The 71668-nt window shown below is 34.6% G+C and overlaps 6 protein-coding genes across 8 annotated transcripts; 4 read left to right on the top strand and 2 right to left on the bottom strand.

Annotated features, from left to right (window-relative positions):
- Nucleotides 1-9202: 9202 nt before the first annotated feature.
- On the top strand, nucleotides 9203-9811 carry LOC106411866. The gene has a single exon (XM_048742097.1). It carries the CDS (start codon nucleotides 9203-9205, stop codon nucleotides 9809-9811), a length of 609 nt encoding a protein of 202 aa, XP_048598054.1.
- Nucleotides 9812-23487: 13676 nt separating this feature from the next.
- Nucleotides 23488-26446, top strand: LOC106397017 (WAT1-related protein At1g44800-like). The gene is made up of 7 exons (XM_013837553.3): nucleotides 23488-23855; nucleotides 23926-23988; nucleotides 24814-24930; nucleotides 25136-25373; nucleotides 25499-25657; nucleotides 25750-25901; nucleotides 25999-26446. The coding sequence occupies exons 1-7, from the start codon at nucleotides 23653-23655 to the stop codon at nucleotides 26213-26215; spliced, it is 1149 nt and encodes a 382-aa protein (XP_013693007.2). The 5' UTR covers nucleotides 23488-23652; the 3' UTR covers nucleotides 26216-26446.
- A 16603-nt stretch (nucleotides 26447-43049) lies between these two features.
- On the top strand, nucleotides 43050-44505 carry LOC106397053 (gamma-glutamylcyclotransferase 2-3). Its single transcript, XM_013837597.3, has 8 exons — nucleotides 43050-43309; nucleotides 43386-43462; nucleotides 43542-43595; nucleotides 43670-43726; nucleotides 43799-43839; nucleotides 43930-44001; nucleotides 44088-44167; nucleotides 44254-44505. Exons 1-8 carry the CDS (start codon nucleotides 43201-43203, stop codon nucleotides 44340-44342), a joined length of 579 nt encoding a protein of 192 aa, XP_013693051.2. The 5' UTR covers nucleotides 43050-43200; the 3' UTR covers nucleotides 44343-44505.
- A 92-nt stretch (nucleotides 44506-44597) lies between these two features.
- LOC106397025 (retrotransposon-like protein 1) lies at nucleotides 44598-47120 on the bottom strand. 3 transcript variants are annotated; one of them, XM_048742209.1, is made up of 10 exons: nucleotides 46842-47118; nucleotides 46565-46670; nucleotides 46257-46498; nucleotides 46074-46179; nucleotides 45742-45993; nucleotides 45568-45650; nucleotides 45349-45473; nucleotides 44879-45127; nucleotides 44747-44800; nucleotides 44598-44661 (listed from the first exon to the last, which is right to left on the bottom strand). In XM_048742209.1, exons 1-9 carry the CDS (start codon nucleotides 47003-47005, stop codon nucleotides 44772-44774), a joined length of 1356 nt encoding a protein of 451 aa, XP_048598166.1. In that variant the 5' UTR covers nucleotides 47006-47118; the 3' UTR covers nucleotides 44598-44661; nucleotides 44747-44771. The 3 variants fall into 3 exon arrangements, with proteins under 3 accessions (XP_048598166.1, XP_013693040.2, XP_013693033.2); XM_013837586.3 differs by having other exon boundaries at nucleotides 44598-44800; nucleotides 45568-45647; nucleotides 46842-47120; XM_013837579.3 differs by having other exon boundaries at nucleotides 44598-44800; nucleotides 46842-47116.
- Nucleotides 47121-52174: 5054 nt separating this feature from the next.
- On the top strand, nucleotides 52175-53888 carry LOC106397063. The gene is made up of 6 exons (XM_013837608.3): nucleotides 52175-52582; nucleotides 52670-52787; nucleotides 52975-53186; nucleotides 53286-53313; nucleotides 53393-53501; nucleotides 53616-53888. The coding sequence occupies exons 1-6, from the start codon at nucleotides 52304-52306 to the stop codon at nucleotides 53695-53697; spliced, it is 828 nt and encodes a 275-aa protein (XP_013693062.2). The 5' UTR covers nucleotides 52175-52303; the 3' UTR covers nucleotides 53698-53888.
- A 4132-nt stretch (nucleotides 53889-58020) lies between these two features.
- LOC125578945 lies at nucleotides 58021-61624 on the bottom strand. The gene is made up of 9 exons (XM_048742098.1): nucleotides 61554-61624; nucleotides 61148-61445; nucleotides 60820-61083; nucleotides 60382-60732; nucleotides 60055-60147; nucleotides 59785-59953; nucleotides 59526-59676; nucleotides 58865-59135; nucleotides 58021-58491 (listed from the first exon to the last, which is right to left on the bottom strand). The coding sequence occupies exons 1-9, from the start codon at nucleotides 61622-61624 to the stop codon at nucleotides 58021-58023; spliced, it is 2139 nt and encodes a 712-aa protein (XP_048598055.1).
- Between the last annotated feature and the right edge of the window lie 10044 nt (nucleotides 61625-71668).

Consider the following 71668-nt stretch of genomic DNA (forward strand, 5'->3'; position numbering starts at 1 on the left):
ATCGTAGATGGTCGTTTAGCCGTTAAGTGATTGCATGCAATGGTGGTCGTTCAAAAATGTTTTGTCTTGCCGTAAAGAATGTGTTGCCCAGATAGCCAAGGACGTTGTAGGTCAATGATTAGACCATGGTACCTTCGTGTTAACATAAGGTCATGTTAGTTTACGATTGTCCTTGAAGGGGATGCCAAATTCTGATTAGAGCTTTTTCGGGAGGTGTAATTGGCCGAGGGCCAAAGAGCTTCATCGAGATTGATAGGCCAAGTATGCCGGATTTTTCCGTGTTAAGATGGCTGATGGTGATAAAACATCATTTTCCGCCTTAAGTTTCAGTTTTACGATGAATGTTTTGTTTTTGTGTGAGTGAGACGAAGCCTAAGAGGTTTGATACAGGACCCGTGCGGAATCAGTTGCAGGATGATTGCCTGCTCGAATGTGACCGAGCGGAATGAAAGACAGTAGCCAGCGAGCCGCAGGGTTAAAAAATAAGACATGTTATGCTTACTTTGGAAAGTTGCTTCGTATGACTTGATCTGATTGTACGAAGGATTTTTCGCGTAAGTAACGGGCGACCGGTTTTACGAAGGTAGTAAATCGTTGCTATGTATGGACATGTCAATTGTCTCTGCAGTTTCTTACGAGAAAATTTTTTGCTTTGATTTCGATCTTTGGTGAAAGTTGCTTGGAGTTACTCATGGAGTGTTCTCAAAGTTTATTTCGCTAGGATCTAGTCGTAAAATGTTTTTCGTAGGATTTTGGCAGGAATATCATGACATATTTGTTTCTGGAACGAATTGGTCAACCAGCAGTAGATCTAGTCAACGAGCAGAGAGAAAGTGTTCCCTTTGTTGTGCTCGTTGCTACTTTTACTCTTGATTTGTCTTTGTCCCAAATCACTTGGTTCAACGAAAATTAAAAGCAATGCTTTGATTCTTGAAAATTTCTCGTACAATTTTTGATTTTATACGAAACTCGCTTTATTAAGTTGAAAGGTCTTCAAGACTTTGGCTAATCGTTGAGTTTCAATTTGATATTTGTACAGGCTTTCTAAACACATGATAGCGACAAGAAATGTTGTAAAGTCCTTGAGATTATATTCGTAATGGTTTGGATACATCGCTAGCATTTAGATGAATCTTAGATTGCCGTTTGCCTTTTTGGGACGATATTAATGAGGCATCGCATTGCCTAAATGTTATTCTGCATGTTGCTGCGAGAGTTTGCTTTTTCAAAATCGTTTTCTTGATTGCGAGGAAAATGTTTTTTGAAGTATGGGAGTATACGAGTATGGTATACGTACATACTCTCTCCCTTTTTTTGTTACGAAAGAAAATGGCTGAGCCGATATTTTGAAGGGTTATGTACGTTTTTTATTTTGAAAATTGGGATGATCGACAATCTGAGTCGATTTAAAGATGACGATGGGACTGTGATTTGGTGGGTTTCAAGTTGACGACTTAGAATATGTTGGTTTTAAGAAAATTGCTAGGAACAAGTCGGTTTTAGGACGGTGTTCGCGTCTCTAGTACTTTATTTATATAGGAAGTGAGCCAGAGAATGTGTGGCGATCGTTTCTTATTTCCGAGAGCTTAGATCAGTTTGCAAGATCTGCCTGAACAGTCATGGAACAATAGATCGAGATAGGAAAAATCGCCTAAGACCTAGTTCGCTAGACTTTCCACCTATATTCTATGTTCCCTAAAGCTTATGGAAATCTCTAAAGTGTTTTCATTTCTTAGTTACCTTCCTACGAAAATTCCAAGCCTGATTTCAAAAAATTTCAAGTCGGACATACTTTTGTTTTCTCGAAGATTCAGGTCTGCCTCTTCTCCATTTTGCTTACTCGTTTCCCCTTCCTCTTCTAGCGTATGTCCACCCCCTTACAAATAGTAAGAATATCAATCCATATTTTTCTGATCTAGGCTTTATTCTTCGTATCATTCGTTTTGCGAAAATGATTAAGTATTTCGTCGAAAGTCTTTTGGCGTTTACGAGTAGCCAAGGTGACCAGGAGATGCCAAGGGCGATCAGGAAGATTTGTTGCGCGATCGGAAAGACACATTGAACGTTGAGGCTTTGGTGAGAGGTGAGATGAGTCAAAAGGGAAAGAACGATGAGACCGTGGAGAGAGGCCGATAGGCGAAATTCACTTTTCAGCTCTCGCTCCATCTCTTTCCTAATCCGAGAGTCTTTTTGTATGATCTTGTTTTGACTTATGAATGATGTTTCGTAAAATATTTTCAAGTTTAATCCTACGAAGGTTATTCCGCAAAGTGTTATAGAGTTTTAACTTTACGAAAGTTGTTTCGCCAAATTTTGTCGAGCATAATTTTACCAAATTTATTCCGTAAAGATATTTTTGAGTTTGGCTGTACGAGAACCATGACGAGGTTAATTATCGCGACCAAACTTAATCAGAAATTTTTTGCCGTTTCCGTGGGATTGATCTGTGGAAGTTTCAAGTAGTTTTTTTCTGAAGTAAGGATTACGTGACAAACATCGACAATTCTCGGAATATGTTACTATAGAGGCGACACTTGAATTTTTACGAAATCTTAAGTTTCATAAAACGCATTAGCGGTGGGGATATGATCTCCCGTTTTAACTTGTTTAGTCTTCCTCAGCCGTTTTAGGTTTCGAGTGATTTTATAGAAATGAACTTCGTTTCACCGAAAGTTATTCGGAAGAAGTACAACCGTGGAGGATTGGCAACCCGATTTGTTGTGCTTCCTTTTTCCGCTGGTAATCTAGGGTTTTTTCAAAATTTATTCGGAAGAAGTACGGCGGTTTGTTGTTGACCCGATTTGCTGTGCTTCCTTTTTTCTGCGGTTTCGAGGAGAGCAAGATTCATTTTTCCGAAACATTTTCGGAAAACGTTTTTTGGTCAAGCCCTTACGTGTTAAGATTTTTTTAACTCGGTAATGAGACGAATCTTACGGGGTTTGATAAAATTTATTGTTGCCCTTTTTGTTTAGACATAGAAATTGCGAGCTCGTTTCGTTGCTCTTCATGTGGCGAAAAGTCGCGACTATGTTTACGATTTTCTCAAGAACGGTGGCGTTTGTGTAAGTGTTGGCCTTAGGCGCAGTCGCCGCTGGAGTTGTTTTACCAGTGCTTTTGGGAACTTCGATTTTGCCTTTCATATTCTCAGACATCATTTTGATCAATCGTTTTGCGGCCATGAGTTAGAGTAATCCGTACCCCCATCCTTCTAGCGCCAAATTGTGGGAACTAAAATTCACAACGTCAATTTTCAAAATCGGAGGAAAGCCAAGAAACTCTAACTTTCCCGAGGTCCGGATGTTGGAGATGTGAACCAATTGTGAGATTTATGGATTACGGATTTTTATCTCGGTTTGGCCCAAATGAGTTGTGAACATATTTGGATTGGGCCTTCGGTAACTGAATTGATGAACATGGGGGTTTTATGCATAGAAACCAATTAGGATGTCATTTATATTCTATGATGGGCTGAATTAAATGACAATTGTTCAGGACCAGTTAAGTTACGGTTTATTGGTTTGGTTGTGGTTTCTAGCTTACGTATATGTGAAGGTAATATATCTTCAGTTTAATATATACCATAAGGTGGAGAAGTATATAAGGTGGAGAGATAAGAACAAAAGGTTTATAAGGTTGAAAAGAAGGTGTTTGTCATTTGGCTACACAAGACATAAGGATTCTCTTTCACTCTCATAAGGCATAATTCATATATTCTCTACTCAAACTCCCATTACTTAGTAGAGGATAATTCGGATATGAAGAGCTAGAAGACCATCCTACCTATCATCTTCTTGTAAGATGAGTTCAAGTAAGTGTTTCAAGCTTTCTTAATTTTTAGTTCTAACCATATACACTAGTAGATCAAGGGGCCTAAGGATTTATGTGGAGTAGATACCACCTACATTAAGTATACATAAATCTATCAAGTGGTATCAGAGCCTACTACTATGTGTATATGGTGGTTGTATGTGTTCATGATTTGGTATTTAGGTTATTTATCAAATTCACGAATTTAAAGTTTGAGATTTTATTAATTGTGCATAAGAATCATGATTAGAGTTAAGCTTTTGTTTTATCATGATTAATGAGATTTATTATGCATGAGTTTCGGATTTAAAATCTCAAGAAAGCTTGATTTCATGTTAAAATGGTGTTTTAGCTCAAGGTTGAAGATAATGGCATTTTGGTAATTATTTAAAAACAAATTTAATAAATCCCTATATATTAATTGAGAAGTCACTATAGTTATTTATGCTGACATGTCACTCATAGAAGAGGTCTCTAATTAATTGTTATAATTTGATTGGTTGATGGTTTTTTATTTTTCATTTATTAAATAAAAATATTTTAAAGGAAATTATTCATAGAATTACCTAATCTAATATATGTTTCCAAACATACAATTAAGTATCTTAAATATAGATGAATTAACATATTTGTTTATAGAAATAATTAAATATCGAGATTACATTATATAAATTGATAGGATACATATAAGGGTAAATTACATGCTTACCACTTTCATGGTATCACTTTTCATTTTTACCACTACCACTAAGGAGACATTTTAAAAAATATCTTCATTAAGCGGCAAAAGACTCTTATACCTTTGTTATTTATATATATAATAAATTATTATTTAAATAAATAAAAATAAATAAAAAAATTAAAAAATTAAAAAAATTAAAAAAATTAAAAAAATTAAAAAAATTAAAATAATTTAAAAAAAATTAAAATAATTAAAAAAAATTAAAATAATTAAAAAAAATTAAAAAAAGTAAATTTTTTTCTTACGTTTTCGAATTATACTTTGTCAAATTTGAACCTTTTTATAATTTTTTTTTTGAAATTATTTTTTACGAATTTTTTTTTTTCAAATTTCTTTTTGAAAAACGAAAATTATGTTTGAAACTATTTTTTAAAAAAAATTTATATATTTTTTAAGTATTTATTTATATATTTATTAAAATCCTAAATTTGACATTCCAAAAACCGTACCCCACCCCTCAACTATAAACCCTAAATCTAGATTAGTTAACCTTAAGGGTATAATTGTCTTTTACCCTTCATTAAAAGTGATGGTAAAAGTGTTAGTGTAAATATGAAAAGTGGTACTATGAATGTGCTATTTGTGGCCATTTCCCTACATATAAATACATATGATACTATATAAACAATTATAAAAACGATTTTTATTATGTTTATATTAGTAGTGAATAAAATAAATCATAGATTTTAGAAAACTAATTAATTTAAACTTAATAATATTAATTAAATTCACTCATTCACTATATATAGTATAAAATGTGTCAAATGAATGCAAAATAGTCAAATATAAAATTCTTAAAAATTCCAATCATTTTCCAATGACAGTGTGATATCATATATGCGTTATCACTTTTAGAAATGATTAAAATATTTTTATATTTTAAAACATAAAAATTATATGGCAATTTATTTAAACATATATTAATCAAGAATTTTTTTTAATTCATTTATTAATATAAACAGATTAATTAACATTATTATATGGTAAGTCATTTAAAATTATATTATTTGGTAATTCATTTAATTTATTATATGGTAAGTCATTTAATTATAATAATCAAAGTATTTTCACATGATTTTTCTAGAGTTAATACTCTATTAATATACTTCATATAGCTTGAATTATAATAAATTTAGCATGCTTATTTTTAATAGAAAAAATAGCAGACATAAATAAAAGAACAAGAGGGAAGAATAATAAAATATGTTTGTTGTGGTCTTGGTATTTTTATATTCTTATGTATTTAATTTTTATTTGTTTGTGTTACTATAAATGTGAAACTAATTAGTTTTATGTGTTTTTAAAATGTTAAGATAAATTTAGTAAGGAAGTTAAATAAAAATGATCATCTTTACAATTGTTAAAGTCAAAGATGAAAACTATAATGTAAATTGAAAGTAAGAAAAAATATTTAAAAATTAATGAGATGTATTTTTTACGCTATAAAAAACTTTTAAATCTACGATAATAAAGTTTTAACAAAATTTATACAAATAAAAACACTTTATTTCATATAACATTCGATCTCACATTGATATTAAGTATATAAGCCTAAAATAACGACATTTGGTTATTTAAAAATTGAAATATTATTTGTTTTCTTATTAGTTAATCAGATTTGATTAATATAGGTATGTTTTAATTTAATTTAAAATAAAATATAACAATAATTTTAAAATATATGTAAACTGTGATTAGTTTTAGTTAAAATCATTAGGTTGAATGAGTTTGATTAAATAGTGTGATGATCAGAGATAATTTAAGGAAACATTTGTTTGCTTAACCCATTTGAGTTTAATGTTAAACACTAAATTAAATAAATGAGTGAGAAAGTCTGATTTGGAATAAATTATTAGAAAAATTGCTTAAACTACCATTTTCTTAATACATGCTTTTATGTTTACCTTAACCAAATTTATCCTTAGTTTTAAAGGGATAGATTCTACTATATATTAATAGAGAAGCCAGTTTAATAGAGGTCTATTCAATATAACATTTGAGGTGATTTGATTATTAATGGAGTTTTAGATGATTTCAATAAGTTGCAGAGATTTTGGTGATTTTTGTTAAACTACTTTAGAATATAACCTAAAATCATGGGATTTGAGGTTTTATTTTTTTTTTTAACTAAGAAACTCCACCCAAACACCCTAAAATCACCTGAAAACTTTAAAACTTGACAATTTAAAATATTTTCAATAACCGTGGATTTTGGAGTACTCTACGAAATGTTAAGTTCAATAATAGTGGATTTTAAATGAGTTTTTAAAATTCATGTTTGAATAACAGTGGATTTGTCATTTTAATTTAAATCACCTAAAATTCTTAGTTGAATACACCCTCCTAAGTTTTTAAAAACAATTATAATTTGATTAGTTGTTAACATTTATTAGTTATTATTTTAATTTGATCTAAAAATAAAAGGTAACTCTAGAACTAATTAATACAAATTACCAAATAATACAAATGATATTATAAATAATGATTTATAGTAAGTAATTGTAGAATTAGAGAAAGAATATATATGTTTTATCAATTTCTATATTTTTATCAATTAGTTATATATAATTAAATAAAATACTTTAGCATTTTTTATAGAAATAAATTTAATGGTTGTATATTATTATATAAAAGAGTTATATTTAATAGATGCGATATTGCCGTCGATCCCAGGAAGGTGGTGTTTTACAGATGGCTCGTGGAAAGAGGGGGATAGTTTTTCAGGACAAGGTTGGCTTAGTACTTTGGAAGGTTTTGATGGATTGTTGGGGGCGAGAAATGTTAGGGCTAGTCTATCGCCTCTTCATGCAGAGATTGAAGCGTTGCTCTGGGCAATGGAATGTATGAGGAATTTACGTCAATTTCAGGTTACGTTTGCAACGGATTGTTCTCAGTTGGTTAAGATGGTTTCCGAACCAGAAGAATGGCCAGCTTTTGCAAATTATTTGCAAGATATCAAGACTCTGAAAGAGAGCTTCACCCGATCAGAGATTATCTATGTACCACGGGCGCAAAATTCAAAGGCGGATCGTCTAGCGCGCAGTGCTAGAAAGCAACCGTCTTTTGTCGTTCACATGGATTCAGATCACCCGGTTTGGTTTACAGAATCAGTATGAGTCAGTATTGTAGATGACAAAAAAAAAAAAAAAAGCCCACACAAAACCGTTTACAAAAGATCTTTCATGCTAAAAGCTTCCGATCATTGTATTGGTCATACTGGAGTTACACAAAAAACATACTCTCTTTTTTCTCTCTTGTGAGCTAGAATATTTTTGGTTTTTCATGTGTTAAACTAAAATATAAAGTAATCCTACAACCAATTATTTGAATTAATTATAATATTCTTTTCTGTAAGACAAAGGTTTTTAATGACTAAAGTTTATGTTTTTGAACTATTTTAAATCTCACATATCTTCTAAAAATATATACTGAAATTTTTTATTATCAAAATATTTGAAATTAAAAATTAAAATTTTAAATTTCTAATTATTATTCAAAAATTATAACAGTGTAATAATAATATATATTTCTTTATATAATATAATTACCCGCAAAATTGTGGATAAACACTTAGTAAATAATTATTTGTGAATGCTTGACATGTGTCATTGGTGGAGACATATTTTGTGCATGTATCATAAGGTTGGACACATGTTATACAAATGTCATTTGATGTAGACATATTTATTTATGTATCATAAGACATTTATCCATTTAAAAGCATGCAAATAATTATATATTTATTTTGGACTCTTCTTTTGGTTTGTTGGGTCTGGTTTTTTTTAAATAAGTTAATATCTTATTAAAGTGGGCTTTCGGATATAATTAAATGAGTCTATTCTATTATAAGGTTTAAATAGATAGACTTATTTAATTAAAAGCCCAATCCAAGATTCATAAATAGAATCATAAAACAGTAAGATGGTGGATTTGATCCATGGTTTTTTGAGTATTCTTCCTACACTCTAACCATCTGTATTGGTCCATCTTTCTGTTTAAATATTGCAAAAGTTTATGGTAACTGCTTCTGGCTCCGAATGAGGATTAAAGTGTGTGATTAGGAAGCACGGTTTAATGTGGATTATGGTATAATCACGATACAGTTAAAATTAAGGAATAATTAATTGAATGTTTCCATTAAATCAAGTTAGAATTATCTCAGCATCCCACCAAAGTGGGCTCTCTTGAAATAATTTTTAAATGAAATTGAAATAATTGGAGGTCATGAATTTATCTATGCGGGTGGCGATAAGCCCAAAGGACCTTCGTCATCTGGCAAGATAAAATTTATGGGAGCAAGACAAATAGATGATAATTCATTAGGTGGCCATGTGTGTGGTAGTTAGCCCAAAGGATAACTATTGTATGACAGGATTGATTATCATTAGTTTGTCAATGCACTGAGCCATCTATTGTAAGTCATGACTAATTTCCTAAGACATAGGAAGTGATGTTCCGCTGATGTCTTGTTAGGAAATATTAAAAGGTTTCCTCATTCGATTATGATAACATGATTCGGTTTAACATGTTTTTCCTTAATTTTCAGTTATGCAATCTGTATTAAGTATCTCTCCCAACATGTCTTCTATTCCAACGCTGAATGGCTCTAACTTTTGGGAATGAAAAGATTTCTTAATGATAGCTCATGCCTTAATGGTCCATAACCTTGCATTCAGAGAGGATCATCCAACGATTTCGGATTCAAGTACTGATCAGGATCACAGTAAACTTGAACGTTGGGAGACCTCTAACCGCATGTGTCTTATGTTGATCAAGCATTCTATTCCATCAGTCTTCAGGGGCATTGTGTCCGATGAGGTGGTATTGGCTAAAGATTATCTTGTTGCTTTGGAGAAGAGCTTTGCCAAGAATAACAAAGATGAAACGATTACGCTTCTAGCGGATCTGGTCTCCATGAGGTATCAAGGCACGGACAGTATCCGAGAGTACATCTTGAAAATGTCTAACACAACCTCCAATACAAAGGCACTTGGACTCTCTTTAGCAGATGATGTCATCGTGTGTTTAGTCTTGATATCGCTCCCGGGACAGTTTGCCCATTTCAAAGTGAGTTATAATTGTCAAAAGGAAAAGTGGAGTCTGAACGAGCTTATTGCTCAGTGCGTTCAGGAAGAAGAGAGGTTGTCTAAAGAAAAGGCAGAGAGTGCTCATGTGGCAACCACTTCAAAGGGAAAATCACCTAAGTCTAGGATGAAGAAGAGGGCTGCTGATTCAGGACATGGGCCAAGTCAAAAGAAGTAGGCATTAGGTGACGCCAAATATCAGAAATGCTTCTTTTACCATAAGCAAGGTCACATGAAGAAGGCATGTGCTAAGTATCTTGCTTGGCGTGCCGCTAAGGGTATGACTCTCGCTTTAGTTTGTTCTGAGATCAATTTAGTTTATGTACCTAAGGATACGTGGTGGATTGATTCAGGTGCTACAACTCACATAAATATGTCAATGCAGGGTTGCCTCCAGTACCGGAAATCCAACGAAGCTGAAAAGCTGATTATGTGGGCGATTGTAAAGGGGTTAAAATTGGAAGCAATAGGAAGCGTTAGTATTTTTGTTAAAGACCGGTTGTTTTATAGATTTGGAAGGGGTTTTTGTTATATTGTCTTTTAGACGTAACTTAATATCGGTATCCATTTTGGACAAGTCTGGATACTCTTGTACATTTGAAAACCATAAGGTTAAAGTTACCTTTTCAAATCATTCAGATATAATCGGTCATGGTTATTTGACTTTAACAGATAATCTTTATGTTTTAGAATCCATTGCTTCCTACCCTGAAAATTTGTATATTGATTCATATGGTACAAAACAAAAATTGACAGATGAGAGCTCCGCTGCGCTATGGCATAAGTGTTTAGGCCATATCTCTGAAAAGTGAATTAAGTGTATCGTCTCAAAAGGAATTTTTGGACTCTCTTGATTTTTCGAATGTTGGCCAGTGTGTCAGTTGTATCAAGGGAAAGCAGACAAACCAGAGAAAAAAAGATGCATATCGATCTTCAGGTGTCTTAGAGTTGATACATACTGATGTGTGTGGACCATTCTCTACGGCTTCTTGGAATGGACACCGCTATTTCATATCATTCATAGACGATTTCAGTTGATATGATTATCTCTACCTATTGCACGAGAAGTCAGAAGTTCTGGATGTGTTCAAAGTGTTTAAAGCTGAAGTTGAACTTCAATTAGGTAATCACGTTAAGGCTGTCAGATCTGACTGTGGTGGAGAACCTATGGCAGATATGATGGATCAGGTGAACAACGTCCAGGACCATTCGATTTATATCTAGAGGAGTGTGGAATTGTTCCGCAATACACCATGTCGGGTACTACAAGTATGAACGGTGTAGCGGAGAGACGAAACCACACGCTTCAGGACATGGTGAGAAGTATGATTCAGTTCTCTACTCTCCCAAAGTCTCTTTGGGGTGAAGCAATAAAGATATCAGCCAACATCCTAAACAGAGTACCAACTAAAGCAACAACCAAAACCCCATTTGAGCTGTGGACTGGAAGACGTCCAAGCTTGAGGCATTTTCATGTATGGGGCTGTCCAGCGGAAGCGCGACAATATAATCCAGAGGAAAAGAAACTGGATTCCACAACAGTTGGTTGTTACTTTGTTGGTATTGAAGAGAAGTCGAGGGGGTATAAGTTTTATGATCCTGTTACATGAACGCTATTTGAGACTGGAACATCAAGGTTCTTTGAGGATATGGAACTTGGAGAACGGGACAAAGAAAATAAGGATTCTTTCTTTGATGAGGAAGATAATCAAAAGTCACGATCCCAAAGTGAAATAGTTTTGATTCCACCCATTGCAGTTATTGAGGATTCAACTGCAAATCAAGAGGGTAACCCAGATTCTCATTCAGAACACGTTGAACCTCAAGAACAGTTCCATGAGAAGTCTCAAGAACCACCAGTGCCATTAAAAAGGTCCACTAGAGAGAAGAAGAGCGCAATTTTTGATGATTTTGTGGTCTTTATTCATGAACATGAGGATGGCATTTGGATGATGGATGACCCTTTAAGTGTATGTCAAGCCATCAAAAGTGTTGACTCTGATGAGTGGACTGATGCCATGAACGAATAGTATCAATCTATGTTGGACAATGGTGTTTGGGATCTTGGACCACTACCAGAAGGTGCAAAACCGGTTGGTTTTAAATGGGTCTTTAAAACCAAACGGAATGCAAACAGTAAAGTGAAAATATATAAGGCTCGCCTTGTCGCCAAAGGTTATACTCAGAAAGAAGGCATTGATAACCAAAAGACATTCGTTCCGCTTTCTTCGAAAGACTCATTAAGAATAATAATGGCATTGATAGCTCATTTGGATTCGGAGCTGCACCAGATGGATGTAAAGAGAGAATTTATCAAAGGTGACATTGATGAAGTGATTTACATGCAACAGTCGGAAAACTTTGTGGTTGGAGACCCAAACAAAGTTGTATGTAAACTAAAAAAATCCATATATCGTTTAAAGCAAGCGTCTCATCAATGGTATTGCAACTTTCATCAGGTGATCACTTCATTCGGCTTCGAAGGGAATTGTATAGAGAAACATAACTAATTACCGGATTTGCAGACCCTCCTAATCTAAGGGAAAAGAACTAATTACCGGGCTGAACTTTGGAGGTGGCAATTTGGGCCCAACAGACTTGCAAGGAATTTTAGTTGATATTAAATGAACAACGACAAAAAAACAAAAGTCAATCACATTACACATATTAAGACCAGAATCATTGCTGACGAAAAAAATGTGAAATATCACATCTTATATATAAAAGTCATCGTATTGCATCCTCAACAAGTCACATGTATCATATATTTGACATATCAAAGCTGAATATCTTTGTCTAAAGATCATGTTCCCTTAGTGTATATATGCCACTTTTAGAAAATATTATCTTACAAATATCATTGATCTTTTGTTCTTAAATTTAAAATTTCTGGTTTTAAAAATGATTACTATTATGTAGGCATAACTAAATATAATCCATTCATTTTTATTGTGGTATCATTAATATTGAATCTTAGTAGAAATATCGTTTGCAGACACAAAATCTTTTTGGTAAATTTAAAAAACCAACGAAAAACACAAACAGGAAACATGGTCATTTGTGTCTGAATTGTGGCAAAAACAACTATGAATTTGTCACGAAACAATACGTTGCTAAAAATAGTCATAATTTTTCCACCAATATTTAGTGAAACTTTATTCTCCAAAACTTTAATCTCAAAGCTTAAGTATAACCTCAAACCCTAAGACCCTATTAACGAAATGAACCATATATTATAAAAGAGTATAATTTAAAGCTACTTTTAAAACATAAACCTCAAACTTTAAATTTAAACATCAAACCTTAATTTTCAAACTTTATACAAAACTATACAACTCAATCCCTTTTTCAAAAATCTAAACCCAACGCATAAATATAACTTTTGAAACATTAAGTTTTAAATCATTAAAATAATTTACAAAATAAATTAAATTTTATTTATAAATATTTAAATAATTACATGCAAATTAAAAATAAAATAATCATATTTTCTCTCTATAAATTTAGAACTTAAGTAAAAATAAAATAAATATAATTAATAACTTCAAATTACCAGAAACAGCTCAGAGACTTACCCAAGACGACGACGGAGAAGATGCGCTGGAGACGAAGAACCGCCGTCGTTGGCATATATCGGAGTCTGGTAACCCATAAAATATATTTATATTTTTTTGTAATTAGGTTAGTTTGATTTCTAATTATGTTTGAGTTTGTAAATCTATAGTTAGTTTAAACAAAACTGATTGGTAAACCAATTGAAATATTAAATAAATTTCAGTTTATAAACTAATTCTAATTCATAAACTAAATTTAACTTACAAATCATTTTTTGGTTTAACATTATATTTATTTTATTTTAATATATAAATTTATTTTATTTTTAAAATGTGATTTTTTAATATCTTTAATATACAACTACTTATTAACCACTTTTTATTTTGTGACAAAAATAATCACAAATATTTTGTGGCACAATATGGTTTTTCGACCATGAAATGATCGTTGTAAATTCATGGATGTTTATTACAAATGAACAACTACATTTTTCATGCATATTTGTGGCTATTTATAGCCACAAAATTTTCTTCATAGTCATAAAAATTTTGTGGGTATAACTCATTTTTCTAATGTATAGACACTAATTTCTCTTTTTTTTAATCGATTTGGGCTAGATATTATTATTTTTGGCGTAGGACTAGATTTAAAAATGTTAGGATTAATATATCAGAAAGGAGCAAATCTGCAAACCATATTCATATCTAAGTAATATTTATCAATAATTAAACGACTAAGATGGTTGACAAAAGAAAACGACTAAGATGGTTAAAGAGAAATCGGGCTGTATGACACACAAAATTAATAACTCACTGACTAACAAATTGTCCTACCTAATTTTCACTGTTTCTCAGGTTTTTTATATAATATTGTCATATTATTCTTGCTTGCAACCGGCAAAACCTGCAAGACAAATATTTAAATTAATAATTATTAATTTTCAAAAGTTCTTCGTGTCTATTGCGGAGTCACATACCCTCACATAGTTTATTCGCTTTCTCAAAGTACGTTGCAAAGGGTACATCGTCTCCGCTTCTGAAATCATTTGCGAGACGACAACGTTACAGTTGAAGCGGCGAGAAGGAGAAATACGAGCCTATTTCCCTTCTAAGATTTGTGGGATTGTTGATGAAATTATCTATGTTGATGGTGAAGCGTTGTGGTGAATAATAGAAGTTTCAAAGATTCGTGTGGCGTGCGCCTCAAAGTTTATCGGAGAAGATGAACAGATTTTGTTATTGTATTCTATTCTATTCTATATAGAATATAAATTTAAAACAATATGTATTTTTCATATTTTGTTCAGTGAAATATTCTGTTACTATACTATTTTATCATGTTTCATTTCATTTGATGATTACTAAAAAATGTTCTATTTTGTTTAGAAATAAAGTTTGTAATTTTCTTAAGTTCTCGTTATATGTTTTTGAAGCTGTAAAATTGCACTATGATCTATATTGTATAGTTTAATATTACATAATAGAGTTTAATATTACATAATAGTATGTACTTTTTAGATTTTGATATTTGGGTTTAGGTTTTATACTTGAGTTAGGGTTTAAAGATAAGAGTTTAAAATTTAATATTTAGAAGGTGAGGGGGTAAGGTTAGGGTCATCATTAACTTCTTCCATGCAATCATAAACATTTCATAATTTCACCAATATATATTATGTCATTTATTTTGTTCATTATATTTGTGTTTAGGATTTATATTTGGGTTTATTGTTTATATTTGGGTATGAGTTTAGTAATTAGAGTTTTGGGTTTAGTATTTAGAAGGCCAGTGGGTATGGTTGAGACCATCATTGACTTTTTTATGCAATCATAAATATATCATAATTTCATCAATATGTACTATGTTATTTATTTTGTTCCTTTCTATTTTGATTTTGTGTTTATATTAGGGCTTAAGGTTTATATTAGGATTTAGGGTTTACTGACTGGAATTTTTAGTTTAGTATTTAAGAGTTGGGAAGGGATTCAGAGAAGGTTTAGTATCTAGGGATTCGGGTGGGGATGTTTAGTATTTAGGGGTTGTAGGAGGAATTATAATCTTATATATATTGGTGATGTGGAGTAGAATATTCGGTGCGTATGTATGTGGACAATAAAAATATACGTGGATCGCTTCTTCCTTTTTCATTTGGATTAGTTTTCAGGGAAATTAGGGTTTATATTGAGGTGGACGGTTTAGTGATTTGTTTATGTTTAATTTAAAGAATTTTGGGGTTTACATTGTATTAGGGTTTACATTTTCGCCAATGCATGTAACTTCGTAGCAGAGTTTCTCTGCTACGTTAGCATAAGTTGTGTAATGCGTACCACTATTATCTACTCATGTCGCAATATTCTCTTACACCATGTGTTAATTACAGTTGGTTTACGCGGTCGGTATACTTAATTATGTGCTAAAGAAACAACCATGTCACTTACTTTAAAAATTACAACTTGTAACATGTTACATGAAAGGATAAAACCGGAAGAAATGTGACCAAAAAACATTAAATTATATCAAAATCAATATTAATACTATTAAAAGGGAAGGAGTCTTATAAAATCTACCTATGAAAGTTGTTTATATCCTTTCATTTATCTCATTATCTTTTGGTTTTACCTTAAATTTAGACTAACAATATGTTACCATATATCTCTAACAATAATTTATTCAATATATTTATTTATTCAAATCCCACTCCTAAATCCTAATCACTACTATTACTATAATTAGCATTTTGATTTTTAATCGTAAAAGCATTGAAACTAATGTTTTACATTATCACATTTATCATATAATATATGCTTTAAAGCAAGAAAAGTTACACAACATATAGGTGTACATTTTAACTTCTTATTTCCTTTATAATAAAGTAATCATATCATATATAAACTTTTCCATTAAAATCTCATATCATATACTAAACTTTCAACTGTCTATAGTTTGATAGATATTTTCAAATTTAAAAATGAGTTTTCTGAATATTTATGTTACCTTCACAAAATGTAGAATTTTATTGGTTCTGTTAAAGTTAACCCGACTTCACGATATCAGTATTGATTATTCACGATTTTGAAAATTATTGGTTTAGATATTATATTCTTATATACTTTTCACTTAGAAACGAATCAATACTATTAAAAGAGAAATAGTCTTAAGAAATTTAATATAAAAAATTTGTTGGAGTCATGTATAACTAACTTTTTTCAGTAATACCATTCATCATTCTAACCAAACAATATTTTAAATATTTTTAACAGATCCTAATATTATTCCTTATGATACCTTTACTCATAAAAATATTTTATCAACCATGTTTTTGTACATTACGTTTAAAATCTATATCAAAAGGTTGTTGGACCTGATATGAACGTAATGGATCCACATATGTTCGGGTATTTAGGATCCTAAAAAAATCGAAATATTTAAAAAATCTGAAAAATATTCGAAACTCCAAACAAATACCCAAAAAATTCAAATACCTAAAAATTCAAAATTTTATTCAAAATCTGACACGATGAACTGAAAAATGCCCAATTTTTTTTTAATTTGAAAATTTACCTAAAATCAAAAACTATAACCGTAAACCAAAAACTTAAAAAAATATCCATAATACCGGAAATATATTCGAAATATCCAAATATACCTAAAAACACAACATATTTATGATCGGATCTAGGGTAGGACCCGGACTCAAACAAAGATATGTGGGTGCAAAAAAACCCAATAGGTTATCTTCTTTGGACTTGAATTGAACCTATATTTTTGGGTCGGTTCAGTTTGTTTTTTTGATCTGGATATAATTATCATGCCTAAAAAGAACTTAAGTAAAACTGTACATATAAAATCTCAAATAAACTAATTCATAGATTATATGACTGTTAAAAATTATATTTTTTGATAGAATAAGATTTTGTATTATAATATAATCAAAATCTAGTTATTCACTTAATTTATCACTCAGATATAGATATTGCATCTATAAATCCATGGTTAAACTATTAAAAAGGACGGAAAACAAAATAATATAAAATAAATTAAAACTCGTCCAACCAAACAATGATTAAACCACTTTATCATAGACAGTATGGAATCCACTCCTCGCACCACCAAACGATCTAATCTATTTCTCTTTTGTTTGACCGAAAGAAAAAAAATACAGTTGCCAAAACAATAATATTCTTTCTGAAAGTACTGAAGAAGAAAAATAAATTATTTGAACAAAATGAAAAGAAAAAAATATTCTTTAGTTAGGCTTCTACTTTAAGTCTAGAGAGAGAGTGTCGTATACACACGTTTTCCCTCAAATATGAAAAGGATAATTTTAGATTATTGTTTATTTATGAAATCGTATCCTTTCTTTAAATGGTTTGAAAGAGAATTTAAGAAAAGAAAAGTAGGATAATAAACCAAAGTTATTACGAGAATCAAAAGGAAATTAATTGCGTCACGGAGAAGCACTAAAAAGCATTTGGTGGTCGATGTGTCAAAAGCCCACTCTTATTAAACAAATTAAAAAGAAGAAAATAACAACAAACACACTCTCTCATAAATTCGAAAAAGAAAATATTAAAGAGTATTTGCATTATTTTTTTAACGAGAGCTCCACTTGAACTTAACACTTCCCCTGTCTGTCTTCTTTCTCCCTCTTTATAACCATTTAATTATTTTTTTCTTCTATAATTATATGGTGGTTGTAACCATAGTTTTTAGATGAAAAGTGTGATTGATTATGAAATTAAGACTACGCATGATATTTTCTTACTCGTGTCCAGATACATATATATATATATATATATATATATATATATAATAATTAATATCAATTTAAAGAGACTTAGAACTTCTCCAAAATCAACTTTATAACTTTAAATAAAAGTTTTATGTGTTCTAAAGCAACCTTAAAACTGAAAGATTTATAATAGTAAAACTACAAATATAAATTTTCATTATTAAAAGTCTATTTTGAAATTTATATTTTGAAATTTTTACAATAATATTTTCAAATAATTCTATACATGATTTATCATTTTAGTAATTATAAGTTCTTATTTCACAAATTTTACAAATATTTATAATACAATTATTATATATAAAGTTACAAATTATAATAGTACTAAAATTCATGCTAATTTGATTTCAAACATTCAAAATTTTCAAAATATTGTCCATATAAATTGGTGTTGTCGGAAATCGTTGTTTTTAAATATATATATATATATATATATATATATATATATATATATATACATATATATATATATATATATATGTAATTCTTGCATGTTCAAATTGAATAAACTCATAAATAATATTATAAATGATATAGTATAGATTTTATATCTATTATGAAAGTTTTATAATTCTAATTAAATTTCATCGACAATAAATACTAAATGTAAAATGTAAAAAAAAAACAAAAATTAGAAGGTTTCGCTTTTGGAGAGAAACACTGTAAAAATTTCAAATTTGAAGTTTTGCCAAACTTTAAAATAAGTTGTTTTTAAAAACTAAAATAAATGTTTAACTTTATGTATAGTGTATATATATACATATTATGTATGCTAGCTAGTTTGAAAAATATTTAGCTCTAGCATAAATTTTAAGATCCTATACAGAATATATACTAGCTAGTTCGCATATCGCATACTTATATTCAACAACCAAACACATATGTATATGGGTTAGTATTTCGTCTTTAATGGATAAGGTAATCTCTTCTTCTGTCTATTTTATTCTGGAAAATATTAAATGTACGAATTGGACATGAGGGTAGGCAAACTCGAAATACGCATTTTGCGTCAGGATATTTGACATTCAATCTAATATGATTGAGACAACTAACTATAGTATATGTTGGAGGCGGATATCACCCCGCTCTATATTCGGTTTGAGAACTCTATATATAGTATTCTTTAGGCCCGTAAGGAGAGAATAAGCCCACGGAGGTCCAACGTCGTTGCCGAACTCGAGAAGCAGTCCATGCCGAGCTGATGTTTTCAAACTACAGTATAACGAGGGCATAAAGGCACATGATCTTCGTCAAAGATCACGCCGTCGTTACAATCCGCTCTTGAATACACCTATAAGAGAAAGGCCAAAGGCAAGAGGAGGGGAACTGAATTCTCCTAAGCAATTTCTATACTTTTAATACATACATACGTTATTGTTCTATAGATATCCTCTGTATTTGTACTTGAATTCTACTTGTTTCCAATCATACCTTTTTTATACGAAATCATCAATATACATATTTTTTTACACATTTTTTAAGATATCGAAATCCTACACCTAATTTCTTATCGAAGATATCGATATCCTCTGTATTTGTACTTGAATTCTACTTGTTACCAATCATACCTTTTTTATACGAAATCATCAATATACGACGAGATCATAAAAATTGGGCTGTTATGAAACCACTTAAAAGCGATCACAGCTTCGAGCATTGGAGGATCCATCTCTTGCCCTACCTCGAAAGATAAAACAAGGAGGCCAATAATGGTACGGATCCCACTAGGCGTCACGTGGGAGATGACTATATAACTCCTATCACCATATTTAAGTAAGATGGAAGGGAGAAAAAACCAAAGGTGACACTCTTTCTAGTGCGCCTCGTACATCGTAAAATACCAAGAAGCGCCACCCAAGGTCCCTCATCCTCATCGAGAAAGAGAAAAATCGTCTCCAAGTACCTCGAGTGACTCTCAAATATTGAATCGACCCGACTGTACTGGCAGTTTTCTGAGCCAAAAATGCTGGGTAAAGTTTAGTTAATTGGTGCGATGAACAAGCAGAACCATTAGTCCCTGAAAACAGAATGACGGTGGAAGAAGAAGGCTGTGAGATTGGGAAAACATCATCTGATGGCGAATCATTATGGCCGCCATGAGATGGGGGAAGGGAGCCCTCCTTGAGTTTTTCCTAATCAAAGACGCCAACAAAGAAAAAAGTAGACTAAGTTAGAAACAAAGAAGAAGATGAAAGAGAGAAAAGAAGATATTAGATAAAGCCAAAGAAGATAACTTATAACTGAAGTGACATCTATTTTCGATGAGGAGTGGTGAAACAAGGGAAGTGAAAGTCCAAAGAAAGGAATTATCAACTTTTTGAAAAAGGTTCGAATCCTAAGAAAGGAAAAACGAATTGTGGATTTATACTCATTACACAATCGAATCAGAATTTAATAAAAGCAAATCAGAATCTCAAACCGGCTTCTAAATCTCCTAAAGATCCTACTATCTCAAATATACCATTCAGCTCAAAACCTGCACCTGAACTAGATGACTACTCAAAACACGTCGGTCTCTGGGGGCTTTTGTTGGAGATGAACTTCACCTTGTTCCATACTCGGTTCGAGAACCTAGTCCAATATTTTTAGGCCTGCAAGTAGACAATAAGTCCAAAAATGTTTGAGGCCTATGCCGACCTCTAGAGATGGCACATGTCGAGCTTATACTTTCAAATTATAGTATAATGGAGGCCAAAGCATTAAAAATAACCATAAAGGCGCTTTATCCTCGTCGTAGATCACACTGCCATTATGAAATCTACTTTTGAAGACCTATACAAGAAAGACCAAAAGCAAGAGGAGGGGGATCCAAATTCTCCTAAGAGCATCTCCAAAAGATACTCTATAACTTCAAATATGAAGTTTTTTGTTCTCCAAAAAAGAACTTCAAAACTTCAAATTTGAAATTTTGAGGAGTGAAACTCTATATTTGAAGTTTCACTACTCAAAACTTCAAATTTGAAGTTTTATATTTTTATTTGCATTTTGATTCTTACAATTACACATCACATTTATGATTCATAAATATTTTCTTGTTTATTGATTTAATCCTTATAAAAATTATATCTCATAAATATTTTAAGTTTTGCTTACAAAATTTAAGTTTACGCATAAAATTAAACAAAACTTTAAAATAAGATTTAAAATATTTAAAACGAGATTTAGATAACAAAAATATACAAAAAGAAACTTAACAAAAAAGCTTTTAAAAATTACATGATAACATAACTATTACACAAATGTAAATATTATAACAACACTTATAGTCTGGTAAGTTTGATCCCGAAACCTTTGAAATTTTTAAATATTTTCCAATTTTTTTTATGTAGCTGAAGATGATTGTTGTTGTTGTTGATGATGATGTCTTTTCATACAATTCTTTCTTGTTCATATTGAATATATTCATGAGTATTAATATCATTGATAAAAGTTGATCTTTTAGCAATATTTTATGTTTTTTTTTACTTTTTTATTCTAATCTAATGTATTTACAAGTATTAATATCACCCGATTTCAATAATTTTTATCTCTAATCTACAAAGTAAGCATGAGGAGTGCCATTTTTACTTCGAAATGCACTTGGAATAATATGGTATTTTATTTAAAGTTTAATATTAATTAAGTTATTCTGTTTAAAATTTTATATTTTAATACGATATTTTATTAATTAATATTATTGTAATATGTTTATATATGTGCTAGTTATTTATAAATTTTTTATGAATTTAAATTAGTTATGACAAATATAAGAACTATATTATAAAATCCAAATAGTTTTGAAGTTGAGTTTGGAATTTTGATTTTGGAGAAGAACACTTTTAATTTTAAACTTCAAATACAGAGTTTTGGAAACTTCAAAATAAAGTTCACTTTTGGAGATGCTCTAAACAATCTCTACACTTTGGATACATATATACGCTCTTGTTCTTACTCTATTTATTTGTACTTGAATTATTGTCAATCATTTAGCTTTTTTATACGAAATCATCAATACACGTATTTTTTACACATTTCTCCTAAACTTAATTTTTGAAATAGATTTTGAGATCCATCGGTACGTATCAAAATCCTAATTGCTTTATGGTTAAACTTAGGCTGGTAGGCATCTTACCTTTGTGTATACATATTTATGATTCTTATTATACCTATTATCAAGTTCAAGAAAAGAATGCGAGAGCGCATTTGCAGCGTTAACTAAAATACAGCAAACTCCTAATTGTTTAGCACCTGACTTTTCTGCAAATGTTGCTTCTGTGTGTTATACATAATGTTATGCCTATTATCAAACGTCAAAGATATATAAGCCATGACCGAGAGCTTGTGGTCAAGTGGTAAGGGGAAGGATTTGGAATGTCACCACATTTCAGGTTAGATTCATCTACCATGCGAAACTAAATCATATTTTTAATAGACTTGGATTTAACCCTTTATTTAAAAAATATATATATATATAAGACATATTTGTGACATTAACTCTTTCATAATTACGTAATATACATAGCATTCACACATTCCGTTAAAATGGCTCTTAATTACGATTAATTATGAAAATTAATCCTAGTTTATGTACAATTAATCCCGAGCTGTGTTTCTTTTCAACTATGCGGTTTGAATCTATATAGTGACAAAGCAATGATACTAACAAGAAACAGATAATCTATATTGAAGAAACAGGAAACAGTTAATCTAGATTTTTGATTTCGTCATAGCCCCTAGTTTCTTATTAATTTCACTTATATCATTCAAAAAAAAAAAAGATACGTCCGACTTAGACGCTTTCATTGTCACTGTTTTTGTTAGAAATCATTGCTTAATCAAACTGTACAAAATGTCTGACATTTCTTCATTATTTTTGCTTATAACATTATTGTTTGATTTTATATGGTTTAAGTTAAACTATAGTGTTACTCAAGTACACCCTGACACCTAGTAAAGGATTTTATAGACTGAAAAGTACTATTGTTTCTGAAAGAATAAGAAATTAAGTAATAGATAGATATCTGGAGAGAATAACAAAAATATAGGTGTGTACTCTATTGTAAAAAAGGTAATATATGTGTATGCACACACAATCATCCAACCACCTACTACTTGATATCATACATGGAGAAAATTATGTTTTATATCAACTTTGGTATAATGCAAACACGTGTTACGCATTTGAAAATAATAAAAACCACTACATGCATATATATACAGCAAAAATAAATTGCTTAAATTTCTTAATTCGAAGAAGTCTAAAGTAAAATAAAGGAAAGCTAGAAATAAATTCCAAAATGAATTCTTATTATGCAGATTGCTGACATGAATCTGTAGAATTAAAATATGAAAGACATATTTTCTGTCACTTATTCACATCTCCAACCAATAGTGCATTAAAATATTCCAAAAGATACGTAGACGTATTATTGAGTGAACAAAATAATGAGTGTATCTTTTTTTTGGGTGTAAATAATGAGTTTACCTTTAAACCTAACTTTTGCTCGATTATAAAAGGAGTCATTCTCCATTAGGTTTTGCCTGCCTCAAGCAAATAGAGTTTATCTCATCACTCACCAAACTTCTCTCCTCAATCTAAAGAGAGTATCTATACATAAACATAGATACATAATAGTTTTATATAACTAGAGATATAGTATCTATATAGAGAAGTAACAAATAATCAACAAACAAAGATGAAAAGTGGAGGAAGCAATTGTGGGAGATTGGAGAAAATTAAACCGATATTAGCGATAATATCATTGCAATTTGGGTATGCAGGCATGTACATCATTACCATGGTCTCTTTCAAGCATGGCATGGACCATTGGGTCCTAGCCACATACCGTCATATCGTCGCCACGCTGGTCATGGCTCCCTTTGCTCTGGTTTTTGAGAGGTATCAATCACAACACATACATATATGCATAGATGAATAATTCTCTTAGTTAATGATTATGTGTTTGCAGGAAAATTAGACCGAAGATGACACTACCAATATTCTATAGGCTTCTTGCTCTTGGAATACTAGAGTAAGTCTCTTTCATTAAAATGTCATTTCTTCTTTACAATTAGAAAGTTTGGTTCATACAAGTTTATTTTTATAGGGATTGTGATATTTAACACACATATATGTATATGTATATTTAAGTGAATCTATACATATGTAAATATATGGAAGCATTCTGTGGACCATATATATTCTTCACATTTTGACAAATATATACACACTCGGATGAACATGTTTTCGGTTAGTAAGGGGTTGATTCATGAAACAAATATTATAAATCACTTATTAATTTTTTTTTAGTACGGTTCTAAATGTAAAAGTTACCTATTCTAGATTTATAGTTGTCATGCAAAATCATGAGTTCGGGTACGTTACTTTATTATTTTTGGGCGCGAGTTCGGGTACGTTATACTCACATAGATCTTGTATTATTCAAAACAAAAATTAGTGAACAAGTAAAGTATCATTTTATTCAGAATATATATATATATATATATATATATATTATAATTTTGGATTTACTAAAACATAAAATAAAAGCATTTCAAATGATTCAAACTTTTACCGTGATATTATAAAAACCAAAAACATGAAAATGATGTAATTGGTAACGTCTTAATATTGGGAATGGAATCATCACCCACAACAACACCTTTAATGTGAAAACTTATTGGTGCTATCCTACGTAAACGCTTTCCTTTTAATCTTTGGAAAAAGCAATCTACTTAATTAAGTATACAAACAAAAAGATGATGTGAAAAGGCTATCATAATTAAAAAAAAAGGCTATCATAATAAAATAAAATAAAATATGAATATAAAGATAATGTTTGGTTGTATAAATTCAGGCCCCTCATGGATCAGAACTTCTACTACATAGGATTAAAGTCCACGTCGGCATCTTATACTTCTGCCTTTACAAATGCACTTCCCGCAGTAACCTTCATTCTCGCCCTCATTTTCAGGTACGTTAAAATTTTATAATTTTTTACTGTGATTAGATATATTTCCTAAGAAATTTTGATTATTCTTCAATATTTATATCTAACTTATAGAGATTATATAAAATATTTAAACATCCGCCTAAAATGATTACTTTCCCAACATCATTATGGCCTTTCAGCATCTTCATATTTGTTCTAACACCAATTTTTTTAAACATTAAATCAGGCTTGAGACGGTGAACTTTAGAAAGATACATAGTGTTGCAAAAGTGGTAGGAACGGTAATAACGTTGGCAGGAGCAATGGTAATGACTTTGTACAAAGGTCCGGCCATCGAGATCGTGAAAGCTGCACATTCTTCCTTCCACGGTGGCTCCAACACTGCCACGGGACAGCACTGGGTCACTGGAACCTTAGCCATCATGGGAAGTATCTCCACTTGGGCTGCTTTCTTTATTTTACAGGTACTTTAACTAATTAGTTAACATTATAGTTTTTCTCTTTGTAAATTAACATGCATTAACAGATGTATAAATTTTTTTTTTTAACAGATATATAAATTACTAAATATCATTTTTATTTTTTGCAGTCATTCACATTGAAAATTTATCCTGCCGAGCTATCCCTCGTGGCGTTGATATGTGGGATTGGATCGATCCTAAACTTCGGCGTTTCGATGATATTTGTCCGCGACTTGAGCGCCTGGAAAATCGGCATGGACTCCGGCACACTCGCCGCGGTTTACTCCGTAAGTTTAAATTAATCAACTTAATTAAATACTACACTGATTAATTCTTATCAACTAAACCTCATTCCTATTATGTGGGATTTTCTTTTCAGGGAGTGGTTTGTTCGGGCATTGCTTATTACATACAAAGCATTGTGATTAAGCAACGTGGCCCCGTGTTTACGACGTCGTTTAGTCCTATGTGTATGGTCATTACAGCTTTCCTCGGTGCCCTTGTTTTGGCTGAGAAAATCCACCTCGGAAGGTAATTATTAAATAACATTTCTTTCTTTATTACTAGTTTAAGGTGATTAACAAAGTCACTAACGTTTCAGAGGGTTTAATTTATTGTAAATATGCAGTATAATCGGGGCAATTTTCATCGTCATTGGACTATATAGTGTAGTATGGGGAAAAAGTAAAGACGTGGTCAATCCATTGGATGAGAAAATCGTCGTAGGTCAAGAGCTTCCGATCACTAACTCAGTCAAACAAACGAACGGTGATGTATTAGGAGCACCAATGAACGGTCGTGAGGCCTCGGGAGCACAAGTTAATGGTGTGGCTACCAGTATCTGAATCAATCCCGAAGAGAAAAAGAAAGATACAGAGACAAAGAGGTCATCTCCTTTGGGGTTGAAATTTTGATATCTTTCTTGTTGTTTTTGTGTTTTCTTCTTTGTTTCTTTTACGTTTTCTAATGCTCTACTTTTAAATCTAGTAACCTTTACTTATCTGTGTTTTCTCTGTTTCTACTTTCGTGTATTTTGAAATTCCAAGGCAAATGATGAATGGATCATTTGATAAATATTTGAGCAGGACTATCTCCGTATCAGTTAGTGTATATGCATGAATGTGTTATCGCATGAGATTTGATAAGGCTACGCAAGAAAACCGGTTTTCGTATAATCCTGTCTGTAAAAATCTGACGCTCACACACTTGTGTTTTGCGGATTTAGTGATATATAAAGATAAGGATGATAAGTTAGAGATAAGGATAAACTCATGTTAAAGTTATCTGTGGAAACCGAAATTCGCATCCTAAATTTCTCAGAAGTTTCGGATATCTGCTAAACCACACACCAAACAATCAAAACACGAAAGTATAAACAAAAAACAAATATAAGAATCGAAAAGAGAGCAAGAAAGATTTTTATTCGGAATCTATGTTGAGCGTTATAATAAGGTAACAGCCTTGGCTACGAGAGCTATCGGCGAGATTCCTAATTCTAGCACTTAAGACTGCAAAAACCTAATTGAGTCGCAGCTCGAATAACAAAAACGGAAAGTTGCCTAAATTGCTCTAAGTGTTGCTCTGAGTAAAAAATTTGTGTCCCTTTGCACCTTCAACTTCGATCCTCTTATATACTCCTTCTAAGGCGGTTTGCTTTTTTCCTTTCTGCCCTCGATCGAGTTTATCGCTTCGCAGAAATATTCCATTTTTCTTCAATCTTTGTGTTTATCTTCGGAAACTTGACATTTATCCTCCGAACTTGACATTTATCTTTTGTTCGGTAACAAATGATAAACCGTCGTAACGACTAGGTTTGATTTCGCATAAAATCGTAAGTGGGCTCTTTGCCGCGTTCTAGGCCCTTTTGGGCCGTTTTCCGACCTAGGCTTTTATACGATTTTATTAAAAGAGTGCTTTCGAAACGACGTCAATTCCGAAGAACATTCAAATTCCTCGTATAGTGTAGGCAATTCTTGGTGTTAAGGTAACTGTTGCCGTTTTATACGATCATTCCGAATGTTTTTTGATTAAACGAGTTCTTGCGGTTTTTAAATCATAAAGTTCCAAGGTACCTCCGATCGAGACAAAAGAAGAGCAAGTTTGGTAAAATCTCGGGAGAGGAGCTACGATGATAAGGTGAAGACGAATTCTGTTCGATCCAGCTCGGCCGTTCGCCGAACTGGATTCTGTGGTTGATCCAGCTTGGCCGTTCGCCGAACAGGACTGGCCAGCTCGGCGAACGGCCGAGATGAATCCGGTGGTTGATCCAGCTCGTTCGTTTCGACGAGCTGACCATTAGACCTTTGGTAGTTTTTTCCGTTCTTTTTTTACTTCTTTCCCATTTTATGGAAGAGAAGATTTTTTCGGGAAGTTTTCTGACGTTGATTTTGTCGTAACCGATTTTGACTCCAATAGTTAGGCCCCAGCTTGTTACAACCGTGAGGTCCTTACGAGTGGTTTAGACACATTGAGTAAGTCAGACAGAATTCAATGTCTGAAAATCCGAAGATGAATAGTGAATCCTTTTGCCTATAAGTATGTGGAGTAAGTTTTCAAATTGTATACTTGCTCATTTCCACAAATTTTCTTTCAAAGAAGATCCTTTGCTCTCTTCTCTCCCTTTGGTAAAGAATAATTTCTCTATCTTTTCCTCTTTTCTCTCTCTTTTTTTTTTCTTTTCGAGAAAGAAAGATCATGTCTTCAAGGAGAAAATCCTCCACCAAGTCTCATCACGACCGTTCCGTTCCCGATGGATCCAGCTCTCAGCATGTCGATGTTGTGCCAAAGGTGGATTTCTCGGCAGGCTCGATATATCCTGAAGAGATCGATGCATACTGGGCGGCTAGCGGCGAAGTGAAACCTCCCGTTCCTGGGCTATAGGTTCATTCTACTTTTAAGGCCAACCCTGTGGCCGGCAGTCCGTGAAATCACTTGTAGAATATTCTCAACTCAATTACGGAGCTCCTCGAAGAAGAATCAGATCAAACAGAGTTCATATGTGATAGTTATGCCATTTACAAATCAGGTGATCTCCAGTTCTCACGAATTCAGACCACCCGAGAAGCTGGAAATGGCTAACCTTCTTTCTGATGAACCAACGACCAATTCAATAATGCCAAAGGTGATTATTCATGTTCTAAATGTCCAAGAAAGTTTTGGCTTGATGGTTTTCAAGAAGATTCAAAAACAGACTTTTTCTGGCCAAATGGAGAAACCGATAAAATGTTGGCTAAGGGAAAAGATGGATTTCGACCAGGCCTCAAAGGGACATGTCTTGGCCCATATCAGGAGCATATTCTTCACTTTTCAAAGTCTTGGTCGTGGTTATATCAAGAGGCAGTCCAAGTTTCAGTCAAAGACTTTATTTAGTCAAGTCTTTGTTTCTATTTTTATTGTCTTGTTTTTAGCACATTCTTCTTTGGATCTCTACAACTTGTAATCCTATAAATAAGGCTTAAGACACACGAAATAAGATAATGAATTTTATCTTTTTATGAGTTTATCTCTTTATTCTTTGTAGAACACTTCTTGTTTCTTCGTGAGGTTAGCTCCTAGTAAACTTCTCTATTTCGTTGGACTTGTGCATTATATCAAGCAACATATAGAAACCCTTCTTTTGTCGGACTTGTGCGTCATATCAAGCAACAACTGAAGTTTGGTAGTATCAAGAGAATTTCCGCCCCTCTTGTGTCACCGATCAATCCATCAGTTCTCTCTTTTGGCGAGTTCATATCCATTAAGTCTGATTGAGTAATACTTTCCTAATTTAGGGCGTATGAAGTGGTATCAGAGCCACTTTGGCTGGTTTGTTTTCTTTCATCTTCTCATCTTTCCACGTTTTTCTTCTCTTATTGCTTGGATCCGGGCTGTTCCTTTACTCCTTTGTGATCGCCTATTATTAAAAACAAAAACAAAAACAAAAATCGATACAAAAAAAAAGTTTTGGCTTGAATCACTTCTGAAGAGAAATCCAGGGAGAGTGGTGGAAGAGAAACCCTGCTGGCTGAAGAGAAACCCAGCCTTAGGACAGTTAAGGCGGATCCATATCAAAAATCTCTTCATATTTCTTTTTCTTTTCTTTTTCCCACAAAAGTTTGTTTTGGGTTTTGATTGCTGAATTTTGATTGTCTATCATCCTTTGAACCAGTGGAAAGAACTCTGAGTGATCAACTAAAAAATCGTGAACTAAACACTTTGAGAATGTGAGGATTTTTATTTGCTAACTCTTTTGTTAATTGTTTTCAGGATGTTTGAACTTCTCAAGAAATCAAAACCACAACAAGACGTTTACTTTCCTTTTAAAACCATGTTAGAAAAAGAGAAAATGATTTTTGGAAATAAAAAACAGTTTGCTTCTAATGGGTTTGATTTTGTGCAGAAACAAAGAAACCAAAGGAATAGACAAAACATGTTCGATGATGATGAGAAGTGGGTCAGAAGTGGTGAACGTCCCTTCACCAAAGCCAAGAGAAGCAACCGTGATGTGTTTGATCAGAATGAGCTTCAGACTTATGTCTGCTTGGAGAAGATGTTGCATAAGGCAACTCATGCTATCCGACTACTCAAAAAGGAGGGAAACACCAACAGTTCTCCTGCACCAAAACAGTAAAGTAATTTTTTTTTCTCTTTCAAATTCTGATTTGAAAACTAATGTGTTGTCTTCTGATAAAAGCAAAGCTGTGAAAACCCATAAGCAAAGTTCATTCTACCAGGTGCTTCAAATGCCATAGGATCGGTCATTACGCTAACAAGTGTCAAAAGCAAAGACCATTAGTGACTTTAGAGAATGAGAACGTTGAAACCGAGCCAGAAAACGAAGACCCATTACCAATTTTCGATGACTTCACATATGAGCCAATGGAGGGGCTAGATGAAGAACAAATTCGTGGTCATCAAGCCAACCAAGAAAAATCATCTTCCATTCAAAAAACGGACCGAACTCAAGATGAGCATTGTGCTAATTATGGTTCTTTAGCTTATAATCATTTTCCTTCTAATATTTCAGATTTGAGGACAAATCTTTTTGAAGAGGAAGGGAATGATGTGCCCCGGTACGTGGATCAGTGCATTGGAGCCAACCAGCATGGAGATCAGGACGTTATAAACAATTTGACCGAGGTTCGTTCATCTGACCGTACCGATCAGACTGACTGAGACGTCCCGCGTGCATCCGGATTAGAGCTTCGGCTGGAACCACGTCTAGACGACCGAACTGACCGAACCACAGCCCGTCTTCCCCGACCAACTCGACATTCTAAGACCCACGCTCGAGCCAGACTTACCTTGGGTCGTGAAGGAACCGAAGACGGACATGCATTCTTATCCAGCGGACCATCCGGACAGTCCCACCAGCGTCCTTATCTTTACCCCGTGCATCCATCTGGTTCGGATGAACCGGAACATTATCTGAAGGGCCATTTTTGACCAATCTGCATGGAAGACTGAGTCTTTGACTCATTAATTCAGATCTGGTCAAATTTGTATTTTCTATGCATTATTTTCCGTGTATTTTCTTTATTAGTCTTTGACTACAAACACTATAAATATATAGTATCATTATATGAATAAAATGAGTATGTTTTTGAGTTTATTTTTGTTTCTTCTCTGAGTGAGAGAGAGAGAGTTCTTTAGCTAGTTCATTGGTGTGAACCGGCTTGTTGATTTGGTGGTCAGCCAATTCATCTTTGTGTGTTGTTTGGTGGTTGACCAAGACACTACATTTTTTCTTAGGTGGTTAGCCTTAGATCGTGGGTATATCAAGAGTCATTCCGCATCTCTTGACGATCCTTTCATTCCATCTCAGTTTCAGAAGGATCATTTGCCTTCTCGGATCATATCCAACACCGAGCTAAAGTGATCCTTCAATTCAGGACGTATCAAGTGGTATTAGAGCCACTCAACTGGTACTATCTATCCGTCATCTTCTCATCTTTCATTTCTAAACACTTCATCTTCTTCTTTCTATCTCAAATCTGGGTCACTACCTTACCTATCGCCATTCTTCTATAAAAAACAAACAAAGTTCGATATTGGCTAGGTGGTGGAAGACAAATCCTACTGGCTAAGGAGAAATCCAGCCTTGGAGTGGTTAATACGGATTTCCAAACCAATTCTTCTTATCTTGCTATCTTGTGTTCATCTCTTGGTTGCTTGGAGATTCCATTGGGTAACTTGATTTGTTCTCTTAGAACTTTGAGAGGAAACTCTTGTGTGACCACTAAAATCCGAGAGAAACACGTGTGTGGGTGAGGATAAACACTTGAGAGTGTGAGGATTATTTTTATCTGTTCACCTTTTGTGTTGAAAATTTTCAAGTTAAGATGTTTGAAACTGATCAAAGAAGGCTTTTCAGTCAGTTTGAAGTCCGGGAGTTTTGTGACAACCTTGTGGAGGGTGTAGTGAAAGCTCTCAAGGACGTCACTAAGATCCAAAAGAAGAGAACAACCACACGTGCACCTGTAGCTAAGCCATCCTTATTCATCAATAAAAAACCCAAAGGTAAATATGAAAACAACATTGAAGATCTAAAAGATTTTTCAGATTCTTTACCAATTTTTGATGAATATGGTGAAGAGCTGATGGATAGTTTGATCATTTGTGAGGATGAATGTGATCTTCGTTCTCCAAAATCTGATTTTATGTTTAATGATGAAGAGACTAATGGACTAACCTGTTTTGAACCAAAGCATCCGAGTAGTCTTGTTCTAATTTCACAGGATTTTGAGGAAGAACCAATCGACTACTCACATCAAGCATCGCTTCTTGGCACTAGAAGACCCATGTACGTTGATCTATGTCCCATCTATGATGAAGAAGACGAACTTGGTCCAACCTTCGATGAGAAACCACTAAGCATCACGCCCATCATCATGGAGAACCGACTTTGCTTTGATCCCGACACAACTCCTACACCTTTGTCCAAAGAGCACTGTAAGGAACTTTGTATCATCAGTTATGTGCCTGATCTTTTTTATAAATTCAGTTACAATGAGATAAAACTTTCTGGTCTTCATCATCTTGAAAATTCGTTTGAGCTTGATTTGCAACAACTAGTTTTCTGCTCTAGAAAATCGTTTGATTCATTTGTTTTCAAAGAAAATAGCTTTAGTCTGAGTTCTTATGGACATGAACTGATCACTGGAATTTTGTTTGCATCTTCATATGCTTTGGACGATTTTATGGTTAGCACATTGCTGGAACATAATTCACATAGAGCTGAAACAGATTTTTGTGGTGATTCTCTTTTGAAATCTGTCTATTCTTATTCTGAATCTGATCTTGAACTTTTGTATTCTAATTCTGATCATGTTAGGCACGTTTTGAAAATGACATATGATATTTCATTTCTTGAAAGCATTCTGATTTACAACACCTGCTTTGATAAAAATGTTGTTCCTTGGATAAGTAATTCTCGGTTTAAAATTGATCTTTTGTGTTCTAAATCTAAGAAACTTGCGCATGTTTTGAATTTTTTCTTTAGGAACTGTGCTATCATGTGCCCTGACACCATTCTGGTGTATAACACTTACTTTGATAGGCTTCATGATGATCTGAAACGTGTGCTACATGTTCTAGGGAAAGAAACTTTGGTTTCTAATCTGAACAAGTACTTGTCTTGCACATATGATCATAGTATTTTAATGTTTGTTTTGAGTGTCCAGGATAAACATGATCAGTCTCTAGGAGGTGTCAGGAACAGAAGCAGAGATCTTGCTGATCAGTTTGAGATTTGGAGATGCATGTACACGAGGAAACCAACTTCAAAACTCCAAGGAAGTTTCTGTCCAAATTTTCCCTTCTCTGAATTTTACGTGTTCTTTAGATTCTTTTTACCTGATTCATTTTCTTCTGATACAGGTAAAATGGATTTTAGGTAAAATCCTTTTAAAGAGGGAGGGAATGATGCGCCCTTAGGTGGCGCACCGGGCAAAACAGACATCCATGGCTTGATCATTGGAAGTAGTAAAGATATATATGTTCATTGTTTGATGCATATCTTCCAAACCACGAGGCTTATACGCATGAAATCACATGAAGAATGGTCTCAACTCAATTACAGAGCTCCTCGAAGAAGAATCAGATCAAACGGAATTCATATGTGACAGTTATGTCATTTACAAATCAGGTGATCTTTACTTCTCGCGAATTCAGACCACCCGAGAAGCTAGAAATGGCTAACCTTCTTTCTGATGAACCAACGATCAATTCAGTCATGCCAAAGGTGAATATTCATTTTCTAGATGTCCAAGAAAGTTTTGGCTTGATGGTTTTCCAAAATATTCAAAAACAGACTTGTTTGGACCAAATGGAGAAACCGATAAAATATTGGCTAAAGGAAAAGATGGATTTCGACCAGGCCTCAAAGGGACATGTCTTGGCCCATATCAGGAGCATATTCTTCACTTTTCAAAGTCTTGGTCGTGGCTATATCAAGAGGCAGTCCAAGTTTCAGTCAAAGACTTTATTTAGTCAAGTCTTTGTTTCTATTTTCATTGTCTTGTTTTTAGCACATTTTTTCTTTGGATCTCTATAACTTGTAATCCTATAAATAAGTCCTAAGAACCAGAAAATAAGATAATGAGTTTTCCTTTTTTATGAGTTTATCTCTTTGTTCTTTGTAAAACACTTCTTGTTTTTTGGTAAGGTTACCTCCAAGTAAACTTATCTATTTCGTTGGACTTGTGCGTCATATCAAGCACCGTATAGAAATCCTTCTTTTGTTGGACTTGTACGTCATATCAAGCAACAACTTAAGTTTGGTAGTATCAAGAGATTTTCCGACCCTCTTGTGTCACCGTCCAATCCATCAGTTCTCCCTTTGGGGGGGGGGCGGGGGGGGGGGGGGGGGGAGGGGTTCATATCCCTTAAGTCTGATTGAGTGATCATTTCCTAATTTAGGGCGTATCACCATGGATCTCCAAACAACACGTCTTATCTCCTAAGACCACGAGCTCACGCTGATATACCCCGGTTCCGGCGACATGGCTACAATCTTCTGTGGTAGGTGACTAGCGATGGAGGAGAGCGGTAACTGGTGGTGATGATACATGACGACTCCGGAGGAATGAGGTGAGATACCTCACGGTGGTGGCCGGTGGTGATTGATCTTGCAGCACGTCTCGTCTTGTCTTCTCGGATACATATGTGAAGAAGAGAAGAAACACATGTGATGAGCAAGAGACATGGAAGGAAGGGACACAACGAACAAGGTGATGAAGATGGTGTGAGATGCTTGACGGCGTGTTATCAATACTATTAAATTAGGAACATGTCTTATTGATATATGTTTAGTCCAACTTAAAATCTAATTACATAAGAAAATACATTTTATTCTAAATATTTTGTAACCACCATTTCAGTTCCATAATAATAGGAACACACTAATCATTATTTCTTTTACTAATAAATATAAATACTACATTTTATCAGTTACAATTGTTAAAAACAATCTCGAGGCCCCTATAAAAACATAATAAAAATATGCTATTTATATTTGATTTACTAAAAAAGGGTAATGAACTTACATACGTAAACAAAAAAATGATGGGGGCATGAAGCTAAACCACAAATATGTTTAAAAAACAAAACAAAGATCAGAATTATAAATGAATACAGTTAAAATGAGAAAATATATATAATAATTTTGCCAAGAAGAAAACAATATATACTTTTTAGTTTTGATCACCATTTTCTTCATTAAAATTAAAACGATATAGTAAAAGCATTATCAAAATTTAAAGAATCACAAATCATATAGTTTATTCAAATTAATTATGTACCATTAAAAATATATCAAAAGTTGAATCATTTTAAAACAAATATATTCAGATTTATATGGATTTTTATCTGGTCAATAAATGTCGAATTGCGAGTTAGTAACAGACTTTATGATTTTTACGGATTTATCTAATTTGTAAATATCAAATTTTAATTAATTCTGAACCATACTATATGTGGGTCACCAAATTTATCGGTTCGACCGCGTGTCTAGATAGAATACAAAAACATTGGTAAAACTATTAAAACCCCTGCAAATATATATTATTGATTTATTCTAAAATATACAAAGTAAATCTTATGTCTCATCAATTCAACAAATTTAATTCTTATAAAATACATAAGAAATATAAAATGATGTTGTGAGATAAGAATATACATACAAAATCTCAAATAAAAAAATTGATAAATTATGTAATTTTAAAAAAAAAATATGCCCGTCCTTTTAAAGGGCGGGTCATAATCTAGTTAAAATAATAAGGTGGCTGGATGTTTATGAAAGCATGTATATATATAAATACAAATACACACGGTTAGGTTTAGGAATTAAAATGGTTAGCTTTGGTTTGGATAAAAATTATAATCAAAGGAAAATCAAACCGGTTTAGAAAAGAAACCCGAGTCACGGTCGTTACAATTCTTCCCCACTTAACTGGAATTTGTCCCGAATTCTAAAAAAAACCAGAAAGGAACTTTAGCAACTACGAAGGAAAAAGAACATAAGATAAATCAAATAATGGAAACGAATTGAAAGTTGGTTCTTCTCCAGCAAAAATATTAGAGTTCGAAATGATAACAACTAGCCGAGTGGTAGTGGACAGAAAGATGTCACTTTTTTCTCAAAAACACCCAATCCCGAAACATTAAAAATTTCTGAAATCCTTGTCCCATAAATCGCCATCCCAGGTCGGAGCCGGGACGGAACCCCGCTCTGATACCAAATTGGAACACTCGTCTCCTCCTCTCTCGAGAACGACATGTTATTACCGATAAAATATCGAATTAAACCGTTTTATTCAAAACCGAATAAGATACCAAAATATTTAATAAAATAAATGCAAAAGAAATACATCCCTAAATTTAATTATAAAAATATGTCAAGTAAATCGAATGTAAAACTGAAATAAAATATGCAATCCCCAAGACACCAAACCGTCCAGATATCCACCTACTCGGCAAGCTCACCTGCAATGGGAAGAAGAGGGGTGAGCAACATGGGAGGAGTCACTCAGTGATATGGGATGCTAAACCGTAAAGATTGACTCAGTACATAGCACTAAGACTATGTAGACCTAGCTCTAGCATGAAAAAACCACGGTGCCTGGTACACCTCACAGAACAAACATATGCCTAAAGCACAATACAAACAATGCGCTGATAGTACAAGCTACTCTATGCACCCGCATTTCCTCATAAGGATATACACCAGGCGTACAGTAGTCCATCTCTGCACTCCCACAATCTGTGCGTCGGCGACTGATACAAACGTCTTTGTGCCCCACAATCTCACTGCTCGTCGGCGGCTTATACAAACGTCTTTATGCACCCGCAATCACACTGCTCATCGGCGGCTTACACAAACATCTTTGTGCACCCGCAATCACACTGCTCATCGGCGGCTTACACAAGCGTCTTTGTACACCCGCAATCTATACAAACGGACTTATATATTTATACATATATATATATATCATTTTTAACATCACTCATTTCAATCATCAGTTGAATCCTCTATTGTCATATTTCCGGTTTAACAATCAATAATAATAATAAACAAAAAAGACTCTCAATCAGACTCGACTCACAGAGACGAGTCATGTTTCGAAACTAAACTTTCCATAATAGTAGTACTAGATTAGCTCGGGATTAAACGGAGTAGGCATCACCTTAGTCAATACCGGAGAGCCAAAAACGGATCGGAAAACAATCGGGATAGCTTGATCACCAAGAAATTAGGGTTTCGCCATGGACCTCAATCTTCTCGTATTTGATCACGTTCTTGATATTCTGCTTTCGCATGTCTAATCAGCTATAAAAGTTTCACGTATATTTTTCTGAATATCTTATCATTCTTACCTTTTTAAATATACCAAACTTTCCATAGATAATGATCTATCCACTTCAAAATCGGCAATACCATTTTTTTCGCTGGAAGTAGTAATCTTGATTAGTATAGACAATCTTAACTGGGAAGATGTCTAGACTAGATGGTGTAGACAATAAATTTCATGTTTGTAAAGCTGGCGGGCATTCAAAAATTTCATAAGTAACAAATTCATTAAGCTCTCCACATCTAAGACAATGATTGTCACATCGCATATGACAACATATCAAATTTCTTGTTACCGTTACATGTCCGAATACAATTTGCCATATAAAATGACAAATCTTCTGGGGAGCATTAATTTCCAAGCAAAAGCTTGAAGATTAGTATTACAAGGCTCAAAAGTATATGATTTCACCTATACACTCTAGGATAATTCTAGCTACCCAATATCCGACTTAACATTATACTGGCCACTATTCGTAAAGCTCCAACATAAGCTATCTCAATGTGTGGCTTGGCTTATGGCCAAGCTCCGAATAAGAGGTATGTCACCCGCAACAACAAAATTTTCAAGTATTTACACATTCCACTCCCTTATCTCCCCTATAATAAAATCAATCAATGTCATTTTTTGGTGAACTACATGACATTTGGCTTGACTGGCCTCGCATGTAACCGGAATCCAACGAACCTACCATGATTTAATTTCATAACTTGAATGAATCTTATTGTAAATCCCCAAAGCCAACAATGATATTTCAGCTGAAAAACTTGTCAACACATAAGAGGGATTATATGTAAAAAAAATCGCAAAGGCGAGCTAAGCCTTTAGTACTTCCAAAGTATTACTCGAAACATCAGAGAATCTGGAAACTGAACTTGTCTCCAAAGTTGCTTTGCCAGGAAAACAAGATTAAACTCATGATCATATGAAATCTAAGACCACCCTTATCTCTTAATAATAACATTTTCTTTTATTTCGCCCAATGAAAGCCTCTTTTTGGTGGATTCGAACTCCAACACAATGTACAATGGCTTATTTATTGAATCCAGTATTTTATTTGTAAAAATATTTATGAGACATAATTATAATAATTTAAATGATAAACATAAAAGTTAACATGATTATTTGAAAGATTCATAATTGTAGGGACGGAACCTTAAATATAAAGATTTGAATAATAAAACTATGTATGTAAAGTTATACTTTTCAAAAGCTTAAAATTTGAAGTTGTAATGTTTTGATGTTGCTTTTGAAATAGATAAAATCTTATATTTATAATTATAAAAATGTTCTTAGAGATGTTTTTAGAACGTCAACATCAAAAATGTATTGACAAATATTTCAACATTATAACAAGAAAAAAGAGAAAGAATTCTCGTAAAAATGAAAATAAAATCTTTATATTATGTATTTTTACTTTTTATGATTAATTTTAAATTTATAATTTAAATATAAAATAAATTATTTTGATATTATATCCAAAATTCTTATGGAGACTAAAGATACCCATAAAACTCTATTTCTAAGTGGTTTACGTTAGGTTTTTCCAAACCATTTAAATTAAATCAAATATTTTAATTACATAAAATTATTAATATTAATTAGTTTAAAACTTAGTTGAGAAACTTAGGAATGTAGATGCTAATTCAGTGTTTAGATTTTGATCAAAACAGAATGAAAGGGTCTTTTTTTACGCCTAAGAGCAAAAGAATGTTATTTGCAAAGGTCAAATCAATCTATCCAAGAATACAATGTCTAAATTCTGATAGGGAAATTGGATCAGGTAACAAAAAAACATATAATTAACTGTCTAACCGAAAAATAAAGTTCATCCTTATTATTTATTTATTTTTTGGTAAAATACATCCTTATTATTACAATATATACTATATTATTTTTGTTATCCGGTTAACAAAAGATTAAACATCTTCTTCTTCACTTAACAACCACTACACGTCGCTTCCTCTAATAATGTCACCACTGTCGGAGTTCAGCACCGTATCTCCACTATGCCACTACCAAAACCGTAATATTTACTGTTTTTATATTTACTAGATTTTTTAACCGCGCTACGCGCGGATAAGATATTATATGTATTTCTCAATTCTAAAAAATAATGTATAATATTGTATTATATTATTTAAAGAATAGAAAATAAGACTACATAACATAAATATATTTTTATATTTTCTTTGTGGAAATCATTATGTTGTTTGATTGTTGTACTTAATTCACATATTTGCATAGATATTTATGATAGATGAATAACTATATTTTTATTATCAGTAAATAATATATATTTATTATATAATATAAGAAAAATGAAATTATTTACTTTTTAATAAACTTGTCTCATGTTGGGGACTCGGTTATAGACATATCATATTCGAATGAAACATTTTTACACTTATCAATGTTCTTAACAATCAATAAACAAATCTGAATATTAAAACAATATCTCATACGATCTCTTTGTGGAATAACTGCTTTGAAGAAATTGAATTTATGCATCAAAAAGGACTGGAAATGGATATGCATATGGGTTATCTAAGTCAGCTTTACAAAAAACTATTTATAGTTCATATATCATTTATGTCCATCCTATTTTTCTGTCCATCATTTCTTAAACATCTTGAAATAAGTAATGCTAATTAATAATAAACTTTTTGCTCACAAAATAAAAATCAAATTTGTTTAATTATCGCTTAATTTGTCTAAGTGATATATGTATTTCTCAAATCTAAAAAAATAATGTATAATATTGTATTACATTATTTAAAAAATATAAAATATGACTACATAACATAAATATATTTTTAAAATTTTCTTTGTGGAAATCATTATGTTGTTTGATTGTTGTACTTGATTCACATATTTGCATAGATATTTGTGATAGATGAATAACTATATATTTATTATCAGTAAATAATATATATTGATTATATAATATAAGAAAAATAAAATTATTTACTTTTTAAACAAACTTGTCTCATGTTGGAGACTCGGTTATAGACATATCATATACGAAGGAGACATTTTTACAGTTATCAATCTTCTTAACATTGAAAAAACAAATCTACATATCAAAACAATATCTCATACGATCTATTTGTGGAATAACTACTCTGAAGAAATTGAATTTAGGCATAAAAAGGACTGAAAATGGATGTGCAGATATGTTATCTAAGTCTGCTTCACAAAGTACTATTCATAGTTCATATATCATTAATGTCCATCCTATTTTTTTGTCCACCATTTCTTAAACATCTTGAAATAATTGATGCTAATTAATAATAAACTTGTTGCTGGAAAAAAATCAAATTTGTCTAATTATCGCTTAAATATTTTATTAATATGGTCAAAGAAGCTTTTAAGTGATATCATAGTTTAATTTATTAGTTTTTTGTTAATTTTTAGAGGTTTTTGTATTTAAGATTTTTTTCCATATTAAGCTTTTATTTCTTTCACAGAATTGATATATATATATATATATATATCATAAAAATTACCATCAAATCAGTTTTACTTATTTATTATTTTGTTTTAACGAAAATACACTTTTTAAATAATTTAATTTAAAATAAAATTATATATTAATTTGCTGTATTTTAACAATTTCATTGATTTAATTAATTTGCTTTGGTGGATAACTTAAAAAGTTTTCATATGAATCGGGGAAAGCAAGTTTATGTTGTTATATTATATTTATTTTGTGTATATAGAATCTATATATAATGCTAGTGTCATAAAGAAAGAACATTATTTTTTTGTAACTTCAAAAATATACTTTATTACAATTTAAAATGAATCAAAATTGAATAAAATGGTAATTAAATATTTGTAAATCTAATTGTTTAGTTGGATTCTCATGAAAAAAAAATCGATTGGTTAAACAAATGTTTCAAAATTTGTCGTGGTATTGTTTTGTCTATAAATTATAAAATTTATTGAATTAATATATTTAATTATTGCATCCTTAAATAATATTTTATTAAGACATTATAAAAATATGTTTTGAGTTGTTTTGTGAAATTGTACAAAAATCTATGTTTTTTCATATTTGTAACTTCAAAAAGATACATTATGATAATTTGAAATTAATCAAAATTGAATAAAATGGTAATTAAATATTTGTTAAATCTAATTATTATTTTTATCTTGTTTAGTTGGATTCTCATGAAAAAAAAATTGATAGGTTAAACAAATGTTTCAAAATTTGTTGTGTTATTGTTTTGTCTATAAATTACAAAATTTATTGAATTAATATATTTAATTATTGCACCATTAAATAATATTTTATTAAGACATTAGAGAAGTATGTTATGAGTTGTTTTGTCAAAATTTTACAAAAATCTATGTTTTTTCATATTTGTCACAAAAATTTATATGTTAAACTTACTTTTACAAAATTCTTAACTTTGTCACGAAAACAAAAATCTATGTTTTTTCATATTTGTCAACGTTCTCACACTTTCTAAGAATATATTAGCTTAGTCACTTACTTATTTTTATTTACAAAACAAAGTATCGGAGTCTTGAAAGTTGAATTCATATTATTGTAAATGTACATAAGAATTTGTGATTATATACTTAGTGGTTCTTGTATATGTGTCCAAGAAAGTTTCAATGGCTTAGTGGTAACTGTCCTATATATATATATCATACTAACCCGGGTTCGATTCTCACCTTCGTATTGTTTTTTTATTTTTTACGAAAAATAAATGAGATGACATGGCAATTTCGGATTCTCTGATTCGTTGATTTTTCTATCCTATGTGGACACTCTCTCCATGGCTTATATCCCCTTTTAGTATAGTATAGATTGGCTCTTCCTAATATTAATTACGTCTTCTTCAAGTACTACGTCTTCTCCGTAATCAATATCACACATCTCCCGTAATCACTATCAGCTATTTTGTAGTATATATTACTAAACCACCATCGATTCCTGTCACATTCCAATATCATGACAGTAAATATAGGTCTATACTATTTATCAAATACATACATAGAATAGTTTTTTAGACCATTTGATACGTTTTTAATATATGCTATATCATTTAGCATATTCCATTCTATTTATATTCTCATTTGCGCACTCTATAAGATGTAAAAGTTATGTTCATATACTACTTTATTTTATTTTTTTTTACAACAAAAGGCTAAAAAGAAATTAAGTAGATTCCTGATCCAAAAACCACTTCGGAAGAATCAAATCAACATAAACCATAGCTGCAGGCTGATTTCTAGCACTTCGTGCTAGCTTGTCCGCCATTATATTTTGTTCATATACTACTTATAATTTTGTTTTCATTTTGTTTAATATTTTATTAGACACATATGATTACTAGAGAAGATGATTATTTAGACTCCAATAAACTATTTTGTTATGTATTTTTCTTTTTTAAAACATAGAATAGAAATATAGCTTTAAAATATCTATTTCTCCATGTAGTAAATTCCGTTCTATTTAATTAATTAATTATATTTATATTTGGTTTCTTCTTCTATAAGTACTCTTCAATATAAAAATAGAAATCTCTGATACAAAGGATCGTTGCTTTCCATGTATCTACGATAGCTACTTTTTTGTAATCATCACGATCACCTCTTCTTCCGTTGTGCCCTTCCGCCATTACGGTTTCCTTTGATTTTATTAGCGTCGGCTCCTTTCGATCTACTACTGTCGCTTTACTACTTCAGTTCATTTATTTACCTGTAACTTTTATAAAAGAAATATGTAACGAAAAGAAAGTGGAACAAATGCTATGAGAACTAATAATATCAAAATCAATATTATATTTTGATTATAAAGTTAGTTATTGCATAAATTAACCCATTTTGATATTATACAAAACAGGAGGGTCTATTTTGTAACTTTGTTAAAGTTCAATTACATATTTTTTGTGACGTCGCTTAATTACATGTGAGAAGCATGTAATTGGGTCACTTGTCTTCTCCAATCGGAATCTTACTCTTTCTCTATCTCACCTGGAAAAAAAATGGCGATGTGGGTATTTGGGTACGGATCTCTAATTTGGAAAACGGGTTTTCCTTTCGACGATCGTCTTCCTGGTTTCATCAAAAACTATCGCCGTGTTTTCCACCAAGGTCTCTCTCTCTCTCTTACTCTGTGATTAAATCTATCTTTATAGACGAGAAAGTAATGTGATGTGGATCAATTAAGGTAGTACTGATCATAGAGGAACCCCTGAATTCCCGGGAAGAACAGTGACATTAGAGCCTGCACCTGGAGAAATCTGTGTAAGTCGTTATTAATATTTTGCGTTATTGCTGAACAGTCCAGTGTTTTTACGTTTGTTATAAATGGTAAAACACACAGTGGGGAGTCGCTTACAAGATAACCAAAGAGGAAGACAAAAAAGACGCTTTATTAGTAAGTGATTATTACATTTCTGTTTCGATTAATAGTCTAGTTTGTGTGATCTTTGAGGATAATTGTCTTGTCAGCATCTGGAAGTGAGGGAGAAGCAATATGACCAGAAAGAGTATCTTGATTTCTTCATAGTAAGTCCAGACTTCTTCTAACTTCAATATATGGAAACTTATTTCTGATGACAATGCTTACTTGTTTGACAGGACATTCATGACTCAGAACCAGCTGTATCAGGAGTGATGGTGTAAGAAACTAATATATTGTGGAACACATCAGGCATATAAATATGACAAACGAATAATTATGTCGAGACGTCTCTTCTTTGTTTACTCAGATATATAGCTTCTTCTGACAAGAAGAGCAACAACAACTACTTAGGACCAGCTCCTTTTGAAGACATTGCCAAGTAGGTGGTTTGTTTTCATTTAGGTTCTTGCCACTGTCATATGAATAACAAGACTGCATTTTGATCTTCGTTTGACACTAATGTAGACAGATAGTAAAAGCGGAAGGACCTTCAGGGTCAAACAGAGACTATCTGTTCAACCTTGAAGAGGCTCTCGTTCAACTCGGTAAAATTAGTTTTTTTTATTTGTTTACTCAGATGTCTTTTGGGTTTTAGTTTCTAAAATACATGTGTGTTCTTGCAATCAACCAGGGTTTAAGGATAAACATGTCACAGATCTTGCTACGCATGTTAGGCTTATTCTTTCGGCGACTCAGGATGCCGCCACCAAGGATGTCTAGATTCCCTGTGTTTTTTATTTGTCCAAAAAGAACAAAACTGAATTGATAAGAGATGCTGCTGCATTGCATCCCATATTCGATGTGTTAACTATCAATCAACTCTATTGTTATTCATATTTTGATCACATCGTGGTACGGATTTAAATATAGTGTGATTCAGCGATTCAGAATATGATTCAATTCCGTCGGATGTAGTAGAGTTTGTGGAATCATACTAATCACTGTAACTGATGACATAATATTAGCTAGTTGATATGCTTAATATTCATCCTAGTCTCTAGTGTCTTTCCTTTATCCAACTTGTGTTCAAATCCATTTGCTACAGAAAATTTAAAAAAGGAACAAAATGTCACTACAGTAGCAGATACAGACAGATTTTAGCTAATGGATGATGGATTTCTTACGGTAGAACACTAGCAAGCATACAAATCATTCGCTTTCCTCTCCACCATCATCCTCTGCAAACAAAGCCAATGACCATAAGCTTTCAGCTACATTGGTCATTTACAGAGAGAGAGAGAGAGAGAAATTCTCACCGTTGTTTGATTCTTCTTCGCTTTGGCTTCCTTCCCCCGTTTCTTCATTACCTTCCTCTTCCTCTTCTTCGTTATCCTCTCCATTCTCGGACTCTTCTTCGTCACTCTCGCTTTCACTTGTTATTTTCGGCTTTGGAGGAGGTGCAAAACTTGTGGCAGATCTTCTTCTTGAACTCGATACAATGTTGCTTGTATCAATACCCTCAAGCTCTTTTGATCTTTCTTTCTTTTTCTTCACCTCTTTGATCTCTGTCAAATTAAAGCCAGATAGTTTATTCATAATATATTTACACAATATCTATACGCAACTAAGCTTCCCACATACTACAAAGACCAGCATGCTTATAAGGCGTTATGATCATCGCAAGTTAGATACAGATTTGTTGCAAACAACTATTGAACTCATTGATAAAACGAATAAATATAAGTTTCCTTCAAAGCAAAAGAGATCATTCTCAGCATAACACTACCTTTCTCTGAAGGATCTGAAGACAGCCCTTCTTTGGCGAGTATCTGCTCAAGTTCTTCTATTAAAGTAGCCTCACGTTTCTCTTCAGGAGCCTGCTTGACTTTCCTGTATATGACAGGAGGAATACTGCCAAGAAAAGAACAATAACAATAACAAAAATCAGGAGTATGATGAACAAACATAGAGCTTTTTCAAAGATCTACTAAGTTTGATTGAGAACCTCATCCCACAAGATTTGATGACCGATTTGAGATGGTCGACACGCTTTCCATACACAGTTATTGCAGTCTCCTTTCCCTGCTGCTGAATAATACAAAAGCAGAAACCACATGGGTAAAACTGAACAAGGTATTTAGTGGGACTGCATATAAGATTCACAACCAATACGTTATACCTTCAACGGTTTTTCTGCCTTCATTTCACTATCTCCTGCATCACTATCGTTCTCTGAATCTGCTTCCGTATGTTTTGCTTTCTTTTTCCCAGCCACCGGTTTGCCACTATCAATTTTTCGTTTTCTTTTCTGGGTCAGAGCCTTCTTCACAGCCACTTCCCCAGAATCTGAATCAGAATCATCTTCACTGCCAACCTTCTTAGATGCTGTGCTCTTGACCTTTTTCTTAGGAGGGTCAGGAATTTGTAGCACCTAATTAGCCAATAAAACTATCAAAAGACTGCCTCTGAGCTATAACTCAAGACGTAACATAGTCAATTTAGCCTACTCACAGCATCTAGTTCTTTGTTGATGAACTTCTTGAAGGGAACAAGAGAATCTTTCTTTAGTTTAAGATCTTCCTCCAAAAGTCGACGAAGTGAAGCCATTGTAATTTCCCTGAAATAAAAAATATAGCCATTACCAAACAGAAAAGGAATTTCAATTTCAAAAAGCCATGAAAGACGAGAACCTACTCTGAATTAGCCTTAATATAAGACGCTCTTTTGTGAAGGGCTCTCTTTATATCACTCATCAGGGCTTCTCTATTCCCCTCATCACCAACAGTTTCTTCCCTTACATCGTTCTTCACCTCTTGCTCTTGCTCTTGCTCTTCCGAAGCAACTGCTTCTTCTTTGACTGGAGTCAAATCATCTTTCTTCTCAGTTTCCTGAGGGTTTTCTGAAGCGCCATCAGCATCACCAGGATCCTCTAAGCACTGCCATAAAGAAAGAAACATATGTGCGCTCAGAGTGAAAACAGTATAGACAAAGGGAAAGGATACCTTAACCAAATTGTCTTTGACAAAGCTCTTATGCGCATCCAACGCATATTTCTCCAATCCCATGTCTTCCTCCAGAAGCCTCCGCACACTCGCGAAGGTCACCGAGCTGCAAAATTAAACAACAATCGTTTGAAGACAGTTAATTTATAGCACGAATAGTGAATTCGGAAGAACCCTAATATCAACCCCAGAGATTGAAATTGCCAATGCCGAGAGAAGAGCGAATCCTACTCACGAAACAGGGTAATAGAAGAGACTGAGAGAAGAAGATGTGTACTCTGCTTTGTTTCTGAGGTAGGTCACGCGGGATCGCATAGCTGCAAGAATCTGGAGCTCCATATCTGTTGTATCGCCGTTATTCGAGTTATTTTTAAAGGAACTTTGGTTCGCCGTCGCCCTCTCCGTTGTCTCCATAGCCGTAACCGCCGATTCGCCGGACATTTCTCGCTGCGTAGTGTGTAGGTAAACAGAAATGTTCTCGTTGTGTAAAAAACCTAAAATCTAGGCGAGTCAAATAAAACGGCAAGATTTTTGTAGCTATCTCAAAGACTTTTTTTTTTTTTTTAAATCATCAATGGAACCCATTCAACTTTTTTTTTTAAAGGAAATGAGATTCTATAACCATAAAAAAAAATTATAATTCACCAGATAATCCTCTTTTTTTTTGTTCAAAATTCACCAGATAATCATATAGTGCAAATGGTATAATACATCACATATTAAATGAAGAAAGTGAATAATTTGTCCTTGATCTCAGACACGTGTTATCGGATAAAAGAAAACGATAAACACTATAAAGAAAAAAGTTAAGGCAAACAAGAATATATAAATAATCGATGTGTAAAAGAAAGATGTATATGAGGGTGCTTGTGCGGCGGAGTTGAGGTCAAGTGTTTATGGTGGAGTTGAGATCAATTATACGCTGGTGGTAGTAGGAGGCCGACGATATGATAAAGAAAAAAACATTGATATATGTTTTGTTTAGAGCCTGAAAAAAAAGTCAAAGACGCTATGGGGAAGATGATTGATTTTGGACATCATCATAGAACCAGATATCAACATTCCTACTTTTAGACAAGCACCAAGACCAAGATCAGAAACTAAGGGAGTGATTGCAAGTTTCTATGAAGCTGTTGAAGGTTTGTTTGTCAAGGCCAACACCAACTCCAACATAGAAGACATCACCAACCGCCTTACCAAACTGAGCATTTATCAGAAGCTAAAGAAGACCCACCTTATGTTATACAAGACGGTCCAAGAGATGATGGTATCCTATTTTCAATCATTCCCTATAAAGAGATGGTTTCCTTGTTTACCATCTCTCTACTTAACAGAAACGGCGTGCATCAAGGAAAAGAGACATGCTCCAAACAACAACACTTCATACTTCAGCTTCCCTCCCATTCCAACGGCTACTTGTTTTCGAAATCTATCAAGAGGTAACTAAGGCAAGCACATTTCATTACTTGATATATTTTGATTTACTTGATTTGTCTCGCAGGTTTTGAGTCTTTTCTTTATTTTAATTTGAAAGGAATTGTTTAGCCTTTGCTTTCTCTAGGTCCAAAGATTGAGTCATGTAATAAATTTGCTTCAAAGACCTCTAGAAGGGCACAACTGCAATTGGCGATTATATAAGCCCTTATAAGCAGTCTTGTATCTTTTAACCTTTATGAAATATATGAGTCAGTTTTCACCTAGCAACTATACTTAAGTCTTTACAGAGTTATGTGAAACAATCTTGAGAGAAAATCGTGTTATATCAAACTTATTTCCATAGAGCTTGTGGTTACACCTCAATCCATTGATTGTGTGATTCAATCAGCCTCGATCTCCATCCCCATCTCTTTGTTTTTGCTGAGTGTTCATATGAACAAATAGCTTGAATCCATACCATCTACACGACATCTCACCATCCATTGAAGTAGCAAGTTGGTTATACGACCAAGTGTTATTTCCTATCTCCATTGGTTCTTATTCAAGCATCTAGCAACCAGATCTATTCATCAATCCATCTCCATCAACTTCACTCCATTACAAGTCCATCTCACAACCAGTTTCTTGATCAATCCATCCTCTAAGGCTGGATTGAGTTAGGTGCATTTAGTGCCTATTTCAACATCATATACAAATGTTTTTGGCTCAACATCACATTCAGTTCACCAAATCATGGGTACAAACATTGGACCACAACAGACTTAGACCAATTCACTAATGCAATCTACTATCACCCTGCATCAATCTAGAAGCGCATTAAGAGCTTCCAGTTGAGGTGTGGATCTGATGCTTCGGGGTTCCTATCTCCTGCTTTCGGTGGTTGTAGGTTCAATCGATTACTCTTGAGCTGCGCGGTTTCGGTGTCAATTTATTGGAACAGCGCTTTGGACAAGTCAACATATACTGAACAAGGTCTCATGTGTTATCAAAGGCTCCGAACCCATTTGGCAATGATGTGTTCTCGACAAAGTGGTTTCCTCGGCTATAATCAAGTTGACTCGTGCTTTATGTTTTAGATTGTCCCATGGTTCCATCAATGTTTCTTCTTCTTTCTATTTTTGTGTTTATGTTGCGTTGTTTTATCGTGCTATTAGTTCATATGATCTTCTGTTAAAAATTCTAAAATTTGATATAAAATTTTAAACACTAATGCCAAAAAATCCAAAAAAATGTATTCATAAATGCAGTTTCTCTTATTTTTTAAGTTTTCTCTATTTTAATGATTTTTTTTTTTGCAGCAAACAGCTATTCTATTACTCAAACTTGAGGTGGTCTGGGTAACCAGACTGGAATAGAACAACCAATAAAACATAGAGATCTATGAAAAGAACGTGCATTCCTAGCTAACGAATCTGCAATCTCATTTTGCGTCCTTGGTAAATAGCTGATCATGACGTCCGAAAAACACAACCGGAGGGTTTGAATGATTTCCAGCTCAGTTGAGAAGTTGGGCCACGCTTGTGGTTCTTGTATCATTGTAATCAGGTCTTTGCAGTCCGTCCCAAATCTCTGACAGGTCAAGTGTTGTATCATGCTCTCCATTGTCCATCTTAGCGCTTCTAGCTCTGAGTATAAAGGTGTTTCGCGCCACGTTAAGTTTCTGGATCCCATAAGTTGAATTTTCCCCGTGCTATCCTTCCAGACCCATCCCATTCCACTAAACTGAGCTGTGGAGGTCCACAAACCATCCACCATACAAATATTACCCAAGCTTAAGGCCTGTGTTTCTTCTTCAGGCTGTCCCTATAGAGGAGCATATATAGTTTCCTTCGCATTATGCCAAGCTTGACACTCACTCTCTGCATACCTGACTAGTTCCAATGGGTCTCTATCTATGCCTCTGAAAAACTTATCATTCCTGACTTTCCAGATGTACCAAATTATCTAAGGATAAGGATCTCTATCTTCTTCTGGCTTCACTATATTATTCTTCCTCCAGAACAGATAATCCATGTTAGCGTAAACACTTGATACATGAAAGATTTGAGAACTCGATGGTGTAGATGATAATGTCCATGCTTGTAAGGCTGGTGGGCATTTAAAGATCGCATGAGTAACAGTTTTCTCTGGTTCTCTACATCTTGGACAGTAGTTATCACATCGCATATTGCGACGTATCAGATTCCTTGTTACCGCTACATGTCCAGAGATTAATTGCCATATAAGGTGGCAATTTTTTTGTGGCGCATTCACTGTCCAAGCAAAGGCTTGGAGTTTAGTTATACTGGATTGTAGAAATTCTAAAGCCTCATCTGTTCTCATCACATTCATAGCAATCCAATATCCAGACTTAACCGTATATTGCCCATTTTTGATGTAGCTCCAACAAAAAGTATCCTGTCGGTGAATAGGGCTTATGGCCATACTTTGAATCATCGGAATGTCTTCTTGATCCACATATTGTTCCAGCAAACGTACATCCAAATCCTTTGACTCGAAATCAATAAGACTGATGACGGTCATCTTGGGGCTTACAACTGGGACTCTTGCTCGAGCTGGCCTTGCTGGCGTTGAAGGAATCCAAGGGTCATCCCACACATTAATTTCATATCCTGAATACACTTTGCTCCTGATACCAAAACTAGTAGCTTCCTCGCCGCTATAATACTCGTTCAAATATACGATGGTGTATCCACAATGCCAGTTCGCAAAGTCGAACTTAGACGGTAATACTTCCCTCGAAGAACTCTCGCTACTAATGAATCTGAAAATTGAACAAGTCGCCAGAGCTGTTTAGCGAGAAGAGCTAGATTGAATTCATGGATCATAGGAAAACCACTTCTTCCCTTCTCTTTAGGCGCACACATTTTCGCCCATTTTGCCTAGTGAATTCCTCTCTTTGGCGGATTCAAACTCTGCCAGATTTGTGCAATGGCACTTACTAGATTTTTATATATTTCTAAGGGAAGCAGGAAACCGGACATGATATAAATCGGAAGAGCTAGCAAAATAGATTTGATTAAGACTTTTTTTTCTCCTTTAATGATTAAGTGGGCCGAATCGGGGTTTAAAATAAAAGAAGAGGTAAATAGGGTAGAAAAGGGGTTAGTCCATCAACGGTAAAGCCCATTTGAGTTTTTTCATATAGATGGAAAGTCATGACCAGTGTTTTGAAACCCGACCCGGACCCGCGGTTAAACCGGTAAATCCGGTGACCCAGAAAAAATTCGGTTTGGATTTTGTGAAAAACCCAATATTTAAAAACCCGCAAAAATCCGCAAAAACCCGGTAAAACCCGGAACCCGGTTGAACCATCGGTCGAACCAATAAATAACTTTTTACTTCTTTTTTTTAGTTTTTAATTATGTTTTTAGATTATATTTTATATTCTAAGTTTCCAATTAAGAAGTTAGGTACTGATAAAAAAAAAAGAAGTTAGGTTTTCTTTTTTCAGTTTTATATTTGTGTTTTTTAGATTTTGATGAAGATTTCACTATATCACCTAAAGAAAATAAAATGAACGATGGTAGAGAGACCTAAAATTAATTGATGTGATTTGGTGTTAGTTTATTTCCGTTATTGATAATTTATTACAATGATCTTTTACGTTTGGTTTATTTTGTAGTTTAATTTATTATTCACAGTAGGCATCTAAATATTTAAATATTTATAAATTTTATGTTTGGATTTATTTTCCATAACATCGTAAGAGTTATGACATCTAAAATGTTAGAGAAAATTTTAAATAGTCTAAGCTATTTTTTTGATATTTTCTACGTCAAATGAAAATAAAAATATAAAAACTAAAGTTAAGTATTTTCTAAATGTTTTTAAACATAAAATATATACATATCCAAACTATTATTTTATGTTTTTAAAACATTTAGAAAATATTAAACTTTAGTTTCTATATTTTTATTTACATAGCTGATATATTATTATATAATAAAATTAATTTATTTATCAACCCGTGGTTCACCCGTGGTCGAACAAGTGACCCAGCAACCCGGTAAGTCGTCCGGTTCAGTGTACGGATCGGGTTTAAAAACATTGGTCATGACTAGGCGACAAAAAGGATAAACATAAATCAAAATAAGAGAATATTAGAAATATGAAATACGTAATAGATAAGGGTCGTATTTCGAAATAAAACTTAAAGAAGTATTTTAGGTGTTGCTTGTCGTTTCTAAACACGTAAACGACAAGTAGTTCTCTTAGATACAATCCGAAACGAAAATTGGAATCAAATCATATCTAAAATTGGAGAACGACGAGAAGACCGAAGAAAATCATCAATCAAACATGGCGGGTCACCACGCGATGGAGGTTACAAAGACGGTGCTGGAGGTGGCGGACGTAGCTTGGACCGCCGTGGAAGTCTACCACCACCACCACAACCATCACAGCGACGAAGGCGAGAATCACGACGAGTCAACGAATCCGATCACCGATCCACGAGATCGAGAAATAGAAGCTCTTCGGCAAGAGAATCTCCGTCTCAGGACCTTGCTTGAAGCGAATCTTAAGCTCTTTGAGACTCTCGCTGAATCCGCTGCCTTGTCGCCCGATTGCCCTAAAGACGTAAGCGTAACGAATTGATTTCCACTTTTTCTTCAATAATTTTGTTTTTAGGGATTTTCTTACGAACTCGTTGAAATTTCGAACCAGATCTATGCGAGGCTTGTGTCGATGGTTACTTCGAGGGACTTCTTGGCTCGATTAGAAAGTCTAAGGCAAGCTTTGTCTCATGGAACTCAAAATCAGTTTCCCTTCAAAGAGCCTACAGGTTTAATATTTATGAACTTTCGTTTGCTTTTGAGATTCCAGAATATGTTATTGAATCATTGGGTTTAAAATTCCAGATGAAATTGTTTGATGATTTCTAAATAATAGTTGAAATCTTGTTAATCGTTTAAAGGTGTGTGTGTAGTCTCAAATTTAATTCATCCAATCTGCTTGGTTTATTTTTGCAGAAGATGATGTACAGACTGTTGAAGTTCTTATAGAGATTGATCATCAAGAACCAAGCTGGTGGGTCTTGGTAACAGACGACATGATCCCTAGCAATGTCGAGGAAAAAAGCGCCATTGATAACGACCATTACATTGTTGTGAATGAGGAACATGTGGTTGATGCTGTTGCACACTTTTTAGCAAAATGCATCATGTCAAACCCCAAAGCCAAGGTATATTGTATATCCTAGTTTCTTTTTTTGAGCATGTGTTTTGGATTTCACTACTTTGATCTCATAATCCACTTTGGCTACTTATTTTAAAAACTGCAGATTCTCAAACCTGAAGAGCTTCAAAAGAGTAAGTTTACTCTCTCTGATAGTTGTGAATCATTTCAAAGTTCTTTTTCTTATGCACGTGCCTTCTCGGTCTTCTGCAGTTCTGGCGCAAGAAGTTAGTGCTCTGAGCAAGGTAGGGAGGGTAGTGGATATATGGCATGCTGGGAAAATGTTCTACACGTTTTCTACATGGGGACTTGCTTTTGGAGGGTATCAATGATTCTTCTGCTGGTGTTTCTAAGATATTTTGAAACACAAATACTATTCAACTGTTTTGGGATCAACTGCGTTCGAGTTATGTAGCATTTTGGTGTTTAATTTCAGGTTATATCAAGCTCGTGGTGCGTTGAAGATAGCTGCTAAGGGTGTTCATGCAACAAGCAAAGTTGTTCTTAGGGCTCTCTGAAAGTTGTAGAAGAGGTCTAATGCGATGAAAGCAGGGATGATTCTCCACCTTCACATGGTTTATGTTTCTGTGTTGTGTTGGTGTGACTTTTATTTTAGTTACTACTATCATTGGCTCATTGCTTGTGTAAATAGTGTAAAAAAGTGTGTGATCAGAATTGTACTTTAATTTACTTGAATTCTCATTTGTTCTTTGATTCTCGTAAATAACTACATAGACAGTGCGCTTGAACTGAAAACGTAAAACTTTAAACAGAAGTTATGTTAAAGAAAAACAGTAAGACTAGATCATCTCCAATTGCCTCTCATTTTGAAGGAAATATCAAAATTAACGGTAAATTTATTAATAGTTGGATGTGAACAGTCTTTCCTTAAATTTCAAAAAAGTATATTCATAATTTTAACTTATTTTTAACACCTTATTTACAAATTGAATCTTGATTTTTATATTCCCTATATATTAATAGAGAAATATTTAAAAATTTATTACATGTAGCTTTGTATTAATTTAAAAAGTGTCTTGCTGAGTTATCACGTAATTAAAATGTTAATTTTGCTTACGTGCCGGCTTGAAAATTAATTGAGAATTTTGTTAGTCCAAAATTAAATTGCTAGGGAATGTTATATTATATAATATGTCCATTGACCATTCATTTATCAAATTTAATTCTTTTCTTAAATAAAACCTACGAAATTACCTAATAAGATTAATATATATATGACAATTAATGATTTTAAATAATGAAGAACAATCTATATACTTTCTATCATTTTTGTTTAATTATTTATTATTAAAATAAATTACATAATTACATTAATCATATAATAAAATTTTAGATTTTTTTTTGTATATGTTGTATTTTGAATTTTTCAAAACGAGTATAAATTACTAAAACTATTAAAAGTCTCACATAAACTTTTGTGATCAAGGTTTAATTTTTTTTCTATAATAAGATACAATGATTATAAAATCAAGTGAATAATTTTTTTTTTGTCATCCATAATTATATATATATATTTCATATCATTTAAACTAAACTATATACATCATATGAAAATACATACTTATATTTTGATATCCACGTTGAACATATATTGAATAGTTAATATTTTAATTTGGAAATCTTCATTGATTTTTTAAATGATTATAAATTATTGAAACCACTAAACATTACACATAAGAAAAAACGTTGGTGTAAATTTTTTTTACACAAATATGCAAATAATCATAAATTCATATGAGTAGAAACCTCATTTAATAAATATTCATATTAAAAGTATACTATATATCTATGTTAATATCATTTAAATGTAAGTATATATCATATACGATAGATAAGATTGATTGTTTTGATTTATTTACCCTAAAATGATTGCGAATAAACAAGAGCGATCGTTTGATTTATATGCGCACACTAATTTATTACATAATAGTAACTGATTTCTTAGTTATTTAATATATAATTATTATTATTTTATTTCATTATATGCAGAAAAACATAAAATAAGTAATAAATATAAAATATTGATTATGCTCAAGACTCGGATCTTAACCTAAGCATGTATTTATTTAATAATTTTAGATCTTAAATATTTTCTAAATCTCGAACCAAAACAAAATAACGAAATGGGAATAAACTAAAAAATTAATATTTATATCGAGCAATAACCAAAATGAAAAATGCGACACAACAATGAGAATTTGAAGAAATTTATGATTGGTAGGTGACCGTAAATTTCTTATAACCATAATTAACTTTTAAATTGTTAAATCATGATATAAAACCGAACTCTCATATTTCCATTATAACCAAATAGTATGCATGAGATTCTTCGGCCTAAACGTTAGGTTCATATGCATTAAATTCTTTTTTGACCTAAAATATTTTTAAAATTAGATCAGCTCATCAGTAAAAAAAATAAATTAATTAACAAAAAAGTTTTTAAAAAATTATTTAAGGGCCAAAAATATTTATTCGATCAAAAATATAAATTTATTTTTCTATACGATATTTTTTAAATAATTTTAATACAAATTTGCCATGCGCAAGGCGCATGTCTTATCCTAGTATTGTTTTTATTTCTAAAATTATGTGTTTTATACTTTAATGAAATTTAAAATGTTATTATATACAAAAGTTTAGTATACAATTTTGAGGTTATAAAATAAAGAGAAGTATTAGAATTAATAACAATTGCTTACTATAAATATACCTAGAATAATTTTTGAGTAAAAATGAGAAAAATCATTAGAACAAACTCAAATTTATTTTAAATTAATCTCATTTTAAAGAAAAATATGTAGAAAGTCATCAGAGATAGTCTTATTAACAATACTAGTGGACCGTCCACACGCATATGCAGTCATTAATATATTAATGATTCATATATTATATATATAGATATTATTATTAGTGTATAAGTATATCGTAATTAAGCAAGATTCACGGAGTTTTCGATTGTTTTTGTACCTTGTCAGGAAAATGTGTTGTATGATTCATTAGCTAAGATAGCGAGATCCTTCCATAGGGACTTGTATTACATTGGTTGTTCTGTTCCGGTCTGGTTTCCCAGACCACCTCAACCTTGAGTAATAGAATAGCCGTTTGAAGAAAAAAAAAAAGTATATCGTAATTATTTTTCAATCGCTATGTATCTTTCTATCTCACCAAGTTCAATGCTATAATACATGTTTGAGCCATTGACTACTATTTTTAACGTATCATATTATTACACACTTTGAACCAAAAATTAAATTAATGTAATCACATAAGATTTGAAATTCGGCCCAACAAATATGGTATAACAGATGTAATTAAGAACATAAGTGGAAACATATTATAAGCAAAAGTAAACGACATTTTGTTAACTTGATTCACTAATAAAGGTTGAAGGTGGCTTTCAGGATATAATATAGTTATATGAACACAAATATGTACATGCATACGGTTAAAAATTTAAAACTTATGGAAGTCCAATAGAAGCGACTAAACTAGAAATCGCAGTCCAGATAAAAGAGATCCTGATGAGTTCTTCCCCCTGTTTGGAACTATGCTAGGCGTTAGTCGGACGGTAACACCAGACCTAGCGAGTTACAAAAAAATCAGAGATTATGCGGAGATTAATCGGGACCTAGTTTTAGGCTTTCTTATATCGTTTATATACTATATCTTGATAGCTTTGGTACTGTATGTCATTGTACAACTTGGTACAGAGGTTAGAAGATATTAAACGTATGTTCACGACCCGTTCGATGTGTGGTGGTTGCTATTTTGCATTTTATTTGATTTTATCAGTTACATGAGAAATTACTACTCCAGCCTCATCCCTTTCCTCACAAATATGTCGCTTCCTCTGCAATCTCATCGCCGCACTTTGCCATAACACATGACTGTCTTTGTTTTTTTTTTAGTTTTTTCTGGCTGCTTATAACAAGAATCATCCACGTTGCTATGAAAATAAATTATCTAGACCAAAACTTTGCAGAACTATCAAATCGAACAAAAGCGATTGGAGATTTTAGGCGCCAATTTTAATAGTTCCACGGTTAACTCAGAAAAGAATCGGTCTGCCGCCTAGCCACTCCGATCAGCCTTAGTCTCCACAGTCACCTTCCGATCAGCGATTATTCGGCCGTAAACTCGGCAAATCGGGCGAGTTTTTGAACATGGCTTCTTCCCAAGAATTTCCACTCTTATTTTGGTTGGATCTACTCTGCAACATGTTGAAAGATGGGGTTTTTGATGGATATTGGTTTGATGGACGATTTAGGGTGGATAGAGGGTTGAAGTGATTTGATGAATTATAACACTGAGGGTTGCGGAAAGACCTCATAAACTCATCTCTCTCTCTCTCTAGATTTGACACACCAGTCAGTTTGAGAGCTTGTTGATTGTTTTGGGTTTACACATATCCACAATCAAGTTGTTCAAAGAACAAATGAATCACCAAAGGAAGAAATAAGTTTTTGATTAAAATGATGATTGAAAATACATGATGAGTTTGACATACTCCAAATGGAAAGAAAAGACAAGAAAATAAGTAGATAGGTTGCATGACAAGCATAGAAAACACAAACTAGTTGTTGTAGGAGACAAATGAGTAAATGAAGGTTGTTGAGGAGGTAGTGGCTTGGCCAAGAATCTCTTCTTCACTTTCCAGATTCTGAATAAGGCCAACAATCTTTTCAATTAGCTTATTGGACATAGATTTCGTAATAGGCCCGTCAGAGATTGCAAATGGGTCTTCTTTCTGAACATTGGGTTCATCCACAAAATCACATCCATGGGTTTTCATCCACAAAATCGCATCCACGGGGTTGCATTCACTCGTATGCCTCCAAAGGTTCGACCAGGATTGCATCATCCCCTCCTCCTTTGAAAGGATTTGTCCTCAAACCCAAGTGATATGCATGAAAAGGAGCCAAGTCAGACACATTGAAAGATGAACTCACAAAATACTTACCTTGAAGATCAATCTTGTATGCATTGTTGTTGATTCGCTCAAGGACATTGAAGGGACCATCTCTTCTTTTCATCAGTTTGGACTTCCTTTCATTTGGGAATCTGTTCTTTCTAAGTTGTATCCATACCAAATCTCCATGGTTAAAGATCAGTTCATGCCTACCTTTGTTGGCATACTCATACTGTTTTGTCATTGATTCAATGTTCTCTTTAACCTGTTTATGCAAAGATACAACAAATTCGGCCTTCTGCTTTCCACCAAGGTTAGCTTTTTCTTTCAAGGGCAGAGACAACATATTCGAAGGAGTCAAAGGACTAAATCCATAAACAATCTGAAATGGAAAAAACTTTGTAGCCCTAAACAGAATGGTCGTATGCAAATTCAACATGAGGCAAACAATCTTCTCAAGTCTTAAGATTCTTTTTAATGATTGCACGCAAGAGAGTTGACAGAGATCTGTTAACTACTTAAGTCTGTCCATCAGTTTGAGGATGACAAGTAGTAGAAAACATCAATTTGGTTACAAGTTTAGCCCACAATGTTTTACAGAAATGACTTAAGAACATAGTATATCTATCAGACATAATAGACCTAGGGATTCCATGCAATCTAACCACATCTCTAAAGAGCAGATCATCAATCAAAGAAGCATCATCAGTTTTGTGACAGGGAATGAAATGAGCCATCTTAGAAAATCTATCAACCACAACAAAGACGGAATCGCTTCCCTTCATAGTTCTAGGCAAACCAAGCACAAAATCCATTGAGATATCTACCCATGGTTCAGATGGAATAGGCAGATGCATATACATACCTTTGGTTTGGTTTGTTGCTTTGGCTTGCTTGCAAGTAGCACACTGATTACACAGCTTCTCCACATCTTTTCTCATTCTCGGCCAGTAGAAGTGGTGTTGCAAACTCTTCAAAGTTTTGTCAACGCCAAAGTGACCCATCAATCCTCCTCCATGTGCTTCCCTAACAAAGAGATCTCTCAAAGAACAGTTAGGAACGCACAATCTTGATTCATAAAACAAAAAGCCATCATTTTTAAAATGTTTATCTACAACAACATTATCACACTTAAGATAAACTTCTTTCAAATCAGGATAAGTTGCATAGCATGACTTAATCTGTTCAAAACCGAGGAGTTGAGTTTCCAAAGTATAGAGAAGAGTGTACCTCCGAGAAAGGGCATCGGCAACCACATTCTCCTTACATTGTTTGTACTGAATGACATAAGGAAATGTTTCCAGAAACTCCACCCATTTGGCATATCTTTTGTTGATCTTTTGTTGACTCTTCAGGTGTTTCAAGGATTCATAATCAATATAAATGACAAACTCCTTGGGATAGAGATAATGTTACCAAGTTTGGAGCGCACGGATCAAGGCACATAGTTCTTTGCAATAGGTGGGATAGTTCAGAGTTGCACCTCCAAGTTTCCCACTGAAATAGGCAATGGGTTTCTTCTCTTGCATCAGAACTGCTCCAATACCTACACCAGAAGCATCACACTCTATTTCAAAAGTTTTTACAAAATCAGGAAGCATACGAAGTGGTGCATTAGTCAACTTCCATTTCAACAGATTGAAAGCCTATTCTTGGGCTGGACCCCAAATGAAACCCATGGTTTTCTTGATTACTTCAGTGAGGGGTGCAGCGAAGGTGCTAAAGTCCTTCACAAATCTCCTATAGAATCCACCAAGACCATGAAAGCTTCTCACTTCTCCCACGGTTTTAGGAGTTGGCCAGTCTCTTATGGCTTTAACTTTTTCTTCATCCACCTGTATGCCCTGAGAAGTCACAACAAAACCTAAAAAGACAAGGTTATTTGTTCCAAAAGAACATTTTTTAAAGTTAGCAACAAGACTTCTTTTCTTAGGACATCTAAAACCTTTCTCAAATGCTCAACATGATCAGACAAGGTTTTACTGTAAACCATGAAGTCATCAAAGTATACCACAACAAACAACCATATGTAATACCTCTGAACATGATTCATTAGTCTCATGAAAGTGCTAGGGACGTTTGTTAGACCAAAAGGGATCACAAGCCCCTCATACAAGCCATGTTTTGTTTTTAAAGCAGTTTTCCATTCATCTCTCTCTTTCATTCTAATCTGATGATAGGCACTTTTCAAATCAATTTTAGAAAAATAACAGGAACCATGAAGTTAATCTAGCATATCATCAAGATGAGGAATGGGATGTATGTACTTTACCGTGATGTTGTTGATGGCTCGACAGTCTACACACATTCTCCAGGTTCCATACTTCTTTGGAACAAGCAATACATGAACATCACAAGGACTGAGACTCTCTCTCATGTGTTCTTTCTTCATAAGCTCAGTGACTTGTCTTTGGAGCTCCAAAGTTTCTACAGGGTTAGACCGATAGGCTGGCCTGTTTGGCAAGGAAGCTCCTGGAACAAAGTCAATTTGATGTTCAATGCCACGAATTGGAGGCAGACCTTGTACATTCTCCTCAGCAAAGACATCACTATACTCCTGAAAAATGAACTCAAACTCACTCGGAACAGCCGTTGCACTATTAGAAGATGAGGTTAGTGTTCTCTTATAAACAAACAATATCATCGTCTGTTGAGCATACATGTTTCTCTTAACCTCAACAATTTTGACAAAAAAATTAGAGTTTCTTACCTTATGTTCCTTGTCATCCTCTCTTTTGTTTTTCAGTTGCACTTTATCAAGATGGACTTCTTGAGGTGACAGAGGGACTAGAGTGATCTTCTTGCATTGGTGCTCAAAGGAATGGCGGTTTGTGAATCCATCATGCATCACCTTATGATCATAATGCCAGGGTCTTCCCAAGAGAATATGTCCAGCATCCATAGGAAGAATATCACAAAGTATCTCATCTGCATATCTTCCAATGGTAATAGGAACTTTAACTTGTTTCTGGACCTTCAACCAGAGATGAACTCGCCATATTGGTGCAACTTCCTCCATCAATAATCAAGCTGCAAACCTTGTCTTGAGTCTGACATCTAGTATGGAACAACTTCTCACGCTGGTTCTTCTCTTCTTTCTTTTGCTTAACACTCAAAATTCTCCTAGTAACTAGTAGTTCTCCCTTGACTGGATAATCCATGGTTTCCTCATCAGTATCAATCAGGAGTTGCAATTCTTCAGATTCATACTCTCCATCCTCAAGCGGGATCACCAACTTCTTATTTGAGCACTCATTGGCATAATGTCCAATGCCATGACACTTGAAACACTTCACATCTCTGGATCTTGTAGCTGGAGCTTTCCTTTCGTCATCTCTGCCATTTCCAGAAGTCTTAACCTCCTCTATTGGCTTGTTGAAAGCTTTCTCTTCTTTGTTCTAGGCTGGTTTAGAAGATGATCCATTCTGGTTTCTGGTGTAAGACTTTCTCTTGTTTTGTTGCTCAATAAGCACAGCTTTGTGAAGAAGTTCCTCCATGGTGTTGAACTCTTGCATTTCTAGCTGGTCCTGCACCTCTTTGTTCAAGTCTCCTTGGAACCTTGTGTTGGGGTCAAAATCGATTATGATGGAATCAATGTCAGAACTTTCCCGAGAAAATGTCCAATTTGAAAAAGAGAGATAAATTTTTTTAAAAAAAAGATGAAGAGCGGGAAAACCTAAATCGAGTTTCGTATCAATTCCGAAAATGATTCATACGATAAGTCCTTGAGAAAGGTTACTCTATGCCTCCGACAAACGAATCCCAAACAAAGAAACAACTATAAGGCTCTATCGTCTAACTCGCCCGTTCGGCGAGTTGGACCGAGTGAACTGTCCAACTCGCCGAATGGGCAAGGTGGACCGAATGCGCCATCCAACTTGCATGTTCGGCGAGTTGGATCAGTCTAACTTGCCTGTTTGGCGAGTTGGACCCGTCTAACTTGCCTGTTTGGCGAGTTGGACCCGTCTAACTTGCCTGTTCGGCGAGTTGGACCCGTCTAACTCGCCAAACGGACAAGTTGGACCAAACAAGTCATCCAAATCGCCTGTTCGGCAAGTTGGATCAACTAATCTATCTTTCTCCCGCCCTCTTAGCTTCCTCCTTCAAGATCAGATTAAAATTGCTCTTGTTTCATCTCGATCGTAGTTACCATTGGAACTTTACGATCTAAAAACCGCAAGAACTCGTTATCTCGTACGAAATTCGAATTGATCGTATAAAACAACAACGGTTAACTAAACACCTTGAAACTGCCTCCACAATACGAGAAATTTGAACTTTCTTCGGAATCGACTTCATTTCATAAGCAATCTTTCGATAAATTGTAAAACCGCTTAAGTCAGAAAACAGCCCGAAAGGGTCCAGAACGCGGCTAAAAGCCCACTCACAATTTTATACGAAATCAAGCCCAATCGTTATGACGGTTTATCTTTTATTCTGCAGGAGAAGATAAATGCCAAGTTCGGAGGATAAATGTGAAGTTTCCAAAGATAAACACGAAGATCGAAGGATAGTGGAATATTTCCGCAAAGCAATAAACTCGACCGAGGGCAGTAAGGGAAAGAGAAAATGGCCTCTAGGAGGAGTATGTAAGGACGTCGAGGTTGAAGAGACAAAAGGAAAATTCTTTTTACTCTTAGAACTCTCTGCACTTAGAAACTTTAGGCATTGTTCTCGACATGTTCTGTTTCTATGCCTAGAACTCAATTACTAGACGAACTCGCAAAGGCGGTTCGATCTCTTGTTGTACTCTTTCAATTGAACTACGTTCGGCTTGATCGTCGAAAGGAGTACGTAGGCAACCTTTCAAGGTTCAGTCCGAAATCAATCAAAACCTTTTTCGTATCTTTTTCGTCTTCTGTTATCGAGCTGCGACTCAACTAAGTTTAAGGTTTTAGGTTGCTAGAACTAGGTAATTCGCGACAGTTCTTACGGCCGAAGCTTTTATAATCTATTGTAGTGAACGCAACGCTCTTACACAGATTCGAAATAAGATCTACCTTTTTTATAAATTCGTTTTGTTATCTTTTCATATTTTCTGCATTTATTTGGTCACTTGTCTTGGCTCTCGCAGAGAATCCGGGACCTCAGGGAAAGTTAGGATTTCTTGACTTTACCCCGATTTACGGAAATCGACGATACAAATTTCGGTGCCCACAGTTTGGTGCTAGAAGGAGGGGGGGGGGGGGGGGGTTACGAATTACCCTTACTCATGGCCACAAAAAGCTTGATCGAAACGATGTCTAGAAATATGAAAGACAAATTTGCAGCACTGACTGATCATATGACCAACGCTCACGCAAACGCCGTAGTAATCAACAAAATCGAAAACCTAGTCGCGACTTCTCGCCATGAGAAGAGCACCGAAACGAGTTCACGAATCAATCCCACGGATAAGAGAAAAACTTCTGATTATTGTTGATTAAGCTTGATCGCAATAATTAAGCTTGATTGCAATAATTAATTACTACGGCGATTTGATTAAGCTGGATCAAAACTTCCACGGATCAATCCCACGGATAAGAGAAAAACTTCTGATTAAGCTTGATCGCAAAAATTAACCTCGTCACGGGTCTCGTACAGCAAAAACTTGAAAACATCTTTACAGAACAAATCTCATAAAAAATCTGCTCGACAACATCTTGCGAAATAACCTATGTAAAATTATGCTCGACAACATTTTACGAAACAACTTCCTAAAATTAAAATCGATAAAATTTTGCGGAATAACGTTTGTAAAACTAAACTCTCGTAAAACTAAAGTTGGCTACATTTTACGAAGCAGCTTTAAAATAGAACTCAACATTATTTTACGAGACATTATACGTAGAGTTAAACATGGTTGTATTTTATGATACAATTTTTGTAGAATAAGTTTGACAACATTTACAAACAGACTCGGAAATAAAACTCAAAACTGTTCGACAACCTTCGAAAATATAACTACGATCGTAGAAAAAGATTCTCGGATAAGGAAAGAGCTGGAGGGAAATCCGAAAATCAAAATTTTCCCATCCGCCTCTCTCCTCGGTCTCACCATCCTTCCTCTCCTGCCTTGATCTATCACCAAAAACTCAACACCCGGCGAGTCCTCCTGATCGTCCCTTGCTGATACGCCCTAAATAAGAGAAGGATCACTCAGCCAGACTTAAGGATATTAACTCGCCAAAAGGGAGAACTGATGGATTGAATGGTGACACAAGAAGGGGCGGAAAGTATCTTGATACTACCAGACTTCAATTGTTGATTGATATTATGCACAAGTCCAAAAAAGAAGAGTTTCTATCCGTTGCTTGATACGACGCACAAGTCCAACGAAATAGAGAAGTTTGCTTGGAGCTAACCACACCAAGAAACAAGAAGTGCTATAGAAAGAGCAAAGAAGATAAAATCAATAAAAGGGAAAATCATTGTCTTATTTTGCAGCTCTTAGGCCTTATTTATAGGATTACAAGTGGTAGAGATCCAAAGAAGAATGTGCTAAAAACAAGACATTGAAAATAGAAATAAAGACATGACTAACTAAAGTCTTTGACTGAAACTTGGACTGCCTCTTGATATAGCCACAACCAAGACTTTGAAAAGTGAAGAATATGCTCTTGATATGGTCCAAGACATGTCCCTTTGACGCCTGGTCGAAATTCATCTTTTCCCTTAGCCAATATTTTATCGGTTTTTCCATTTAGCCCAAACAAGTCTGTTTTTGAATCTTTTTGAAACCATTAAGTCCAAGACTTTTTTGGACATTTAAAACATGAATAATCACCTTTGGCATGATTTAATTGGTCGTTGGTTCATCAGAAAGAAGGTTAGGTATTTCCAGTTTCTCGGGTGGTCTGAATTCGCGAGAACTGAAGATCACCTGATTTTTAAATGGCATAACTGTCACATATGAACTCCGTTTGATCTGATTCTTCATTGAGGAGCTCTGTAATTGAGTTGAGAACATTCTACAAGTGATTTCATGCGTAGAAGCCTCGTGGCTGGGAAGTTATGAGTCAAATAATGAACATATATCTTTATTGCTTCCCATGATCAAGCCATGCATGTCTGTTTTGCTAGGTGCGCTACCCAAGGGCGCATCATTCCCTCCCTCTTGAAAATGATTTGACCTTAAATTCATTTTACCTGTTTCAAAAAGAAATGAATAAGACAAAAAGAATTTAAAAATCATGTACAATTTAGTGAATAAAATTTTTGGAAAGAAACTTCTTTGGAGTTTTGAAGTTGTTTTCCTCAATTACTTCCAGTTCCTTGTTGTAGAACACAAGTGTTGTGCCGACCTCCCCTGCTTGCTATCCTTAGGATTTGATCATGATTAACCTGTTCTTTCAAAACAACTAGAGAAACCACATCAAATTTACGGAAAAAAATAATCAAAGGCTTTCTTTATCCTTAAGACATCAAAAACAGGATTCAAGCTCTTATGATAATCATCAAGCACGTGTGTAAACATCAAGCAAGTAAACTGAGTGCCAAAATTTGGTTTACTTGTTTCAAAATCATGCAAAGCTGTAAAACTGTTAGAAAAAGAAATAGAAGGTGCCAATTTCAAAAACTTCTCAACATGAACAAAATCAAATTGATTCTCTGGCCTAAGCAATTTCAGTTCATGCTCTTTACCACTCCAAATTTCGTTCAATGCACAGCTCAATGAAAACAACTCATGAAAAGACATAAGAAAAACGTTTTTCAACCAAGTGAAGATCTGTTTTTGCTTAGAAATTCCCGGGTTCAAAACGTTTTCATGATGAGCAGAGACAATCAACCCATGATCCTTACAATGCTTTTGGCTTTGACAGTGGATTGGCTGAGGAATCACCTTTTGTTCATTGCTGGCCGATTTCTCCAACAATTTCTCTGGTGGTGAACTTTTTCTTATCATCACGCCTACGACCATGATCAGCTCCATCCCATGCGTACATGCATCTCCAAATCTCAGGTTGATGAGCACGGTCAATACTTTCACCTTTCTGAGGCTGAACCTGTTCATACTGGACACTCAAAACAAACATTAAAATACCAGAATCATATGTGCAAGACATGTGCTTTTTCAAATCAGAAATCAGTCTCTTTCGGAAGAACATGTAGCACTCGTTTCAGCTTTTCAAAACGCACATCAAAGTAAGAATTAATGGCCAGGAAATTTCAAGGCACGTGATTGCATAGTTTCTAACGAAAAAATTCAAAACATTCACAAATTTCTCAGATTTAGAACACAGAAGATAAGTTCAAACTGAAAATTACTTATCCAAGGCTCAGTATGTTTATCAAAGAATGTGTTGTAAATCAGAATGTTTCCAAGGCATGAAATACCATAGAAAATTTTCAAAACGTGCCTATCTTGATCAGATTGTGAACGTAAAAGTTTTAGATCAGATTCAGAATAAGAACGGGCAGATTTCAAAACGGAATCACAACAAAAACCGGTTTCAGTTCTAAGTGATTTTGTTTTTTGCAAATTCATAACCATTGTGGGAACCGAAATTCGCACTGTTGATTTCCGTTTAAATAAGGAAACTAGGAAAACCCTAATTTCCCAGAGGACCCGGATATCTGCTAATTACCACACATCAAGCAATCAGAATACGAGAATAACAACGATAAATTATAAGAAATCGAAAAAGAGAGCAAAGAAGATCTTATTTCCGAATTTGCGTATGAGCGTTTACAACAAGGTATAAGCCTGGGCTCGAGAGCTGTCGGCGAGATTCCTAGTTCTAGTAACCCTAAGACGGCTAAACCTAATTGAGTCGCAGCTCGAAATAACAAAAACGGAAAATTGCCTAAATTGTCCTAAGTGCTAAGTTTGCTCTGAAAAAGTTCTCCTCCCATGCTCCTCGCCTAGGACTCCTTATATAATAGCTCCAAGGTCGGTTTATGCTTTTACTCTTCTGCCCTTAAGCCGTCATAGAATAAAAATGGAGATATTCCATTTTTCCCGATCTTCACAATTATCTTCAAAACTTCCGTATTTATCCGCGAAACTTGACATTTATCCTTCCTTGTGGACCAAGCGTAAACCGTACTGTGGTTCACGGGCTTTTAGTTAAGAAATCGTAGGATGGGCCTCGAGTCATGTTTTAGGTCCCTTTGGGCCGTCTTCCGACTCGACATGTTTACTACGATTTCTTTTGATAAAGAACGAACTTTCCGCGGTTTCGAATCCGCGAAGTTTGATCGATGAGTTAGAATGGCGGAAAACATGGACTGAGCTTGCTACGGTATTCGAGAGATAGCATTCAAAGGTTCGACGAGAATGCATGGATTGGTGTCGTATCGATGTTCGGAAGAGTTCAACCGCTACACAGCGACCAAACTTCGGCTCGAGCCCAGTCGCTACGTAGCGACTGAGCGGGACGAGCGCTCGGTCGCTACGTAGCGAACCGAGCTTGGCTCAAGCACCCGTCGCTACGTAGCGACCGAGCTTCGGCTTGAGCTCGGTCGCTACGTAGCAACCGAGTGGGTCGGACGTTCGGTCGCTATGTAGCGGCCGTATTCGGCCTGGACTTGGTTGCTACGTGGCGACCGGACGGCGTGTAAGCGCGGTAATTATGCAACGACCGAGCTTGGTTTGTTTGGTTTGAATCTTCAAGGATACTTCTTCGTAAAAACTTCGTGTTTGGTTATATTTTACGAAAGTTACATCTTTCTTTTTACTATCTCTTTCGGAAATACGATCTCCGAGGATTTTCGGGTGGTAATTTCGTCGTAACCGTTTTTGACCCCAACAGTTAGCCCCCCAGCCCGTTAGTATCATGCATCGTAGGATCCTAGCGTGCGGTTAGGCATGTTTGGCAAGTTAGGCGTGACGGATGGAATTGATATCCGAAAGTCCGAGCTTGAATAGTAAATCCTCATGCCTATAAGAAGGGAGGTAACTTGTTTCATAATTTTTTCACTTTCTTGTCTTTCTCTAAGATCTTTCTTAAGAAAAAACTTTCTTCTTTTCTCTCCACCCTTTTCCTCTATTTTCTCAAGAGAAGTATAAAGATGTCGAGCAAGAAAACGATTGCGAAAAAAGGGTCTTCATCCGCGAGTGCTTACGAAGAGCTCATTGTTCCGAAGATGGAGTTCGTGCCTCACTCGGTACATCCCGCCGAGAACGAGTCATGGTGGGTTGCTCATTATGGTTCGATGTCCCCTCCCAAAGAGATGTCGTTCCCGGTCCTGACCCATCGTGGAGTCGAGAAAGGGGATGCAAGCAGGAGTACCGACGAGTTTATCACGATCATGCGATTGTTCTACCATATCCCGGATGCTGTGGAGTTCCCTGTTCCCTGCCGCGGGGAATGTGCTAACAGCCCCCTAGAGGGTTACTTCACTTGCTACGAGGCGTTCGTAGTGCGTTGTCGCTTATGGTTCCCAATCCCTGAAATCCTCGTCCGAGTGTTGGACCGTTTCGAGGTTGCGATAAGCCAGTTGACTCCCCTTGCCATTCAGCATCTTATTGTGATCCTGATCCTGAGCTACGAGCATGGTCTTTCCCTTTCCGTCGATCATTATGAAGCGCTTTTGAGGCTTCAACTCGTCAAAGATATGGACAAGCATAGGTTGGTCCCTCGGAACTTTATGTCAGTGGTTAAGAAGTTCATTTCGAACTTCAACTCGTGGAAGAAGTTCTTTTTCTTTGTTCGTATAGACGCTGCGTCCGTCGAAGAGAGTTGCATTCCACTGTTCTGGAGGTTGCCGAAAGATCGTCCCTTCATCAATCCTCTCGCTCCGTTCCCTGAGGACATCATTGCGGTGAGGGATCTTCTCAGGAACGGTCCCTTCTTTTACCCCGAAGAGGGTTCGGAAGGCACTGAGATTCGTGCAACCCGGTCCCACGTCGGCTGCGGACACGGGAAGCGACTCCGAACCTGATGATCAGAATCCCGTCGTAGCTCCAGCAGCTGTGCCGGAGTCGAGCTCTTGGAAGGGAAAAGATGTCGATCTTGGTGACATAAAATTTTCGATGGATGACTATATGTTTCCAAGATGGGATCCGAACCTTGCTTACGGCGATGGGAGTGGTTCGAGCGAGGTCCCTATTCCGGATTTTGATGATTTCTTTGCTGGTCTGCCACCGGGTTTCGATGCTCCTCCACCTACGAAAGAATCGGCAAGGCCGAAAGTCGTCGCGGAAGGATCTCGCATCATCAATGGGGTTAGTTTTTTGAGAATTTCTTGGTGATTGTCCTATGTATATATATATATATATATATTTTTTATAACATGTCAATTGATTTTGCAGGGCCTAAGCTTGCTGGGCTAGGGCCATTGAGGCGGGCCATAGAGAAGCCATGGTCTACCGCTTCAAAGCAGAGAAAGCGGAGCGAGATCTCGCTCGCACGCAAGGCGAGATGTTGGAGCGAGAGGCGCAGCTTACTCGTGATCATGCGCGAGCCATCCGCAAAGCGGAAAGGAAGGGCAAAAGGGAAATCGTCGAGGTGATGAAGACTCATGCCTCTCAATTCCAGGTTGAGTATGGGAACCTCAAGAATGCCTTTACCTCAGTGGGTGATTTCCGTGAGTGCCTCGGTTCGGTCGGAAGTCTTTGGAGGACGCGAGCCGATGACTATGTGTTCGAGGAGGAAATGAGCTTGATGAAGAGTGCGATGAATGAACGTGCCCACGCTGAGGCGCTCATCCCTTCGATCGATGAGCGGATTCAAGGGTTCTGGGATTCCATCCCGGTTTCCCCTGATACCGAGGAGGTTTCGACCGGGTTTCCTGACGGTGGCGAGGAAGTGGATCGTCTCGCGGATGCGTTCGGTGCTTCGTTGTCCGGGGATTTTGACTTTGGATTATGAGAGGTGGAATAGTTATCGAAAGAAAGATGCTAGTCTTTCTGTTTTATGTTTTTGGCCGAGTGTGGCCGAGAGATTTGTACGGGCCTGTTTTGGTCGTTTTTATTGCTTATCGGGACTGGCCGTTGGTGGCTTTGAATCCCCTTACCGCTTTACGCGGTTATTTATATGATGAATGTTTCGTTTTTCGAATTTTCCTGAGTAGGTTCGAAATAAATATTAGTTGTCGTCTCATATTTAATTCCGATGAGACGTTCAATCTGTTGGTTCGTTCGTGATTTTCGTAAGAATTACCTATCTTTACGATTTTCGAGAACATTGAGATACGAACGGAGAGACATGGTTTAGGATCTCGTATCTTTTAGATATCATGCCTTGAGATATTTGAGACCAGAGCGTTGGGTTTAGGGCAAGACCTAGGTTTACTTTCTGTTAAGGTTTGTGCGGTGACTAGCCGGCTATCGTTTTTCCTGTTGCGATTTCTTCCTGACTCGCACCGATTTAAAGTCCGCGATATGTTCTCGGCTTATATGACTTGTATGGTTCGACTCGAGCATCTTCTCAGAGTCAACTGGAAGTGCTAAACCAAAATTTCGGGTTTTTGTTGTAGCGCGCTTTTGTCCTTGTGCTGGACGTTTTGAAGATCAAAAGAGTGATCGAATTGCGTTTGTTTAAGACGGCTAGCGTGTTCGTCGGGGCCAATCGAGGAACGGGGTGTAAGGTTTTGGTTGTCGCGTTTGGACAATTTGTTAGTATTATCCTCGAATTTTATCTTTTGCGACGTCTCGCAGTTGTTTTGGGGACTATACGTGTATCTTTGCGTGTTTGAAAAGATGATAGTTTTTACGATTTTTGGGCCGGATGAGGCCGCTGACAAGAGTCTTAATGTTTCCAGGCGTGTCCTGAAAGTTTCTTTTGTGTTTTACTGAAGCGTAAATGTTTTCGATAAAAAGGACAACGTATATTGTAGTAAAAGTTTTTTTGAAGTTTCTAAAAACTCGATTACAATAATGGCGATTCTTCTAAGTGGGAGTATACGAGTATACGCACCCACCCCCCCCCCCTTTTAGAGAGGGGGATAGCTGAACTCGTGTTTTGACGAGCTGCCTACGTACCCCTTTCGAGGATTAAGCCATCTCGTAGTTCTGTTTCATGCCGCGAGTGTTCTTACTCGGCGGTAGATGTCGCGATGTCCGCCTTGACCATGTCGATCGTGGCTGGGTCAACGCTATTTTCCGGATGTTCTGGTTGAGTTGTAGCGTGGGCTTCAGACTCGTGTCGAGCTTCGACGTCCGATACGTTTGCGTTGGTGGACGATTTTAATTCTTCTTTTCCTGGGGCGTTTTTGGCCGAAGATCGATCTATCTTCGTGCGTTTGCCGTTTGCAGTTGCAGAAGTCGTGATTTGCCTTAACTTGTGCTCTGCAAGGAAGCATAGCCGCGACTGTTTTTGGCATCCCCAGATGGCCGCGACTCCGCTTGTGGTTGGGAATTTGAGACCCAGGTGGTAGGTTGACGGAACTGCCTGCATGGCGTTGAGCCATGGGGTTCCCATGATCACGTTGTAGATCGCGGGATGATCAACTACCGCGAACTCGACGATTTTCTTGATCTCCTTGGCCATGACTCTCAACTGGTTCGATCCAAGATTCATCGATACTTCGCCTGAAAAACCCGTGAGCAGTTTTGGCGTCGGAATTACTTCTCCGAGTTTGATGCTCATCCGCTTGAGAGTGTCGCGGAAGATTACGTTGACCGTGATTCCCGT

Source organism: Brassica napus, chromosome A10, assembly GCF_020379485.1.
Source record: "Brassica napus cultivar Da-Ae chromosome A10, Da-Ae, whole genome shotgun sequence".
NCBI classification, from domain to species: domain Eukaryota; kingdom Viridiplantae; phylum Streptophyta; class Magnoliopsida; order Brassicales; family Brassicaceae; genus Brassica; species Brassica napus.

What these genes read in the sequence shown, in the direction of transcription:
- LOC106411866 (XM_048742097.1), top strand. Translation starts at nt 9,203, where the DNA reads ATGGTCCATAACCTTGCATTCAGAGAGGATCATCCAACGATTTCGGAT.
- LOC106397053 (XM_013837597.3), top strand. Translation starts at nt 43,201, where the DNA reads ATGGCGATGTGGGTATTTGGGTACGGATCTCTAATTTGGAAAACGGGT. An exon ending in CTGCACCTGGAGAAATCTGT is followed by an intron (nt 43,463 to 43,541) that starts GTAAGTCGTTAT and finishes TAAAACACACAG; the next exon opens with TGGGGAGTCGCTTACAAGAT. An exon ending in AGAGGCTCTCGTTCAACTCG is followed by an intron (nt 44,168 to 44,253) that starts GTAAAATTAGTT and finishes GCAATCAACCAG; the next exon opens with GGTTTAAGGATAAACATGTC.
- LOC106397025 (XM_048742209.1), bottom strand. Translation starts at nt 47,005, where the DNA reads ATGTCCGGCGAATCGGCGGTTACGGCTATGGAGACAACGGAGAGGGCG. An exon ending in TCAAAGACAATTTGGTTAAG is followed by an intron (nt 46,499 to 46,564) that starts GTATCCTTTCCC and finishes TCTTTATGGCAG; the next exon opens with TGCTTAGAGGATCCTGGTGA. An exon ending in TCAACAAAGAACTAGATGCT is followed by an intron (nt 45,994 to 46,073) that starts GTGAGTAGGCTA and finishes TTGGCTAATTAG; the next exon opens with GTGCTACAAATTCCTGACCC.
- LOC106397017 (XM_013837553.3), top strand. Translation starts at nt 23,653, where the DNA reads ATGAAAAGTGGAGGAAGCAATTGTGGGAGATTGGAGAAAATTAAACCG. An exon ending in TTTGCTCTGGTTTTTGAGAG is followed by an intron (nt 23,856 to 23,925) that starts GTATCAATCACA and finishes ATGTGTTTGCAG; the next exon opens with GAAAATTAGACCGAAGATGA. An exon ending in GAGAAAATCCACCTCGGAAG is followed by an intron (nt 25,902 to 25,998) that starts GTAATTATTAAA and finishes GTAAATATGCAG; the next exon opens with TATAATCGGGGCAATTTTCA.
- LOC106397063 (XM_013837608.3), top strand. Translation starts at nt 52,304, where the DNA reads ATGGCGGGTCACCACGCGATGGAGGTTACAAAGACGGTGCTGGAGGTG. An exon ending in TCCCTTCAAAGAGCCTACAG is followed by an intron (nt 52,788 to 52,974) that starts GTTTAATATTTA and finishes TTATTTTTGCAG; the next exon opens with AAGATGATGTACAGACTGTT. An exon ending in TGGGGACTTGCTTTTGGAGG is followed by an intron (nt 53,502 to 53,615) that starts GTATCAATGATT and finishes GTTTAATTTCAG; the next exon opens with GTTATATCAAGCTCGTGGTG.
- LOC125578945 (XM_048742098.1), bottom strand. Translation starts at nt 61,624, where the DNA reads ATGCAAGAGTTCAACACCATGGAGGAACTTCTTCACAAAGCTGTGCTT. An exon ending in AGGATGACAAGGAACATAAG is followed by an intron (nt 60,733 to 60,819) that starts GTAAGAAACTCT and finishes TTTGTTTATAAG; the next exon opens with AGAACACTAACCTCATCTTC. An exon ending in ATCCGTGCGCTCCAAACTTG is followed by an intron (nt 59,136 to 59,525) that starts GTAACATTATCT and finishes TCTCTTTGTTAG; the next exon opens with GGAAGCACATGGAGGAGGAT.